Source organism: Epinephelus fuscoguttatus, linkage group LG10 (assembly GCF_011397635.1).
Source record: "Epinephelus fuscoguttatus linkage group LG10, E.fuscoguttatus.final_Chr_v1".
Lineage (NCBI taxonomy): Eukaryota > Metazoa > Chordata > Actinopteri > Perciformes > Serranidae > Epinephelus > Epinephelus fuscoguttatus.
Genome location: NC_064761.1, coordinates 45,838,657 through 45,910,745, shown reverse-complemented (window position 1 = coordinate 45,910,745; position 72,089 = coordinate 45,838,657). Strand labels below are relative to the sequence as shown.

Genomic DNA, 72,089 nt, shown 5'->3' with positions numbered 1-72,089 from the left:
TGGCGCGCGCTCTGCAGACGGAGTATGTGAAAATTGGGAGTTACACACATGGGTACACCTGGGGTCTGTTCTACTTGAAAACACTCAGACCACATGCCTCCTCGCCTCCTGGCCTGCTCTCCTCCCCACCTCCTCTCCTCCTCACTGTCTCACCTCCTCACCCTCTCACCTTCTCACCCTCTCACCTCCTCACCCGCTCACCTTCTCTCCTCCTCACCCTCTCACCTCCTCACCTACCCACCTTCTCACCTCCTTACCCTCTCACCTCTTCACCTCCTCACCTCCTCACCTGTGTGTCACGGTGATGAGTGTGTTTAGTGAGTTCAGGGGTTTGTAGTGTGACGTGTTTCTTAACTGTCAGTGAACGCATCGTTGAGTCCAACCCAAAGAAGTTCAACCTGGACGCAGCCGAGCTGTCGAAGAGGAAAGCCTTCATCACCAGCACCAGACACACTGTTAAGGTAAAAGCAGTTCAGACTCACCTGCCCAGGTGAGGAGACACAAAATCAGATCCACATTTATTACCACAGATTTTCGCTCACTGAAAATTGGTTGTTAGTGCGTACATGAAACATACATGAAACATATATGAAACATATACGAAACATTCATGAAACGTACATAAAACATGATAAGAGGACTGAAAATATGGGCAAAGTACTGCAACAGTCAAGAACATAAATATAGAATAAACTATTAAGATCTAAAAATGTAATTAATAAAATCTGAGATCTGTACAGACGTTTTACACAGACACTAAACAAAAAGGTAAGAGGTTCACAACTGTCTGATAAGCTGCGGTGTCTCTGAAGAATTGATTGATCTGATTGGCTGCTGACTGACTTTGTTTCTCTTGAAGGAAATGAAAGACCAGATGTCGAGTCCAGCTGCTGCCTCAGTAGACAGAAAGAACAAACAGGTAACTGAACACACCTGATGTACCTGGTAACCTGCCTGACCACAGGTGTATTGCTCTGTGAGAACTACTCTGCTGATGTGTTGTCTATTTAAAGCACAGTAGTGCTGAGATGACATGCCCCAAAACCCTTAAGAAAACCCTTAAATCCCTTCAGAGAAATCCTCCTCTCAAAACACCATTTTTCTGAGACACACAAAGACCCCCAAAGATGCCTTAATTCGAAACCCATTCATTCATTTGATCTTGAACCTCCCTGGTACCTACTAGAATCCACCCCACAATGAATAACTTGAAACTCTTTGAAGTTCTAAAAAACACCTGGAGGTTAAGGTGAGGGTAGAGTAGGTCCCTGGACGAAACATTAAAGGTATGGTAGGTCCTTAGAGGTTAATTTGAGGGTATGGTAGGTCCCTGGAGGAAACAGTAAGGGTATGGTAAGTCCTTAGAGGTTAATTTGAGGGTATGGTAGGTCCCTGGAGGACACAGTAAAGGTAGGCGAGTTCCTGAGTGGGCATAGAAGTGCTGCTGATGTAAAATGTCTGACAGTACATGTCTGTGTTGTTGTGATCTCCAGGTTCTGCTCGGTGAGCGTGGTGCTCAGGGTCCGATCTGGCAGCCTGGTCCTGATAAATACAGCAGACTGGACCGTCAACTGCAGAACGCCAACTCGCAGTTTATAGAGGAGCAGCAGGCCCAGCAGCAGGTTCTCAGAGTTCTGACAATGTTTCAGATACTGTGATATAAATAATGAACTTGCTGGATTCAAACAAAGTGCATAATGTGTGTGTGTGTGTGTGTTTGAATCAGCTGATGACGGAGCAGCAGGATGAACAGCTGGAGCTTGTATCAGGAACAATTGGAGTCCTGAAGAACATGTCGGAGAGGATCGGCATGGAGCTGGATGAACAGGCCGTGTAAGAACTTTTATCATGTAAACTTGTCATGTTTTGGCAAAATCACTATTTTGAATCCAAAATAGGCCATATGTGTGATACGTGTGGCAGAATGAAACATGTGACCATTAATGATTGAATCACAATTATTTGATAAACAGTCGCTCTCCACTGTCGCTATGGTTACGCTTGCTCTATCTAGTTTGCGGCTCAGCTCGAATATCAGTGGCACTGGTCAGATATCATGGAGGAAATTGTCTGCAAGTATGTGGTGGCACATAGCTGAAGTAGATCAGTGCGGTTAAAAGTAAATTTACCAAACAGCGGTGCATCTTCGATCAGAGGGTGAGGACCAACTGACCGAACGAACTGCAGTGTTGACAGCGTTTGACAAACAGGAAGAAAAAAACTATGAAAACATTATTGTTCTTAAACTATGAAAACATTGTTCTTAAACTATGAAAACATTATCAGCAGGATGTTCTTAAACTATGAAAACATTATCAGCAGATTGTTCTTAAACTATGAAAACATCCCTCTCCAAAACTAAGACATGCTGGATCCACAGACACAGCACTTAACTCACTAACCCGTTTAGCAGATACAATGGCCAATACAAAGACGGTCTTCAGAGAAAGAAGCTGAAGGTCAAGATCAGACAGTAGCTGAAGAGGGGGCAAACAAAGTGCCCTGAGAACCACCTGGAGGTCCCAGGAGGGTAGTAAAGGCTTTCGAGATGGGAGACTCCATATCACACCTCTCAAAAATTGCACACCCCGGGGATGTGTCCCCATAGACCTGCCATCACACTTCTTATGAAGTACAGAGATTGCTGCAAGGTAGCTCCTGATGGTTGATTCAACCCGACCAAGGGCAACGAGGTGAATGGTAGAGATTTTGCAAGTAAAGGGATCCTCTTCCTTAGCACTGCACCAGTCCCTTAACACATTCCACTTGCTGCTATACTGCCGCTGAGTGGAGGCGGCCCGTGAAGCCTGCAAGGTGTCCACCACCTCCTTATCTAGGCCAAGTGCACACAAGCGCTGCCATTCAAGGGCCGCACATGAAGCTTCAGGATCTGGGGTTCTAGGTGCCATATGCTGCTGTGCACGTGGGACAACATGTCTGGTCTCTCTGGAAGACGCCATGGGCAACCATCCAGCAACTCGTAGATCTCTGCCATCCACGGCCTCTGTGGCCAGTTCGGTGCCACAAAGAGCACCTGAGCACACTGCAGCCTCACACTCGTGAGGAATGCTGAAATGAGAGGAAGCGGGGGAAATGCATACAGCCTTACACAGGGCCATGAAAGACTGAGGGCGTCCATCCCCAGTGGTCCTCGTGGACCGTGCATTGAGGACCACAGAGGATGCACCCTTGCATGCGGAGGTGGAGACTTCAGTCCGCCCTGGTGATTGATATAGGACACTACAGCCATGTTGCCTGTCTGTATCATGACCTGCCTCCCGTGTACAGCTGGCAAGAAGTTTCTCAGGGCCAGGTGAACTGCCTCCATTTTGAGGAGGTTCACATGCCATCTCTGTTGTGGAGGACTCCAACAGCCGCGAACAGACCTGCCCTCCTAGACAGCAGCCCAGCTGGATTGGGAGGCGTCAGTTGTAATAGTCACCCTGCAGCCTCCTTGGCCCAGGGGGATGCCGTCTAGGACAGCCTGAGACCGTCTCCACCACATGAGGACCTTGAGGACTCTGTGTGACCAGGTGAGGATTTTCAACCAGTGCCTGGGAGGGAGGAGCTCCTGGCAACCAAACCACAATTGGAGAGGGCGTGGGTGTAACAAGCCCAGCTGACCTGAGCTGCTGCTGCTGCAAAAAAAAAACATCCTCTGACACTGCAGTACTGACACCGACTTGCTGGAGATGCAACCCGTGATGCACTCCATGATTGCACTCCGCCTCTTCTGAGTCAGGCATGCCTTCATCGTGGTCGAATCCAGAAGGAGACCCAAGTACTCGACTGACCTTGAGGCACGAGGCAGCTCTTTTCTGCATTCAAATGCAACCCTAGTGCAACCAGATGTGCTAGCACATCTCTGTGTAACTGCATGGCAGGCCCTCTGATGGAGCACCCAGCTAGTCGTCCCCATACTTTAGTTAACGCTCGAATGCCCTTCCGTTGCAGGGGGATGAGTGCAACATCCATGTGTTTGGTGAAAGCGCATGGTGAAAGGGACAGACCGAAGGGGAGGACGTTGTATTCGAAGGCCCTCCCCTGAAAAGAAATCCTGAGGAACGGTCTGTGGTCCGGGCTGATGGGAATATGAAAACAGGCATCACGAAGGTCCACTGTTGTGAACCAGTCGTCCGCCCTTACAGCCTGAAACAAGGCCCCCAGTGTCAACATCCGAAAGGGAAGCACCTTGAGGAACTTGTTCAGGCGCCTCAAATTTATAATTGGGCGCAATCCGCTGGTCCGCTTGGGAACAAGGAAGTAGCTGGAATAAAACCCTTGCCTCTTCTGGAGACAGAGGCCGTATTGCACCTTTCCCTAGTAAGGCAGAAATCTCGCCGGCCAGAATGGCAGCACGAGATTTGTCCCTTACTCTTGTTTCCAGGATCCCCCGGAAGCGAGGGGGGTCTGATCCTGAATTGCAGGTTATACCCCAACTCCAGTTCTGAGCACCCACGGACATGCACTGACGCCAAGCACTGAGGTGGGCGCTGGAAAAAGATGGTGTCAGTGGGGCTGCTCAGTCAGGAACACTAGTGGGCCCTGCCAGAACCTCAACCAGCGCGCTCTCTGGAGCGTGGGCAAGAACACTCATTGCCCTGTGACTGCTGTGGTGGAACCCCCCGTCCGCTCTGTCAGAGCTATGTGAGGGGTCCTGCTTAGCAAAACAAGGCCGCTGGAAACTAACACGTCTCTCTGGAGTTCTCCGAGCCACCAGCCTCGACTGTCCAGGATGGTGAATGGACTGTATGCTGCTGAACCTTCTGAGCCTCATCCAACGCAGCCTCTGCTGCCAGCCCAAACATCTCTCCAGGAGTTATCCTGACATCCATGACCGCAGCCCGGTCTGAATCCGATAAACCCAACTGACTCAGCCAAATATGCCGCCGAGTCATGCTCAGTTGCGCCAGGGAATTACCCAGGACCCTGGCCTGAGTGCTAGCACCCTGGATCATTGTATCCACTACCTCCGCCATTTCTGGCAGAGGTTCAGCTGGGCTCTTCAGGTACACCATTAGGAGGGCATTCGTGTTCGCCAGTCAAGAGGCCATGGCTGTAGACTGAAAACCTTTGCCACCAAACCATCCGTGGTGCGGCACTTCTTATTCAGATGCCGAGCAACCCTGTTGCCCGTGGAGGAGACCCCAGCCAACATCGCAAAGGTTGGCCACACCATCTAGGCCATGCTCTGAAGCCCCACTGAGGACACTGAGAGCAGAGCGGGGGGCAGGAGCATCCCTTGGTCGTGCCAAAGAGCCCTGCAATTGTTTAATAAAATCAGGATACACAGGCAAAGGTGCCTGCCTCTGGCTCCTTGGGTCCCAGTCCAACGCAGAGGCTCTTGGTGGACATGTTGGACGAGGAACACCAGCAGCCACTGCTGCCCGAGAGAGCAGGGCTCCAACAGAAAAATCAGCAACGGGACCCACCTGGGCCATCTGATATTTAGCATCAGCCTGGACCTCTCTCTACTCAGAAACACTCAGCTGCTCAGAGGCGTTGCAGCCAGAGCTGTCGGTCTTATCCAAATTTGTCTGAGGCAGTAAGAGAAAGAACGTCAGAATGTGGATGCAGAAATGGAGGGGCCTGGTGTGACACATCCAATAGGTGTTGTTGATGTGTAACCATGCAATCAATGGTCTTATGCATCTCCTCCAGCTGCTTTTGCATAAGGTCCAACCTCAGATCACAAAGCTGGCTCTGCTCTGCCCACTTCCGCTTCCACGTCTTCTTCCTGCCAGCCAAAACATCTGGACTGGTGGGAACCGGACCCTGGCCAGGTGGTAGCGTGACTTCTAGGCCACTGTTCATTGTTTCACTGGCCTGAGACTCCATAGCAGGAAGCACACTGCATCCCTCAGTGAATAAACTGGAGGGCAAAAAAAGATTACATGTAGGGAAACTCAGCAAAACAAAATGTGCTTTTCACGTAGGATTAATGAAGGGAGCAGCCCAACCTAAGGGCAGACAATACTATTGTGCCAGGACAATATAGTGAAGGCAACAACCCGTAGAAATTATTCCTTGATTTTCAGTATAATACCACTCCAAAGTGATAGGCAGCAATATCGCGCAGAGCCGCAGTACACCCACCTATTGCCAAAGAAGAAGATTCAGCTTTCTTTCACAAAAACAAACATAGAAGTTATCGCAGGTTGCTAACCCACAGTGAAAAGGACTCTCAAGGAAATGTTACTCACTTGCCCAACGGCAGTGAACACTATAAGCGATCGTCCTCCTGCAATAAACAATAGATAGCCTCACGGCACATCACGGGTGTTCCCAGACAGGCAGCTCACAAGTGACAGCCAAACCATGAGGAATTAGTAAAGCAGAGTAATGTCCAACAATAGACTGTTATAAGCTCTCACCGACCAGGAGTATAGAAAAAGGAAGAGTGTGTGGGTGCATGGGGCTTATAGGGAGCCAAGCACCCACAGGTGTGATTAATTTGGTATAATGCTCCTGATGCGAGGATGTGGTCACATGGTTACAGGTTCACTGAAATGAAATAAAACATTATTCTTCTTAAACTGAGAACATCATCAGCATATTGTTTTTAAATGTGGAAACATTATCAGGAGAATGTTCTTAAACTATGAAAACATTGTTCTTAAACTATGAAAACATTATCAGCATATTGTTTTTAAACGTGAAAACATTATCAGGAGAATGTTCCTAAACTATGAAAACATTATTGTTCTTAAACTATGAAAACATTTTCAGGAGAATGTTTTTAAATGTGAAAATATTATCAGGAGAATGTTCCTAAACTATGAAAACATTATTGTTCTTAAACTATGAAAACATAATCAGCAGGATGTTCTTTCTTCCTCGTCTCATCAGATTCATTTAACAATGGGGTTTATGTGTCATTGTGCTGCTGGGTCAAAGGTCAGGGGTTAGGTTTAGGGTTAAAGTTAAAATGAGTGTGACTTAAAACATCTGACATAGATGATTTAGGTCACACACATTTTTACTTTAATCCTAAACCCTAACCCCTGACCTTTATATACTGTTGTGTAGTTTAATCTCTAGCAATCCATCATGGTCTGTAAGATCATCATGTGTTTGTCCTGTGAGAACCACGTATGTCTAAAAATAGGTTGTTTTCAGTGATGTGACGACGACAGCTGGTCCCAACAGTTTTTAAATTCTAAGGAGGAGAAGAATTTTCTCAACATGTCATTACAAACATTTAACATGGGCACATTTGCAGATACATGGTTTTTACTGGGCAGGAAGGGGATTAAATTCAAATAAACACAAGAAGTTTGTGCTCTAGAGAAAGGATCAGCACTCAGTGAATAACCTCCTAAGCCCTATGATAAGCTATTATGGCAAGGCTTAACTATACAGACCAGTGAGCAGTGATAACTAACATGTCTTTGGGGTCATCGAGTGGGTGTTTCGTCTAGTTGGTCCCACGACACCTCCAGGAGGCTAGACAGTGATCTCTGGTGTCCCAGAGACACTCCCCTAATGCCAGGTCTCACTGCTCCCTGCACCAACCCAACAACCTCCTTTACCTTACTTACACATGGCGTTCTCAGCCCAAACAGCACTGCCACCTTCAACAAACCCAGGCTCCGTACATGCGAGCTCCAGGTAGAGACAGTGCTGATACTACTTTTCCTAGCACATTCACCATACTCTATTTCACACGCTACATAGCATAACTCCAATATAAGTTATAGTTAAAGAAGATAGAGAAGATAAACTCACAGGCTTTCTCGGCCCAAACAACACTGCCACCTTCAACAAACCCAGGCTCCGTTCATGCGAGCTCCAGGTAGTGACCGTGCCGATACCACCTTTCCTAGCACATTCACCATATTCTATTTCACACGCTACATAGCATAACTCCTTAAAGGAAATAGATAAAGTCACAGGATCAGCAAACACACTCACCTTGCAGCATGGTCTCAAACAAAAGGGATTCAAATAGGCCACTCCCACACTTAAATAACCTTCCTTTTCCTGGATTTCCTCCTGAGAGGAAGTGGATCTCTCCACCTGATCTCAAGGAGTTATGTACCCTGCTTAGTAGTTCCCCCTGCTGGCCCCCATCTGACATTATTCCTCCTCATCTAAATCCACTGACTAGATCTAGCTGCTTCATCTGACATTTCCTTCACTGTCTTCCTCAAACTCTGTCCCTGCACTCCGAGTTCCCCCAGGAGCGAGACAACTGATCTTGCTATGAATCCCCTACACCCCACTTCCACTGGACAAATCCTAGTCTTCCATCCTCGCTGCTCAGCTTCTGCTCCTAAGTCTGCATATCTAAGCTTTTTTCTTTCATAGGCTTCTTCCACTGAGCCTTCCCAAGGAATTGTCAGCTCAATGAAATAAACTATCCGTTGACTCACTGACCACAACACTATGTCAGGCCTCTGCTTGGTACAAACTATTTCCTGGGGAACAACAAGCTTTCCCCCTAAATCTACTTGCATTTCCCAGTCACAAGCACCTTCTAGGTGGCCACACCCTTGCCTCCTTACTAACTTATCCCTTCTGTATTTCTCCCCCTCACAGACATTGCTAAACTCCTATCCTTAACACCTTCTGAATTTACCTGTCTTCGTTTCCCTTCAATGTCTGCAGCTAATCAACACCTAGTTATGTCGCCATGTATATCAGCCTTGTGATAAACTGGGACCTGTAAAGTAACTAAAGCTGAGACAAATGTAATGGAGTCAAAAATACAGTGTGTAGCTCTGAGGTACAGTACAGGCCAAAAGTTTGGACACACCTTCTCATTCAATGCGTTTTCTTTATTTTCATGACTATTTACATTGTAGATTCTCACTGAAGGCATCAAAACTATGAATGAACACATGTGGAGTTATGTACTTAACAAAAAAAGGTGAAATAACTGAAAACATGTTTTATATTCTAGTTTCTTCAAAATAGCCACCCTTTGCTCTGATTACTGCTTTGCACACTCTTGGCATTCTCTCCATGAGCTTCAAGAGGTAGTCACCTGAAATGGTTTTCCAACAGTCTTGAAGGAGTTCCCAGAGGTGTTTAGCACTTGTTGGCCCCTTTGCCTTCACTCTGCGGTCCAGCTCACCCCAAACCATCTCGATTGGGTTCAGGTCCGGTGACTGTGGAGGCCAGGTCATCTGCCGCAGCACTCCATCATTCTCCTTCTTGGTCAAATAGCCCTTACACAGCCTGGAGGTGTGTTTGGGGTCATTGTCCTGTTGAAAAATAAATGATCGTCCAACTAAACGCAAACCGGATGGGATGGCATGTCGCTGCAGGATGCTGTGGTAGCCATGCTGGTTCAGTGTGCCTTCAGTTTTGAATAAATCCCCAACAGTGTCACCAGCAAAACACCCCCACACCATCACACCTCCTCCTCCATGCTTCACAGTGGGAACCAGGCATGTGGAATCCATCCGTTCACCTTTTCTGCGTCTCACAAAGACACGGCGGTTGGAACCAAAGATCTCAAATTTGGACTCATCAGACCAAAGCACAGATTTCCACTGGTCTAATGTCCATTCCTTGTGTTTCTTGGCCCAAACAAATCTCTTCTGCTTGTTGCCTCTACTTAGCAGTGGTTTCCTAGCAGCTATTTGACCATGAAGGCCTGATTCGCGCAGTCTCCTCTTAACAGTTGTTCTAAAGATGGGTCTGCTGCTAGAACTCTGTGTGGCATTCATCTGGTCTCTGATCTGAGCTGCTGTTAACTTGCGATTTCTGAGGCTGGTGACTCGGATGAACTTATCCTCAGAAGCAGAGGTGACTCTTGGTCTTCCTTTCCTGGGTCGGTCCTCATGTGTGCCAGTTTCGTTGTAGCGCTTGATGGTTTTTGCGACTCCACTTGGGGACACAAGTTTTTGCAATTTTCCAGACTGACTGACCTTCATTTCTTAAAGTAATGATGGCCACTCGTTTTTCTTTAGTTAGCTGATTGGTTCTTGCCATAATATAAATTTTAACAGTTGTCCAATAGGGCTGTCGGCTGTGTATTAACCTGACTTCTGCACAACACAACTGATGGTCCCAACCCCATTGATAAAGCAAGAAATTCCACTAATTAACCCTGATAAGGCACACCTGTGAAGTGGAAACCATTTCAGGTGACTACCTCTTGAAGCTCATGGAGAGAATGCCAAGAGTGTGCAAAGCAGTAATCAGAGCAAAGGGTGGCTATTTTGAAGAAACTAGAATATAAAACATGTTTTCAGTTATTTCACCTTTTTTTGTTAAGTACATAACTCCACGTGTTCATTCATAGTTTTGATGCCTTCAGTGAGAATCTACAATGTAAATAGTCATGAAAATAAAGAAAACACATTGAATGAGAAGGTGTGTCCAAACTTTTGGCCTGTACTGTAGATGATAAGTGTAACGAAGCATAGAATGAAATACACAAGTTAAACACCTAAAACTTGTACTGAAGTAAAGTAACTAAGCAAATACTAAGCAGTACTTAGTTACATTCCACCATTACAAACATGGTCACTGGTTGGTCTCTGGTTGGTTCCTAGTTGGTCTCTGGTTGCTCTCTGCTTGGTCTCTGGTTGCTCCCTGTTTGGTTCCTGGTTGGTATGGTCAGACTTGTTGAGTCTCTGTGTTTTTCCTGCAGGATGCTGGATGACTTCACTCATGAGGTGGACAACACTCAGTCCAGGTTGGACAACGTCATGAAGAAACTGGCCAAAGTGTCTCACATGACCAGCGGTAATCTGCCCGGCAACACATGATGTCACCCTGATTGTTTTTTCTCAATTAGAGACAGAAATAAAACACTAGTTTGTTAGTTTAGGAGTTACTGATTAGTTACTTATAGTTAGTTACTGAGTAGTTACTGATAGTAAGAGTTACAGTTAGTTATTGATAGGTAAAGTGTGTTACTGGTAGTTACATTTAGTTACTGATAGTTACAGATAATGACAGTTAGTAATTGATAGTTACTGGTTAGAGTTAGTTACTGATAGTTGCATTTAGTTACTGATAGTTGCTTATAGTGACAGTTACTGATAGTTACAGTTAGTTACTGATAGTTGCTTATTAGTTACAGTTAGTTATTGGTAGTTACAATTAGATACTCATTAGTTACTGATAGTTACAGTTAGTTATTGATAGTCACTGATAGTGATAGTTAATGATAGTTACAGTTCGATATATGACGTCTATTGCACGTCTGTCCGTCCTGGAAGAGGGATCCCTCCTCAGTTGCTCTTCCTGAGGTTTCTACCGTTTTTTTTCCCCGTTAAAGGGTTTTTTGGGGGAGTTTTTCCTGATCAGCTGTGAGGGTCCTAAGGACAGAGGGATGTCGTATGCTGTAAAGCCCTGTGAGCTAGTAATAGTTAGTTATTGTTTGTCATAGTTATAGTTAGTCATAGTTAGTCACAGTTAGTTATAGTAAGTTGTAGTTTCTTTGTATTCATAGTTAGTTTAGTTAGTTGTAGTTAGTCTTAGTCACACTTATAGTTGTAGTCAGTGAAAGTATGTTGTAGTGTATTTGTAGTTAGTCGTTATTAGAAAATGTTACTTAAAGTTAGTGGTAGTTACTTGTAGTTAGTCACAGTTGGTTATAGTTAGTTGTAGTTAGCTATAGTTAGTCGTAGTTAGTTTAGTTAGTTTTGGTTAGTTATTGTTAGTCATAGGTTGTAGCTAGTCACAGTTAAAGTTTGTTACAGTTAGTCGTAGTTAGTTATAAACTAAGTGAAAATGAATAAATTTGCGTTTGTTAGATTATTTCTTTGTTGTAACGATACCTCTTGGCAATAAATCTTATACCATTGGAAAGCCTATTTATTTCCCTTTTAAATGGTGCCACATTTGTACAGTACAGGCATTTGTGACATGAGCAGCAGAGCTGAGTATGTGGGTTGCGCCCATGAAAAACTTGCCAAATCTCCTCTGCCAATGCCCAACTATTTTGCTTTTGCTATTGACTCTTGTTTTGAGCTTCTGGTACCCCCAGGTGTTGACAGTACCTGTGAGTATGGGCCCTGCTTCATTGGTCAGTTGGTGTCTGCTCCAAGAATCAAAATGCCACGTTTGACTGATCTGGATAGGGCTCGTGCGATAGGGCAACTTCAAGCTGGTGTTCTGCAGAACCAAGTTGCGGCATTATTTTGAGTGAGCCCTAGTACCATCAACAAACTGAAGGCCAAGTTCTATATAACGGGGGATGTCAGAGACAGGCCGCAAAGTGGGGCGTCCCAAGAAGAAGGTCCCCCAAAAAGACCGTTTCCTCATCCTGTCAGCACTTACTCTGCAACCCACTCCGGTCAGCACCGTGGGCAGTCTTGTACAGATTTGCAGTCAAGGTTTGCAAGACGATAGGGCTCTGCCCAGACAATGCGGAACAGACTGCACGCAGCCAATCTCTGGTCTCATAGGGCTGCCAAGAGGCCTGCCACCGCTGCCCTTCACCGTTAGGCCCATTTGTGCTGGTGTCGGCAACACGTGCACTGGAACCTGAACATGCGGAGGAACGGAGAATCCAGATTCTGCCTACGGCAGTTGGATCATAGGGTCAGTGTGTGGAGAAGATGCGGAGAATGCTTTGCTGATTCCTGCACCAATCTCTTGGTGGAGGCAGTGTGGGGCGGCATCTTCCTCACTGGAAAAACGAGGCTATCTCAAGTAGAGTTCAGAAGACTGCAATCTCAATACATAGAGGTATCGAGATGAAATTCTGCAACCAGTGGCAATCCCATATCTCCACAGTCTGGGACCGAACTCTATCCTCCAAGATGACTACGCTCGCCTCCACAGAGTGGGGTTTATCAGAGACTACCTCCAGACTTTGGGAGTGGAGAGGAGGGACTGGCCTGCCAGCAGTCCTGACCTCAACCCCATTGAAGACTTGTGGGATCAGCTTGGGCGTGCTTTTTGTGCCAGAATGACCAACACAACCACATTGGTTGACTTGCGACAAATGCTAGTTGAAGAATGGGTTGCCATCCAACAGCAGTGTGTGACCAGGCTGGTGACCAGCATGAGGAGGAGGTGCCAGGCTGTTGTGGCTGTGTATGGTTCTTCCACACGCTACTGAGGCTCCTGTTTGTTAAATGAATAAATTGCTAAATTGCCAATATGTCTTCAGACTTTAATCATCCAATCCACCAAACAAGAGTCAACAGCAAAAAAAAAAAAAGCTGTTGGGCATTGGTAGAGAAGATTTGGCAAATTTTTCATGGGCACAACCCACATACTCAGCTCTGCTGCTCATCCCACAAAAATACATGTTCCTTACAAATGTGGCTCCATTTAAAAGGGAAATAAACAGGCTTTCCAACGGTATAAGATTTACTGCCAAGAGGCATTGTTACAACAAAGAAATAATCTACCAAACTCACATTTCCTTACTTTTTGTGCTCATTTTAGTCGTTGTTAGGTGTACTTAGTTGTAGTTAGATTAGGTAGTCGTAGTTAGTTATAGTTAGTTGTACTCAGTTGAACTTAGTTTTAGTTAGTTATAGTTAATCGTAGTTAGTTCTAGTTAGTTCTAGTCAGTCGTACTGTGTTGCAGTTAGTTTTAGTTAAAGTTAGTCGTACATAGTTGCAGTCTGTTGTAATTAGTCGTAGTTTGTTGTACTCAGATGTACTAGTTCTAGTAGGGGTGGGTGATATGGCTGAAAAGTATATCATGATATAGCTGGTTCATATTGATCGATAACGATAAGTATCACTAATTTTTTTATAACCTCTTTGAAATAAGGACCAGGAGAAAATGAATAAATTTTAACACATTTATTTCAAACTCAGTAGCTTTCTTCTGATTTCAATCACAGTCATTAGCCAAGGCACACGGCGGAAAATGTAATGTCAACACAACCATTAGAAAACACTCAAATAAATGAACATACACAAGATGGTATAAAAACTAAAATAAAAAATGAACCATTTTCTCTTGACATCAAGTAAACCAAGTAAATGCTTTCAGGCAAACATATCTGTAAAGACAAGCAGCTGAACTGAAGACTATGTACAGATGAATAAGTGATTCACATAGTGAGGAAAGTGCGTTGTTGAAATTAGTGCAAACCTGAGGTAGACTACAAGGTAGACTTGTAATGACATAACAGCATTGGACATCCAGTAAAATGGTAAGATCAGTTCAAACCAACGTAAATTGAATTAAAATGCTTTAAGACGAGCAGCTATGAAATAAGAAATAACTAATAACTGTAACAGTGCTGGTATGCTGGACAAGATCTGAATGATGAGTACATATTTCACACAGTATCTGAATCTGCACACTGCCTTTGAATCGTCCCCCTCTTGAAGTCAAATGTTTTAATCCTCTCTTTCTACAAATCTTTTTTGTATTCTTTCCATATTTCGCCCACTTGTTAGTGAACCTCAATTAATCATGCAATTTAAATGTGAAAAGTCTCATTGACTGACCGCCACCTGTGTGTATGTGGAGAAGGAGAGGGGCGGAGGGAGCGGAGCTGTGGAAACATCCTGCAGTCCGACATACTATCATACATTTAAATAACTTATTCAATTTCAATTTTTTTCAATTTTATTTTTGAAGCCCAATATCACAAATCACAATTTGCCTCACAGGGCTTTACAGCATACGACATCCCTCTGTCCTTATGACCCTCACAGCTGATCAGGAAAAACTCCCCAAAAAAACCCTTTAACGGGGAAAAAACGGTAGAAACCTCAGGAAGAGCAACTGAGGAGGGATCCCTCTTCCAGGACGGACAGACGTGCAATAGATGTCGTACAGAACAGATCAGCATGATAAATTAACAGTAATCCACATGACACAATGAGACAGACAGAGAGAGAGAGAGAGAGAGAGAGATGCAGGTAATGACAGTAGCTTATAACAACATTAATGAAAGTAATAATATTATAGTTATAGTTCTGGCTACTGTGGTACAATATGTTGAAAGTATGTATTAATATCTGGCAGTATACATATGTGACAATAGTCATGTGTATAATAACAGTAGAAGTATGACTAATGACTAATGATGGCAGCAGCAGCAGGAGGCATCAGGCAGGACCACGGCAGCAGCACAACCACACACGTCATGCTGTCCAGGCACCGCTGTGATATGAGTTAATCTGAGAGACAGTGGAGCACAAAGGCTCCGGAGAAGAAGCCGAGTTAGTGACATCCAGAATGGCCGAGTTAGCAAGATGCAGAAATAGGATACGAGAGAGAGAGAGAGAGAGACAGAGACGGATATATATAGAGAAAGGCAACGTTTAGAGAGCAAGCCCAAATAAGCAACTCCACCAGTTGCAACTGCAACCCGTGACTACCAATATTTGTAAGTGCTCGTACTCGTACTCGTCGTCCTCCGCTTATCCGGGTCCGGGTCGCGGGGGCAGCAGCCTCAGCAAAGAAGCCCAGACAGTCCTCTCCCCAGCCACTTCCGTCAGCTCTTCCGCTGGAACCCCGAGGCATTCCCAGGCCAGCTGGGCGATGTAATCACTCCAGCGTGTTCTGGGGCGGCCCCGAGGTCTCCTCCCGGTTGGACATGCCCGAAACACCTCCCAAGGGAGGCGTCCGGAAGGCATCCTTACCAGATGCCCGAACCACCTCAACTGGCTCTTCTCGATGTGGAGGAGCAGCGGCTCTAGTCCGAGTCCCTCCCGGATGTCTGAGCTCCTCACCCTATCCCTAAGGCTGAGCCCAGCCACCCTGCGGAGGAAACTCATTTCGGCCGCTTGCACTCGCGATCTCATTCTTTCGGTCACTACCCAGAGCTCGTGACCATAGGTGAGGATTGGAACGTAGATCGACCGGTAAATCGAGAGCTTCGCTTTCTGGCTAAGCTCCCTCTTCACCACAACGGACCGGTTAAGCGCCTGCATCACTGCTGACGCCGCCCCAATCCGCCTGTCAATCTCCCGCTCCATCCTACCTTCACTCGTGAACAAGACCCCGAGATACTTAAACTCCCCCACCTGAGGCAGGACCTCCCCCCTGACCCGGAGTGGGCAATCCACCCTTTTCCGGCTGAGGACCATGGCCTCAGACTTGGAGGTGCTGATTCTCATCCCAGGCACTTCACACTCGGCTGCGAACCGCCCCAGCGAGAGCTGGAGGTCACTGTTCAATGGAGCTAGGAGGACCACGTCATCCACAAAAAGCAGGGACGAGATCCTCTCGTCACCGAACCTGACACCCTCCACCACTCGGCTGCGCCTAGAAATTCTGTCCATAAAAGTTATGAACAGAACCGGTGACAAAGGGCAGCCCTGGCGGAGTCCAACCCTCACCGGGAACAAGTCCAACTTACTGCCAGCCACGCGAACCAGACTCATGCTCCTTTGGTACAGGGACTGGATGGCCCTTAGCAAGGGGCCACCAACCCCATACTCCCAGAGCACCCCCCACAGGATGCCCCTGGGGACACGGTCGTAAACCTTCTCCAAATCCACAAAACACATGTGGACTGGTTGGGCAAACTCCCATGCCCCCTCCAGCACCCTCCGGAGACCCACAGACCAACCATGCCCTGTAGGCCTCCTTCTTCAGCCTGACGGCTCTCCTCACCTCTGGTGTCCACCAGCGGGTTCGGGGATTACTGCCGCGACTGGCCCCAGCGGCCTTGCAGCCACAGCTCACAACCGCCGCTTCGACAATGGCAGAGCGGAACAAGGCCCATTCGGACTCAATGTCCCCCTCCGCCCTCGGGACGCGGTCGAAGCTCTCCCGGAGGTGGGAGTTGAAGATCATCTGGACAGGTTCTTCCACCAGGCGTTCCCAGCAGACCCTCACTGTTCGTTTGGGCCTGCCAGGTCTGTGCAGCGTCTTCCCCCACCATCTGATCCAACTCACCACAGGTGGTGATCAGTTGACAGCTCTGCTCCTCTCTTCACCTGAGCGTCCAGAACATATGGCCACAGGTCAAATGATACGACTACAAAGTCGATCATTGACCTGCGACCTAGGCTGTCCTGGTGCCACGTGCACCGATGGACATCCTTATGTTTGAATATGGTGTTAGTTATGGCCAAACTGCGACCCGCACAGAAGTCCAATAACTGAACACCACTCGGGTTCAGATCGGGCAGGCCGTTCCTCCCAGTCACGCCCCTCCAGGTCCCGCTGTCATTGCCCACGTGAGCGTTGAAGTCCCCCAGCAGAACAATGGAGTCCCTGGTCGGGGCACTGTCCAGCACCCGTCCCAGGGACTCCAAAAAGGGTGGGTACTCTGAACTGTTGTTCGGTGCATAAGCACAGACAACAGTCAGGACCCATTCCCTGACCCGAAGGCGCAGGGAAGCAACCCTTTCGTCCACCGGGGTAAACCCCAACATACAGGCAGAGAGTCTGGGGGCTATCAGGAAGCCCACCCCGGCCCTCCGCCTCTCACCCGGAGCAACTCCAGCGAAGGAGAGAGTCCAACCCCTCTCAAGGACTAGGGTTCCAGAGCCAGAACTATGTGTCGAGGTGAGGCCGACTATATCTAGCCGGTAGCGCTCAACCTCTTCCACAAGCTCCGGCTCCTTCCCCACCAGAGAGGTGACATTCCATGTCCCAAGAGCCAACTTCTGTAACCGAGAATCGGACCGCCAAGGCCCCCGCCTTGGTCTGCTGCCCAATCCACATTGCACCGAACCCTTCTGGATCCCTCTGCGGGTGGTGGGCCTGCAGGGGGACAAGCCCATGTAGCTGGTTCGGGCTGGGCCCAGCTGGACCCCATGGGCGAAGGCCCGACCACCAGGCACTTGCCCACGGGCCCCAACCCCAGGCCTGGCTCCAGGGCGGGGCCCTTGTAATCCTCCGGGCCAGGTTTTTTGAACCGTTCTGACCCTTCGCCCAGAACCAATCTGCCATGGGAAACCCTACCAGGGGCAAAATGCCCCTGACAGCATAGCTCCTAGGGTCATTAGGGCACTCAAACTCCTCCACCACGATAAGGTGACGGTTCTCGGAGGAGTATTTGTAAGTGACTTCACAAAAAAAAAAAAAAAAAAAAAAAAAGCCCAAAGTTGCAGCTTATAAGCGGACCTGTTTTCACACACGAGAATGGCGCAACCAAACCTGATATTGTTAGCTGTTTGTGTGACATCGTTGCTAGGTTACCAGGGAGCAAGTCAGTGTGTTCATGCAACCAACCTTGCACAGCCCGACTCCGAGGGTAACTTGCTTGGCTTTCCTCGTGTTTTTTTCCCGACGGAATGCAGTAACATTATCGAACGTTATATCGAACATTTTTTCTATTGACAGCGCATAAGTGTTTATCGCGATACAATATGTTATCGTTTTATCATCCACCATTCAGTACTAGTTAGTTATAGTTAGTTGTACTTAGTTTTAGTTAGTTGTACTTACTTGTAGCTACTTATAGTTAAATTTTGATATAGTTAGTAGTAGTTTTAGTGAGTTGTAGTTAGTTGTAGGTAGTTTTGTTATAGTTAGTTGTACTTAGTCATTGTTAGTTCTTGTTAGTGATAGTTATAGTCAGTCGTACTTAATTGTAGTTTGTTGTAAGTTTTAGTCGTATTTAGTTGTAGTTAGATATAGTTAGTTGTTGTTTGTTCTAGTTAGTTGTAGTTAAGAAAAGTTAGTTGTAGGTAGTTATGCAGTAATTATTTATAGTTAGTTGTAGTTTAGTTAGTCAGAGTTCAATTTCAATTCAATTTTATTTATAAAGCCCAATATCACAAATTACAGTTTGCCTCACAGGGCTTTACAGCATACGACATCCCTCTGTCCTTAGGACCCTCACAGCTGATCAGGAAAAACTCCCCAAAAAACCCTTTAATGGGGAAAAAATGGTAGAAACCTCACGAAGAGCAACTGAGGAGGGATCCCTCTTCCAGGACGGACAGACGTGCAATAGATGTCGTACAGAACAGATCAACATAATAAATTAACAGTAATCCGTATGACACAATGAGACAGAGAGAGAGAGATGCAGGACAGACGGTAATGACAGTAGCTTACAACAACATTAATAAAAGTAATAATATTATAATTATAGTTCTGGCTACTGTGGTACAATATGTTGAAAGCTTATATCAATATCTGATAATGTACATATGTGACAATAATCATATGTATATAATAACAGTAGAAGTATGACTAATGATGGCAGCAGCAGCAGGAGGCATCTGGCAGGACCACGGCAGCAGCACAACCACACACGTCACGCTGTCCAGGCACCGCTGTGATATGAGTTAACCTGAGAGACAGACAACTTACTGTATTAACTGTCTGTATTTCAACAGATCGTCGTCAGTGGTGTGCGATCGGAGTGTTGCTCGCAATTCTCTTCGTTGTCATCCTTCTCTTCTTCATCCTGTGATTGATGCCTCCCTTCTGTCAGCACGGAGTACGTCTTAAATCTGCATCTACTGGACCCTACCGGACTCTACTGAGCTCTTCTGGACCCTACCGGACTCTACTGAACTCTTCTAGACCCTACTGGACTCTACTGAACTCTTCTTGACCCTACCCGACTCTACTAAACTCTTCTGGACCCTACCGGACTCTACTGAACTCTTCTGGACCCTACCAGACTCTGCTGAACTCTTCTGAACTCTACTGGACTCTGATGGCTCACTTTGTGTGAAACCATGAAACAAAAGCAGAAACAGTTCAGTCCAGTAAAGTCCTGGTCCTGAAGCAGCTGGACTGAAGGCACTTCGGACGACCATTCTGGGATTTAAAGGTTTTAATCAATGACCCATGTCATACTAAGGGCAGGTAACACACCTGAGGACAGGTAACACCTGAGGACAGGTAACACACCTGAGGGGCCAATCAGGCTTCGGGAGAAATAGAAAGAGACTGAAGCTTTAATGTAGTTTAACATCAACACAATCTTCAGATTAGTCCCAGTTTAATCCCAGTTTTATTCCAGTTTCATCCCAGTGTAACTCCAGTGTAATCCCAGTTAAAATCCAGTTTGATACCAGTTTAATGCCAGTTTAAATCAAGTTTAATCCTAGTTAAATCCCAGTTTAATACCCAGATTTATACCCAGATTTATCCCAGTTCCCTGTTCAATCCTAGTTCAACTCCAGTTCAAACCCAGTTTAATCCCAGTTTAACTTCATCTTTTTTTTTAATGTGCAAAATAAAATTAAATAAGCAAGTTTATTGACTTTTTAAATCTGGAAATCAGTCTCTTTGTACCAGTTACCACTGGACCCTGCTGGACTATACTGGACTCTGCTGGACTGTAAAGGCACTTCGGTTCTTTGAGTGTTAGACTGTTAGAGGTCAAAGGTCAAACCAGTTACAAACATGTTAAATGTGTTTTAATGTTTGTTTTATTTTAAGGGCTGAACATCACCATTTAACTACAGTTTAATCCCAGTTTTACTTCAGTTTAGTTCCAGTTTAATCCTAGTTTCACTCCAGTTTAATCCCAGTGTAACTCCAGTGTAATCCCAGTTTAACTCCAGTTAATTCCAGTTTAACTCCATTTTAACTCCAGTGTAATCCCAGTCTAACTCCAGTTAACCCCAGTTTAACTCCAGTTTAATCCCAGTGTAATCCCAGTTTAAAGTACGGGTGATGTAAAGTCAGAGGTCTGTTTCTGAGCATGTTAATGATGCGTGAACTGGATCAAACTGGTTTTCACGGTTTCTGTGTTTCTGAGTCTGTGGGCGGAGCTAAAATGATCCCACCCACCTGACCCCTCTGTGGGCGGGGTTCATTGTCTCAGTGAATTATTTGAGTCATTATCATAAATCCGCCTCCGCACGATATAATCACTACAGCAGGTAGCATCACTTCTTCAGTCCGAGTTACAGCGCTCATCGTTACATTGTTTTTCTGTCACTTGACAAACTCAGAAAACCTGGATTTTAAATAAACATCAATCAATCAATTCAATCAATCAATTTTATTTATAAAGCCCAATATCACAAATCACAATTTGCCTCACAGGGCTTTACAGCATACGACATCCCTCTGTCCTTAAGACCCTCACAGCGGATAAGGAAAAACTCCCCAAAAAAACCCTTTAACGGGGAAAAAACGGTAGAAACCTCAGGAAGAGCAACTGAGGAGGGATCCCTGAGTCTGGATGTTAATCACAGTTTAACTCCAGTTTAACTTTGATGTAATTCAGGGTTCTGGTCGGAGTTTGTTTCTTAGGGCGGGGTTTGTGATTGTGGAAAATAACACTAAACTTTATGTTTTTGTTTACAGTTTGTGTTTGTTTTACTGACTGAATATTTTTGTTTTGATGTTGTTTTCCTGAACTGTTTATTTTACTGCTTTTATTTTGAAGTCCTGAATCAGCACATTGATCAGTGGGAACTTCCTGCTGCAGCTGCTTCACAATAAAGGCTTTTCACCAGTGAAACTCTGGAAGGCTTTTACTGTGAAGCAGCTGCAGGAAGTGCATCCTGAAGGTTAGCGTCCGTTTGATCCGGTGACAGCAGCCAATCACATCAGAGTTATGGTACGCGTGGCAGTGAAACGTCACAGTGATGACACGTATTTCCTGTTAAAGACACAGTGTTCAGAGCTCATCCAATAAAAATCTATATCAGACGTTATTGGTCATTATCAGTGTTTATTTATAAAATAAATCCACTGGTCCTGCAGCAAGACAAAAACATGACGATAAAGATGATGATGAAGATGATGATGGTGATGGTGATGATGTCATTGATAATAATAACCACTACACGATTTTGTTGAAACGAAAGCAGCAGATCAGTAACTGACTTTACTGATGAAGACATTTAGCTTAAAGTAAAACTGTTCTTGATCAGTTTATCGGACAGTGATCAGTTTAACAGTTATTGATCAGTTTAACAGTTATTGATCGGTGAATGAAAACATCTGCCTTTATTATTTTTATTTTATCTGGACGTCAACAGTTTTATGAAGCTGAATTTTATTTCAATAAACTGAATCAGAAAATAAAATCTGATCTTTGAAATATTTTCTGTTTGTCTTTGACAAGTTAAAGAAAATGTTTTTAACTTGTCAGCAGGAAGTCATTTTTTCATCACATCTGTAATCAGATTACTTTTCCGATGGTTATAATCACAGATGTTGATCACGTCACAGTGACACAAACATCATGAGCTGATCATAGATTTACAGAAAGGAAACAGTTCAAAGTTTTTATTTTCAATTAAAAACATTTAAAGTTAAAGCTATAGTTTGTAATGTTGGAGAGCTAGCAAGATTTGAAAGCGGCACCTCCTCTAAGCTCCACCCCCTCCTCCCCCTCCCTTCAGTGCTCTGTCCAAAGCCACAAGCCCAGACATGCCTGAATGCGCATCCTGCAGTCAGCAGGGCAGAGGAGAACCGAGTAAAATAACAAATACCCCCAAAGCAAACAAATAATTACCTGTCCAACAGAAAGACAGCAACCTCTGCATCACTTTGCAGGCCCTTCAGCTCCCTCAGTTGTCTCCACCGTTCAAAAGCTGGAGTGCTGTTGATGTCTGGTTTGTCCTCTCACTTTATCCAAAACCTTTTCTGCCTCTAACTTTCCTTTCTCAGCCTGTTTAGTGGGGTGAGCCATTACAAGTAACGCTGGACGTGGTACTTTTGGCTGCATTTTCTCTGCCATTGTTCAGCAAACTCCTGCTTACTCAGTATTTCTGCTGAGGAGTGTGCTGAATATTTCCGGCAACGGTGACACGTGATGAGTGCACGCAGGGAGGAGGGAGGGAGGGACAGAGGGGGGCTCAGGCAGTAAGAGACATGAAGGCATCTGATTGGTTCTTTCCATTCGCACCGAATGGCAGGGATTGGTCAGAGTTTTTACAGGCCTGCAGCTGCCACAGAGGTTGGATTTTTTTCATTCCTTTTTCTGAACACATTATGTATTGACTCCTCTCAGGATGAAGGACCATTTCACCCAGTATAACAAGGAGTGTTTCTGAACAGGATTACCAACTATAACTTTAAAGCGTTACAGTGGACACGTCCACACATCTTGGCACATGGACATGTCCACAGACCTTTGAATTCACACAGAAACATTTGTTCTTGGATATGGACAGAGAAGCTGCAGACGGCTACAGATGTATGTCACCTGGACTGAACTTCTTGAAGTGCTGCCAAGCAGGATTTTGGGTTTTAACTTCAGATGGTTAATTTCTTCCGTTACCATGGTAACTTATACTGAACAGATAACAGATCGGTGTGTTTATAAGCACTGCCCATTGACCAATTAGGTCTTGTGGAGGGTTTAGGGTTCTTCTGCTGTATGTCGTGGACTTACCGCCCTGCAGACTATGCAGTACTTTATCGCAAACAGTTTCCATGTCCATGGCGACTAGCACCACCATCGCCACTACCCAGGCGAAACATATTGCTCACCTGACAGCATCCAGCGCTGGTGACCTTGAGCCCTAGTCGGTGGTGGCCAGGGGCTCTGGGGCTCGTCCATCTCCTCTGCCTCCGGAGCTGCCGCTGGATAACATCCTAATCCTGCAGGACTTCCCTCCCACGGATGCTTCATCCAGCTCGCCTGTGGAACCTGTACATCCAGCTGGCCGTGGCCCTCACCAGTCCAGGAGTTGGCGTCCGCTCGTCCAGCCTGACCCCTCCCCTCCATCCCAGTCAGGAGAAACCACGGCCTGGCGCCACAAACCTCAGGCTCCGTCCCATCATCACCGTACCTCCAGGCAGTCGGAGGCGCGCACTCGGGAGCAGCGCACCCCCTCTGTGCTGGTGATGGGAACCTCCATGGTCAGGCACGTGGAAGTGCACAACAGCCGCACCTTCTGCCACTCTGGTGCCTGTGTCAGTGAGTTTGCATCCTCCGCCCTCTAGCTGACTGCACGGCACAGCTCGGCCTCCACGCTGGTCCTGGAGGCCGGTATCAACGACCTCAGGAACCAGCAGTCAGAGGTCCTCAAGCAGGACTTCGTCTCCCTGGTGGACCGCCTGCTGGACACGGGGAAGCGGCTAATTATTTCCGGCCTGCTCCCCCAACCTCGTTATGGTGACGTCACCACCAGCTGCCTTCGTCAGCTGCCTGTGTGGCTGAAGGGATACTGTTTGGCCAAAAGTATCCCTTTTGTGGACAATTTTGTAGCTTTTTTAAATAGACCCCACCTTTTTAAACGGGACGGCCTCCACCGGAACCAGGAGGGATTACAGCTTTTATCAGTTAACACTGACCTGACCGTCCGATCCTGCGCCACAGCCACCTCCTGACTCACTGTTCACACGCACAGACCCTCCACCCCTCACCCACCTCCACCCTCCTCCACTACACGTTGCACCACACACAATTCTCCCTCAGTAGCACCTTCTCTGCAACCGGAAACACAGGACATTCACACCATAAAGACCATCATTACACATAGAAAGTTGAAACCCAGGAATGTTTTTAGAGCTAACCGTGTTTTTAACATTCCTTTGAAACGTCATGATGAGCGCACGTTTTATCATATATGATTTAATTTTAGACAATAACCTAGACAGTATTCTCCTTACAGAGACATGACTTGGCACTGACGCACCTGTTGTTCTCACTGAGGCTTCCCCACTAAATTTTAACTTTTTATATTCTACTGGGGGGGGGCAAAAGAGGAGGCAGAACTGCATCAATAACAAAAAACACATCATAGGACCCTCTTATCACACCTAGATCACTGTGTAGGCATTAAAGGTGCTGCCCTCAAGTTGCTACAGTCGTACCTAACCGACAGGAGTTTCTCTGTCCATCTGGGTGAATTCTCCTCAAATGTGGCCCCTCTTACCTGTGGGGTCCCCCAAGGCTCCATTTTGGGCCCTTTATTGTTTTCTTTATATATGCTGCCCCTAGGTTCCATTCTCCGTAAGCATAATGTTTCTTTTCATTGCTTTGCAGATGATGTCCAAGTGTACCTTCCTTTAAAATTAAAATGTAAGGACTCTCTGCAGCCTCTGTGAGCTTGTCTTAATGACATAAAAACTTGGATGGGCCTAAATTTCCTGAATCTAAATGATAATAAGATTGGGGTTATTGTATGTGGATATCCGGAATGTGTAAATGACTCTGTTGGTGCTCTGGGCCCCTTGGCTTCCAAAAACTGTTCTTTTATTAAAAGCCTTGGTGTCACTTTTGATAGTGCTTTTAAGTTTGATAGGCAAATTGGTTCTGTGGTCAAAGGTGCTTTCTTTCAGCTTCGCCTGCTCTCGCCAAAGTAAAGCCCTATCTCTCACCCAAAGACTTGGAGAGAGTTATCCATGCCTTCATTACGTCTAGGCTTGATTACTGCAACTCTCTGTATGTGGGCTTAGATAAACCTTCTTTGCGGCGTCTGCAGCTAGTGCAAAATGCTGCTGCTCGCCTTTTGACCAGCACAAAAAAACGTGACCACATCACACCAGTTCTGGCCTCTTTGCATTGGCTTCCTGTCCGCTGCAGGATTGATTTTAAGATTTTGATGTTTGTTTTTAAGATATTGAATGGTCTGGCCCCCCAGTACTTAGTTGAACTTGTCCATGTTCACACACCAGCTAGAGCTCTGAGGTCATCAAATGAGTTGCTTCTAGATGTCCCGATATCTAGGCTCAAAACTAAAGGCGACCGAGCCTTCGCGGTGGCTGCCCCAAAATTGTGGAACAGCTTACCACTGTATATTAGATCTGCCCAGACTCTTGAAATATTTAAGTCGTTGCTGAAGACCCATCTCTTCTCGTTAGCATTTGACGCATGTTGAGCCGAACATTGCCGATGTATGGACTGTTTTTATTGAATTTTGTGCCTATTGTGCACTTTATTTTGTTTTCTATTGTTACTCTTAATATTTCTATGTACTGTGTGCTCTAATACTGTATTTTTATTTCTATAGTTGTATTTTAATACTTTAGTGCTTTCTAGATTGTACAGCACTTTGGCAAACCTCGGTTGTTTTAAATGTGGTATATAAATAAATTTGACCTTGACCTTGACCTTGACAATGTCCTCAAATGAAGTTTCATTTAGCAGCTATACATCATTTGAGCATCATGCCTTTGTTTTTAGCAGCCCTCCTATGCTTTGCATAACGGTTTACAGACCACCCCAGTACTCCACTTCTTTTATCAGTGATTTCTCTGAATTATTATCAATCATTCACTCCACCTACAACAGGATTTCAATAACTGGTGATTTTAATCTACACATTGACAACACCTCGGACCCAGTATCAGACAATTTTTAAACCTCTTAAACTGTTTAGATTTTAAACAACATATCACGCAGCCGACCCACAGCAGAGGGCGCACCCTGGACCTTGTCATAACCTATGGCCTGTCCGTGGGTGTGTCCTCTGTTGTGGATCTGGCTGTGTCCAACCACTTCTGTGTGTTTTTTAACATCACCACTTTTAACCAACAGGAGGCCCCGGTGAGAACAGTGAGGAAACGCTACCTAACTTCTGAAGTGGCTGCAAATTTTATCCAGATTTTACAGAGCACTCTTGCAGAGATTTTACCAGCACCCTGTGATTTTATTGTGGACAATTTTAACAACAAACTCAAGTCAACCCTCGACTCACACAGGACTCAAACAATTAGAACAAAACCTACACCCCCGTGGAGAAATCAGGAAATCAAACAACTGAAAAGATACTGCAGTGTGCTGAAAGGAGATGGATATTTCCACTACGAAATATTATGTCAACATCTCAAAACCTACAATAACGCAGTCAAACAGGCAAGAATTTCCCACTTTAAAAAACTAATCTGACAATAAAAACAATCCCAAATTCCTCTCCTCCCCACAACTGATTTTTTAACAACCAGTAATTTTAACAGATTGCCCAAGACAACAACCAATGCCCTTTGTGAGGACTTTGCAGACCACTTCAGAAGTAAAGTCAATGATATCAGATGCAGTCTTTTATCTCAACAGATTTTAACTGTCAACACACCTGGATCATTGCTTTTACCTGAGGAAACACTGGAGAGTTTTGCCCTGGTTGATGCGAGGACACTTGGTCGAGTTTTCTCCCAAGTAAAGCCCACAACCTGCCTTTTAGACCCGATTCCCACACCATTTTTAAAAACATTTTATGGATTCTTTGAGAAACAGCTACTGTACATGGTGAATTGCTCTCTTCAGATGTGTGTGTTCCCGACCTCCTTGAAAACGGTGGTGGTGAAGCCCTTTCTGAAGAAGAGCAATTTAGACCCCAACATTTTTAATAATTATAGGCCTATATCCAACTTACCATTTTTAAGCAAAATTTTAGAAAAACTGTTTTTTACCCAAGTAAATGATCTTTTAAATACAAATAACACTTTAGAGAAGTATCAGTCTGGTTTTAAGATGAACCACAGTACCGAGACAGCACTTTTAAAGATTTTAAATGACATCAGGTGCAATTTAGATAACCATAAACTCACAATCTTGGTTTTATTGGATCTTGATACAGTAGATCACCACATTTTATTAAATAGACTGAGGCACCTGGTCGGCCTCTCTGGTACTGTTTTTAACTGGTTCGTCTCTTACCTTACTGATTGACACTTCTTTGTAAGTATGGATGCATGTTCCTCAGGAACCCATGAGATAAAGTGTAGGGTCCCCCAGGGGTCAATTTTAGGTCCAACTCTTTTTAATCCCTACATGCTTCCCCTGGGGGACGTCATGTGGTATCTGACGTGCCTCATGTTATGTGATGGCCTGGGTCTTTCATGATCAGTTAGGGGCCCAGGTCAAGGGTAGATAAGTAAGATGAAAGGTTGGATTCCATCTAGATTGTCTCTCTGTAACCTGTCACATTTTGTCTCAAAGTTCACAAAAACAACCGAACTCTATATGGGCAGAGTACTTGGAGCTGTCAGCGGAGTCTCCTCCATCACCTTCACATCATCGCTATTTAATAAACAACAGTCATCAGGAGGCACGGCATCAGCTTTCATGGTTATGCTGATGATACGCAACTGTACATCACCGTGTCTCCTAATGACACAGGGCCAATTGATGCCCTTTTTAATTGTATTTTAGACATAAAGTCATGGATGGCATTGAATGTCCTGCAGCTCAACCAGGACAAAACAGAGGTTTTAATTATTGGTCCTGAAGGCCAGAGAGAGAAACTTTTACCAAAACTACAGGATTTTAAACCAACACAATCTGTAAAAAATCTGGGTGTGATTTTTAACTCTGAGCTCTGTTTTATTCCACATATTAAAAACATAACAAAGGTAGGTTTCTGCCACCTTAAGAATATAGCCAGAGTCCGCCCGTTTCTTTCTCAGGCCAGCACGGAGGTGCTGATGCATGCTTATATCTCCTGTAGGTTAGATTATTGTAATGCCCTGCTTTCTGGTCTTCCCAAAAAAGAGTATCTCAAAACTATAGTTATTACAGAATTCAGCTGCATGAGTGCTGATGAGGACCAGAGGGTGGGAGCACATTACACCAGTGTTAAAATTGCTGCATTGGCTCCCCGTGTGCTTCAGGATCGATTTTAAGGTTCTTTTATTAGTTCTTAAATGTCTTAATGGTCTCGGGCCTTCTTATTTATCTGACCTGCTTTTACCATATCAACCCTTGCGGACCCTGAGGTCCTCCTGCACCAGCCTTTTAACCATACCACAAGTTAGGACTAAAACACACGGGGAGGCGGCATTTAGTTGTTATGGCCCCCAATTGTGGAACAGCCTGCCGGAGAACCTCAGAGCTGCAGAGACTGTTGATGTTTTTAAAAAGAGGCTCAAGACTCATCTTTTTAATCAGGCTCTTAACTGATCTCTTTATTTATCTATTTGTTTTTTTTTTAAATGTTCTTTCCCTTCCTCTTTTTATGTTCTTATCTCATTTAATCTTTATCTTTTGTTGTTTTAGTTATAGATTTTAGTTTTGATGCATTTTATGTCTCTGTTTTAGATCATTCTCACCTAGCTATTAACTCAATTTTATGAGCTAAATAGCTTTTTGTTTATTTGGTTCATTTTATACCTTTTATCCTATCTTACTGTTTTAGTCCCTCAGTTTTTAGCTCCAGTGTTTCCTCATGGGGGCCTACCACACTGAGAGTTGATCCTGGTCTACTGATGGGGGTGCTGTCTCGTGGACAGCTCTGACCTGGGTGGCTGTAGCACACTGCACCTCGGTGTGGAGCCTCCTGTCTGCCCGGGTCGGGGTGGTCTCTACGGCGGCGCTCCCTGTGGCCGTGGACCGTGGGCCCTCTCGGTGTGGACAGCCCCCAGAGGTGGTTTTTTCCTTGCCTCGGGTCTCGGTGCTCGGCCATGTCTCTTTAGTGATAGCTAGTGTGTGTGTGTGTGTGTGTGTGTGTGCGTATGTGTATATTTATGTATCTCTATGTGGGGTGGGAGGGTTGGGTTTTCTCTTTTCTTTTTTGTTTTCTGTTTTGGTTCTTTGTTGTTTTTAACCTCTGTGAGGCACTTTGTGTTACTGTTGTATGAAATGTGCCATATAAATAAAGTTGATTTGATTTGATTTGATCTCGCTGTGGATTACTCCTGTGTAAGACCACCCTCTCCTGGTGGAGGTTAAGGTTGAAACAGATACTCAGAAGTTCGGCTCACTTTGTTACCAGCACCATCTGGAGTTTATGCTCTGGTTCTACCAGGTGACCCAGTGATCAGGTGACCTGGTAATCAAGTGACCCGGTGATCAGAATCAGAATCAGCTTTATTCGCCAAGTGCGTGTGTACATACAAGGAATTTGACTCAGGTAGACTTCTTCTCAATGTACCAGAACTGACTTAAGTACACAAAATTTAGTCAAGAGGTGGAATATACAGAAATATACAATATACAAAAAATATAAAAATGTATACAATACACAAGGATGCAGTGTTGTTGACCTGCCACTCTGTGACTGTTAGGACTTCATCAGAGTGACAGCTTGGGGGAAGAGACTGTCTTTGTGACAGGTGGTTTTGGTGAACAGTGCTCTGTAGGGCCTACCGGACAGGAGGAGTTTAAACAGTTTGTGTCTGGGGTGTGAGGAGTCTGCACTGATGTTTCCTGTCCGTTTCCTGACCCTTGACCTGTACAGGTCCGCCAGATCCTTCTTTGAGTAGGTTGTATATGTGAAGAGCTATTGTCAGGGTCTAGCTTTACAAGGTCAACATAAAACTCAATAAACAACACAGTGATCTGGCAAATGGCAACAGTCTCCTATTAAATCAAAACATGGAGCATTTGGAGCCATTTCAGTTGACAATAAAACTTTGAACTGAAAACAATTTTCCAAACAGTCAAAAGGGGTAATTATATAATCAACAATCGCCTTACCCTTTGTGGATACTGATGTGAAATTATCATCCAATGGGGAGATTCTACCATTGATCAAATACATTTTAGAGTCCCTTAAAAATTCAAGCAGTGATTCACCATGCTTATTCACATAATCACCCAGAGCGATTTGTGGTGGAATGCTATCAATATCAGAAACGAAATCATTTAGTCCTCCTATTTGAGCATTCAAGTCTCGACAAACATAGATAGCATCCATTTCTGTGTATGAATAAACTTGGCTTAACAAGAAATAATGTCTGCATCTAGTGACTGTAGGATAGCTGCTCTAAGTTCATGATTATTGACTGTCCACCCATTTACGTTCCAGTGTGCAAGTGAAATTGTGTCACGTAACTGTTTAGTACTCGCCAACTCCGGGGGTCTTCAACAGCCCCCCTCTGACTCTGGGATCTCCTCTCTCCCCCTCTCCTCTTTCCCGCTGATGCGTCATCATCTCTCTTTACGAGCCTGCCGTTCCCCGTTACAAAGTAATCCTTTCCTTGCGGTAGTTCCTTCAGGATGGTTTTAAAGTTTATTTCAATCAAGCGCTAAGTGTGGGATTTGGCAGATTTCACATATACCCTTTCATAAGGAGATAGCTCTCTCAATTTTTGCTTCAATCTCAGGATTGCGACTTTTTCCTCTGCTGATTTACATTCCACCCTAACAGCAGCTGGCGCGTCTCCTCTTTTTTTCATCCTCTCTGCCTCCTTTGCCAGGATGTCACTGCCAAGACCCTTGGAGAACATCAGATTAATTTTCTCCAGTATGTTCTCGTTAATTTCTTGGTGCAGGCCATAAACTATGAGAGACACTGCAGAATCAAACTGTGGTGGGTGTTTCCCCCCCTGGTATCTTCTGCTCCAATGCCTCCATGCGCGCTTCCAGGTGACCAATGTCCAAGTCCAGTCCCTCTTTCATTTCTTTCCAGCATCTCTCCATTTCCAACATTAACAGCTTCTGGTTTTCAGTCATCATCTTGTCCAGTGATTTCTCCAGACTGTCGACTTTATTATTAAGCTTATCTTCAGGTCGTCAATTTTGCAGTTTGCTTTTTTTAACTCTGCCGATAGCTGCGCATTTGTCATTTTACCAGTTGTATTGATTTTTTTCCGTAAACCTCCCGACATTCGACACAGCTGGTGGCTGATTTGTTTGCCTATGGCTGAGATGTTTCAGACAATTTCAGCTTTTCTTCTTTTCCCTCCAGGATCGATTCCGATAGATAAAGCACACTTGAGTCAATTTCTCAGTGTAGGTGGTGTATACACTTCGAATAAAGTCCTTTAAACTCCTTATTTTAACTTTTCATATCAGCATCGGCGTGTCAGCACCGGAAACTGTATGAGAAACTGTACCGAGAAACCTGAAGGTGTCCACAGTAGACACTGTGATGTTGAAGATGGTGAGGAGGGGCAGTGTTGGGGGCTTCTCCTTAAGTCCACTGTCATCTCCACAGTCTTGAGCGGGTTCAGCTCCAGGTGGTTCTGACCGCACCAGAGGACCAGCTGCTCCACCTCCTGTCTGTATGCAGACTCATCACAGTCCCAGATTAGACCGATAACCGTGGTGTCGTCGGCAAATTTCAGGAGTCTCTCAGAAGGGTTCCCTGAGGCGCATTCATTGGTGTACAGGGAGAAGAGCAGTGGGAAGAGGACGTACCCTTGGGGGGCACCAGTGCTTATGGACCAGGAGCTGGATGTGATGAGCCCCAGTCTCACACACTGCCTCATGTCAGTCAAGAAGCTGGTAATCCACTGAAAGCTGGAGGCGGGCACCGTGAGCCGGATGAACTTCTTGTGGAGTATTTCAGGGATGATGGTGTGGAAAGCTGAGCTGAAGCCCACAAACAGGATCCTTGCATAAGTCCCTAGGGGGTCAAGGTGGTGCAGGATGTAGTGCAGTCCCATGTTGACTGCATCATCCGTTGACCTGTTTGCTCGGTAGGCAAACTGCAGGGGGTCCAGCAGTGGGCCTGTGATGTCCCTCAGGTGGCGCAGCAGCTGTCTTTCAAAGGATTTCATAATGTCAGGACGACGGGCCTGTAGTCATTTAATCCTGTGATGGAGGGCTTCTTGGGGACCAGGATGATGGTGGAGCGTTTGAAGCAGGAGGGTACTTCACACAGCTCCAGCGATCGGTTGAAGACCCCAGCTGGTCAGCGCAGACTCTCAGGCAGGAGGGAGACACACCGTCAGGTCCCGGAGCCTTCCTGGTCTTCTGTCTCTGGAAGAGCCGACACATATCTTCTTCACAGACCTTTAGTGCAGGTGGGGGGTTAGAGGAGAGGGGGGAGGGTGGAGCTGGGGGTGCAGGTAATCCCTTTGTGTGGTTGAGAGGTGTGAAAACTGCCTTTTCAAACCTGCAGTAGAAGCAGTTCAGGTCGTCTGCTCGTTGGAGGTTTTCCACGGGGTGAAGGGGGTGGTCTCCTGTAGTTGGTCATGTCCTGCAGACGTCTCCAAACTGGGTCCTTGACTGAGAAGCTATTTTTTTAGCTTCTCACTGTAGCCCATATTGGCTACCCTGATCTCTTTTGTCTGCTTGTTTCTGGCCTGCTTGTACAGGGCCCGATCCTTACTCCTGTAGGCCTCCTTGGCCTGGTGCAGCCGCCTGAGTTTGGGTGTAAACCAGGGTTTGTTGTTGTGTATACAGAAGATCTTGGTCTGCACACACATATCCTCACAAAAACTGATGTAAGATGTCACAGTGTCAGTCTGTTTGTTTAGGTCTGTGGCTGCAGCTTCAAAAAAAAAAAAAAACAACTCAGTGCAGTCAAAGCAGACCTGTAGCTCCAGCTCTGACTCCTCAGTCCACTTCCTTAAAGTCCTTCCCACTGGCTTACAAGTTTTTAATTTCTGCCTGTAGATCGGGATGAGATGGAGCAGACAGTGATCAGAGAGCCCCAAAGCTGCATGGGGGACAGAGCGATAAGCGTCCTCAGTGTGTTAGAGTCCCTGGTGGGGCATTTTATGTGCTGTTGTATCTGGGAAGTTTGTGAGAGAGGTTTGCTTTGTTAAAATCCCCTAGGATGATGGGCAGGGAGTCTGGATGTTTTTTCTCCACGTCTGTCACCTGGTCAGCCAGGTGTTGTAACACCTCCGTTACACATGCCTGAGGTGGAATGTAAACACCGCCCGGAACAAACGAGGAAAAAGGAGGAATAAAACGGTTAATGATGAGTCTCTAAGTGAGGGCTGCATGACTTCTTCAACACTGTGACATCTATACACCAACCTTCGTTTATGTAGAGGCACATTCCGAAATGTTGTGAATTAGATATGTGTAAAATAAAGACAGATATGACCCTGTCATGTTTTATATATGATGAGCGCACATGGATACAGGAACAAACATGTCTTTGACTGGTGTGCACACATGAAGAACACGAGTTAGGAAACAAAATACAAACAGAACTCAGTTCTGACATCATGACATTATGTGATAAGATAAGAAATAGGTAGAAGTAAGTAGAAGATAAGATAAGAAAAGATACACCTTTATTGATCCCACAATTGAGAAATTCCAATGTTACAGCAGTCAAGGGGAAAGAGTCAAATTAAAGATTTCAGTATTTAAAAACTTAAAAAACTAGGCATGCAGAAAAAGTACAAAAGATAAAGGGAGCAGCAATAAATAATAACAATAATAATAATAATGAGCAGTGGATAAAAATGATATATGAAAAATTCAGGTGAAAATGAAAAGTGAAAAATGAATAATGACGTGAACAGACAAATCGAGTGTACGCTGCTGCCGCTGCCTCAGTTGGACAAATCTGAGGTCACTGTTTCGTCTACAAGCTAATATACTGTGTTTTATAATGTGTTTGTTTTATGGCTTTAATTCTTTTTTCACTGTGTGTTATATGCGTTGTATGTCCACGGCTGCCCCTGACCAAATTGGGGCCCAATATATACGACCACCAACTGGTCATTTTACCACTGGTTTTCATCAAAGGTGAATGCATAGGGCGTTAACAAGACATTCAATGAATGTTAATCAGGGCTGCTGGGAAAAAAAAATTCTCCAGTCTAGACAGAGACTGGAGACAGATTCCTATCTAATGAGTAGCAGCTTAGGTGTTTGTGCCACAAAGTTTTCTTTCAACAACATACCTACCTTCAAGTGAAGCACAAGCTTCCTTTTGTTTTGCCTTTTTTTTCCCTCTTGCTCGCTCCTGACTCGTGATGTCTTTTGGACGACATGTCGACAACCTTTCACCTGCTGCAGCTCTGCAAGTGCCTGCCGGTGCACCCCTCTGATTGGTCCGATGTCGAGTGCTGTCAATCATTGCAAGCGACGCATGCACAGTCAGATTACAGGTCTCTTTTCTCCTTCATCGAGCTGATTCTACGCACGCCTCACGGTAGCACATATGCGCATCCATTGTGCATATATGCAAATGTGTCCCCTCATGCAAAATGTGGCCCCCCATGGAAGATGAGGCCTATGCACAGCACGGGTTCTGTGTTTAGGGAGGGGCGGCCCTGTGTATGTCATTGTAAAGCGCTGAGTCACTGTTAAAGTGTCAACAAATAATCAATCAATCAATCAATCAATTTTATTTATAAAGCCCAATATCACAAATCACAATTTGCCTCACAGGACTTTACAGCATACGACATCCCTCTGTCCTTATGACCCTCACAGCTGATCAGGAAAAGCTCCCCAAAAAACCCTTTAACGGGGAAAAAACGGTAGAAACCTCAGGAAGAGCAACTGAGGAGGGATCCCTCTTCCAGGACGGACAGACATACAATAGATGTCGTACAGAACAGATCAGCATAACAAATTAACAGTAATCCACATGACACAATGAGACAGAGAGAGAGAGAGAGAGAGAGAGAGAGATGCAGGTAATGACAGTAGCTTACAACAACATTAATGAAAGTAATAATATTATAGTTATAGTTCTGGCTACTGTGGTACAATATGTTGAAAGTATGTATTAATATCTGGCAGTATACATGTGTGACAATAGTCATATGTGTATAATAACAGTAGAAGTATGACTAATGACTAATGATGGCAGCAGGAGGCATCTGGCAGGACCACGGCAGCAGCACAACCACACACGTCACACTGTCCAGGCACCGCTGTGATATGAGTTAATCTGAGAGACAGTGGAGCACAAAGGCTCCGGAGAAGAAGCCGAGTTAGTGACATCCAGAATGGCCGAGTTAGCAAGATGCAGTAATAGAATACCAGAGAGAGAGAGAGAGAGAAGGAGAGAAGGTGCCCGGTGTATTATAGGGGGGTCCTCTGGCAGACTAGGCCTAAGTCAGCCTAACTAGGGGCTGGTACAGGGCAAGCCTGAGCCAGCCCTAACTATAAGCTTTATCAAAGAGGAAAGTCTTAAGTCTAGTCTTAAATGTGCAGACGGTGTCTGCCTCCCGGACCATAACAGGAAGGTGATTTCACAGGAGAGGAGCCTGATAGCTGAAGGCTCTGGCTCCTGATCTACTTTTGGAGACTTTAGGGACCACGAGTAACCCTGCGTTCTCAGAGTGCAGTGTTCTGGTGGGATAATATGACTCTATGAGCTCTTCTGGATTTTACAGGGAGCCAGTGCAGAGAAGCTAAAACAGGAGAAATATGATCACGTTTCTTAGTTCCTGTTAGTACACGTGCTGCTGCATTCTGAATTAGCTGGAGAGTTTTTAAGGACTTACTAGAGCTACCTGATAATAGAGAGTTACAGTAATCCAGCCTAGAGGTAACAAAAGCGTGGACCAAGTTTTCTGCATCTTTTCGGGTCAGGATAGGCCTAATTTTCGCAATATTACGCAGATGAAAAAATGCAGTCCATGAGGTTTGTTTTAAATGACAATTAAAAGACAAATCTTGATCAAATATCACTCCGAGGTTTCTTACGGTAGTGCTAGAGGCCAGAGCAATGCCATCTAGAGAAACTATAACATCAGATAAAGAGTCTCTGAGTTGTTTGGGGCCAAGAACAATAACTTCAGTTTTGTCTGAATTTAACATCAGGAAATTGGTGCTCATCCAGGTTTTTATGTCTTTAAGGCAGTTATGGAGTTTAGTTAATTGATTACTTTCTTCTGGCTTCGTCGATAAATACAACTGAGTATCATCCGCATAACAATGGAAATTTATAGAGTGATTTCTAATGATGTTACCTAAAGGAAGCATATATAGAGTAAATAGGATTGGTCCAAGCACAGAACCTTGCGGAACTCCAAAACAAACTTTGGTACGTAAGGACGATTCATTATGAACGTCAACAAACTGAAAACAATCAGATAAATAAGATTTAAACCAGCTCAGTGCAGAACCTTTTATGCCAATTAAGTGATCCAGTCTCTGCAGTAGAATTTGATGGTCAATAGTGTCAAACGCCGCACTAAGATCTAATAAAACAAGTACAGAGACAAGTCCTTTGTCCGAAGCAATCAGAAGGTCATTTGTAATTTTAACTAGTGCTGTCTCAGTGCTATGATGCACTCTAAATCCTGAGTGAAATTCCTCAAATAAATTATTATCATGGAGAAAATCACACAGCTGGTCTGCGACTACTTTCTCAAGGATCTTTGACATAAAGGGAAGATTAGATATTGGTCTATAGTTGGCTAACATCTCTGGATCCAGGGTGGGCTTTTTTAGTAGAGGTTTAATTACAGCTACCTTAAAAGACTGTGGTACATAGCCTGTTAATAAGGATATATTGATCATATCTAATATATGAGTGTTAACTAAAGGAAAGACCTCCTTAAGTAGCCTGGTTGGGATGGGGTCTAAGAGACACGTTGATGATTTAGATGAAGAAATCACTGCGGTCAATTCTTGAAGAGAAATTGGGGAGAAGCAATCTAAATATATATTAGGTTTTACAGCTGTGTTTGAGGTTAGATAGGTATTATCTGAGGACAGGAGGTCATGAATTTTGCCTCTAATAGTTAGAATTTTGTCGTTAAAAACGCTCATAAAATCATTACTGCTAAGGGCTAAAGGAATACAAGGCTCAATAGAGCTTTGACTCTCAGTCAGCCTGGCTACAGTGCTGAAAAGAAACCTGGGGTTGTTCTTATTGTCTTCTATTAATGCTGAGTAATAGTTTGCTCTGGCATTGCGGAGGCCCCTCTTATAAGTTTTGAGACTGTCTGTCCAGATTAAATGAGATTCATCCAGTTTGGTTAATCGCCAATTCCTTTCAAATTTTCGCGATATTTGTTTTAACTTACGGGTTTGAGAGTTATACCAAGGGGCGAACTTTCTTTGCTTTTTAACTTCTTTTTAAGAGGAGCTACAGAGTCGAGTGTTGTTCGCAGCGAGCCTACGGCACTATCGACAAAATGATCAAAGTCGGTACAGGAAACCTCTGTTACTGAGGGACTTGGTATTGAATTTAACGACGGAGTAATCTTTTCCTTAAATTTTGCGACAGCACTATCTGATAAACATCTAGTATAGTAACTGTTGCTGAGTGGCGTGTAATCGAGTAAAAAGAAATCAAAAGTAATCAGATAATGATCTGATAGTGAGGGATTCTGTGAAAAGACTTTTAGGTTATCAATTTCAATTCCATACGTGAGAACTAGATCAAGGGTATGGTTAAAACAGTGAGTGGGTTCATGTACACCCTGACTGAAACCAATGGAGTCTAATAATGAGATAAACGCGGTAGCCAGGGAGTCATTATCAACGTCGACATGAATGTTAAAATCGCCTACAATAATAACTTTATCTGATTTAAGAACTAAACTGGATAAAAACTCTGAGAATTCAGATACAAATTCAGAATACAGGCCAGGAGCACGGTACACTGTAACAAATAAAAGTGGCTGCAAGGTTTTCCAGGTCGGATGTAAAAGACTAAGAACGAGGCTTTCAAATGAATTATAATCTAGTTTAGGTTTAGGGCTGATTAACAGGCTAGAGTTAAAAATGGCTGCAACTCCCCCTCCTCGGCCGCTGCCTCGAGGAATGTGGGTATTACTATGACTGGGAGGAGTGGATTCATTTAGACTAACATATTCATCTGGACACAGCCAGGTTTCAGTGAGACTGAGTAAATCAATATGATTATCTGATATTAATTCGTTTACTAACACTGCTTTAGACGATAGAGACCTGATATTTAACAGTCCGCATTTAATTCTCCTGTTTTGTCTTTCTGTCACAGAAGAGGTTTTAATTTTTATGAGGTTGTTATGCACAACTCCTCTTTGTTTAATTTTAGATTTAAATAATTTAGGTGGTCGGGGGACAGACTATGAAAACTATGGCTGGGTAACTGAACTAGAAACTCAGAGAGGCGAATAGGACTGCGACTCTGAGTCCTGGTCTCAACTCTGGGTTGTCAGGGATTTAAATTACTAATAAAGTTTGCCAGGTTTCTAGAAGTGAGAGCAGCTCCATCCAAAGTGAGATGAATGCCATCTCTCCTCATAAGACCAGGTTTTCCCCAGAAAGTTTGTCAATTATTAATGAAACCCACATTGTTTGCTGGACACCACCTGGACAGCCAGTGATTAAATGATGACATGCGGCTAAACATGTCATCACTGGTCAGATTTGGGAGGGGTCCAGAGAAAACTACGGAGTCCGACATCGTTTTTGCATATTCACACACCGAGGCAATATTAATTTTAGTGACCTCCGATTGGCGTAACCGGGTGTCATTGACGCCGACATGAATAACAATCTCACTGAATCTATGTTTAGCTTTAGCCAGCAGTTTTCAATTAGATTCAATGTCGCCCGCTCTGGCCCCAGGGATACATTTGACTATGGCCGCTGGTGTTGCTAACTTCACGTTCCTCAGAATAGAGCTGCCAATAACCAGAGTTTTATCCTCAGCGGGTGTGTCGCTGAGTGGGGAAAAGCGGTTGGAAACGTGAACAGGCTGGTGGTGAGCCGTGGGCTTCGGCTTAGAGCTGTGCTTCTGGCAAACCGTAACCCAACCTCCCGGCTGAACGGGATTTACCAGAGGACAGTTAGCAGAGGCTAAGGCTATGCTATGTGGCTCCGCACCAGCTACAGGGGGATGGCTAACTACCGCAGCTACTGAATGGTTTTCCATGGTGCGGAGCCTTGCTTCTAATTCGCTAAGCCTCGCCTCCAATGCAGCAAATAAGCTACACTTATTACAATTACCACTGTCGCTAAAGGAGGCAGAGGCATAACTGAACATTTGGCACACCAAGCAAGAAAGAGCAGAGGGAAAAGCCATCACTAGCTGTAAAGCTAATGTAGCTACCAAGGCTAGTAACGTGCAAACAACAGCTAAGAGATTAGCGAGAAAGTCATAGAAAGGAGGAGAGCTATAAGTGCTTAAACAGAACCAGTGTGGGTTAAGACTGGAAGTAGACGTTAAAGCAACTGAAGTGAGAAAACAGGCTACTAGAATTCACCAGAGCAGTACAGAGACGCTGTCACAGAAACACCGGAAATGACACAACTCGCTTACCGCAATACGTCAGCACGTCCACTTGTATCCTTATAAGGTGTATTAATATTTATGTCCTGTGTTCATTGGCTCTCAGTTACAATCAGGGAATTCCTTCTCACATGCAATCATTCAGTTGATAGGTGGGTATAAAAAGCAGCAATGACGGTATGTCAAGAGGCACGATGGCTATTTTGGCACTGTTAGAGGATGTGGTGGATGGGAGACTCTGGAGGGAGCGGATTTTCAGGAACCAGCAAGACCTACTGGCCAACGTTGATGAGTGGCTTATGAGCCGGTTTCGGCTGCTGCGTGTGGTGCTGCTGGATCTCTGTGCTGTGTTGGGCCCAGCGTTACAAAGAAGCACTCACAGGAACCAAGCTGTGCCGGTCCCCCTTCAAGTGCTGACAACACTGAGGTTTCTGACCACCACCACCACCTTTCAGAGGGAACTGGCTGACAGGTCAGGGGTATCACTGCAGGTCAGGGGTATCACTGCCAACCTTTAGCCGTGTTTTGCCAGACGTGTTAGAAGGTATCACTGGTTTGTCACAGCAGTGCATAAAGTTTCCTCACACAGTGAACAGGCCAAAAAAAAAAAAAGGCGCAGTGTAATTGGTGCTATTGTCTGCACTCATGTTTCTATCAGGGCGCCCTATGATAATGAATTTCGCAAACATTTTCATTTTCTAAATGTTCCGATACTATGTGACGCGTGATGTGTCAACACATGATTCCTTTATACTGAGACACAGCAGTGTGGGGCGCCGACTGGACACTGGAGCTGTGCATGATGTCTGGCTTCTCGGTAGGGATAATTAGAATGTTATTTATTCAGAATTTCATTATCATGTTTCTCTACTGCAGGGTCTAATCCATCTACTAATACTGCAGGTCATAGTGGGTATCCTCTCAAACCCTTTCCCCAACCCACAGAGTGGCATGCCATGGCCAGGAGATGTTGTCCCCGAGCCCTATCCCCAGGCATTTAAGCCAAATGCTGCTGCTGTGCGCCAGCATCTGGATGTCATGCGTTGCTTAACACAAGAAGTATGTTAAGAAAATCAGATTGTCAAACAGGGCTATGGCACAGGAAGTAAAAAGGAGGTGAACGTCCACATGGTATTGTCCATTTAGTGATTTATTTCAGATGGAGAAACTGTCTGATGAGCAGTCAGCTCCAAAGGTCGCTCAGTTTTCTGTCTAAATTCATCACCGCAGATGGGAGTTGCACTTTCTCGTGTGCCCGTTCTGCCACTGTTTGGACTAAAGAATAATGAATCCTTGGGTGCATGGTGTTTTGTCTGAGTGAATTTGGTAAATGATAAAGATAAATGTGTGAAAAGGAAATGTGGAAAACCCAGCCCTGAGAGAATCATACAAATATAAGGAAAACCGATCTACTGGGCAAAATTTGCTGCTGCGGGAAGTCATTTAGATGAAAACCATAAAGAAACACAGAGAAAAATTAAACAAACATAATTTATTGACCAACAATTTCAGTGTACACTTTATGTCAGACAATACTGCCTTTATCTCCTGTAACTCCCTGACAACCTGGTTAACTGACTGTATGGTTTCTCTGTGGATTTGCAAGACTGAGACTGTGACGACACATCTGCTGCTGCTGGATGGCTGAGGCGCACGAGGTGCATGGGAGACGCTGGGCGCACTCTGCTGGGCTGCATCACCAACCTCACTGGAACACCCAGGGACTAAAAGAGAAAAGGATTTTGGATAAAGTTAGTTGTTTTGGATCACGTCTACATTGTGTTTGTACATGAGTGTTTTAACACAGCTTCAGTGCACGTGCTTTACTCAGCCACATCTGTGTCCCCCTCCGCCTCTGTGACCGCTCAGGAGGGATTCGCCGATGATCCCGGCCAGTTTCTCATCAAGGGGTGTGAACTCTGGTGTCCCCTTTCCCCTACCGGTGGTGCACACCTGTGCGAGGCGGTTCGCTTTTTGGCCTCCACCTTCATATCGGACCACTGCTTCTTCTTGACTTGTGACAAAGTCTGAGGCAGCAGCATTTACAGCATCTGCCACCAGCTGCAGTTTGAGCCTTAGTCATGCCCATTTATAGGCACCTGTGGGCAGGGCCAGACGCTCGCTCACCTGCGCCATATTTTGAGTTGATTGTGATTTATAAAGGGCAACATGTGTGGGACATGTGTGGGACATGTGTGCGCACTGTGTTATAAATCAGGATATTTTTGTATGTAAACACTTTCTGTGCTTTGTTCGTACGTCACCTTTCCTGCGCAGAGCTTTATAAATGAGGTTACCAGGTGCTCAGACTACCAGGTGATCAGGTTACCAGGTGACTGAAGGTGTGGTTATGAATCTAAGGTCAGGTGGCTATACTCAGTCGGAGCTGTGGTCATTGTGGTGGCGTCCGCCAGTGTCGTAGCATCCGTATGGTGGTGGAGGTGTTCTGGGTCAGCAGGTGAGTAACCTGGTCCAGATTGAGACAGGCCACCTTTTCGCCGTTCACCTCCAGGATCTCGTCTCCCACCGCCAGCAAGCCGGCGTACAACTTCTCAGTACTGCTGTCCACCATGTCGTCCACGTACACACCTGCAGTACACACAGTACTTTGAATACAGTACTACATTGCAGCATTAATACTCTGTTAATGCAGTCGTCCTCTGATGATTGGTAATATTGGTATTTACAGTAGTACTGTAGTATTAGTACCAGAGTCAGGACGTCCTCTTCCTCTGCTGATGATGAATCCGAACGTTCGGCTCTTCGGTCGACTGATTTCCAACAGAAATGTTCCGTCAGAATAAACCTGAAGAACTCGTCCGACAGAACGGACAGAAGAGGGACGTCCAACATCCTCTATACTGAGACAACGCTGCAGGAACCTGAGAGAAAGACATTGAGGACAGAATGAATAAGTGACAGGAGGACAGACAGTGAGGACAGAATGAAGAACAGACAGGACAGACAGTGAGGACAGAATGAAGAACAGACAGTGATAGGGTTGGGACTCATTAGGATTTTAACGATTCCGATTCCTCTTACCGATTCCTACATTATATTCATTATACTAGCTATACTTAAACAAGTATATAATAAACACAAATGCAATTATACAAATACAAAAACTTTATTCTAACTGTTGCATAGTACAATTAGATGAAAATACACATTTGTGTGTGGTGTGTGTTTCAGATTTAGAGCTTGCATCATCTCCCTGAGAATATATAACAACAAAAATTGATTCTCTGATATCTACAGTAACACTATTACCTCAAATTAACCACAGCAATGTAATAAAAAATACTTATATGCATTCATGCTTGGGCACTGTTATTTATGTGACAACACCTGAATAGAACACACACACACACACACACATTGGCTGTTTGTTTCTACCGCTCCCCTTGCTGGAAGCATCGGATCTCCCGCCGCCAGCCTCCGCCTTGATTAAACGCTGAAAATTAAATAAAAGAGGAAGACAGGTGTCTCCTATTTTGTCGTATTTTGTTATATTTCTCCGTCTCCCCTTGCTGGAAGTCTCGGACCTCCAGCCGCCCTCTCCCGCCTTGATTAAATGCTGAAAATTAAATAAAAGAGGGAGACAGGTTTTTCCTATTTTATCTTATTTTGTTATATTTCTCCCTCTCCCCCTTGCTGGAAGCGTTGGACCTCCCGCCTCCCGCCTCCCACTCCCGTCTCAAACATGGAGGTCTCCCTCTCCGCTGAGCACCCACAGCGCACGCCCACCCTGTTAAATAGCCTGTAACCATGACAACTGTGTGACACAAACTCAGTGCTTTAGTCATTAAATAATGTCAGGCTTTGGACGTTTTTTTTTTTTTTTTTTTTACAATCTAGGAACCATTTGCAGGAACCATTACTCCAAATGTGATGGAACCAGATCCGGATCCCAACCCTACACAGTGAGGACAGAAGAGGGACGTCCAACGTCCTCTATACTGAGACAACGCTGCAGGAACCTGAGAGAAAGACAGTGAAGACAGAATGAATAAGTGACAGGAGGACAGACAGTGAGGACAGAATGAAGAACAGACAGGACAGACAGGAGGACAGACAGTGAGGACAGACAGGAGGACAGATCATGATGTGTTACTGTTCAGCAGATGGTCTATAGTCAGCTGATCGATCCGTCTTCTTCTTCTGCTCCGAAACAAAATTCTGAACTGATGACGACTTCCTGAACTGAAGGAAGGGCGACCCCTGGTGGACAGACAGGAGAAACACAGGTCAGAGAGGAAGGAGGAGGAGGAGGAGGAGGAGGAGAAGGTGAAGAGGAAGAGGAAGAAGAGGACAGAGAAGGAGGAGAGGATGAAGAAGGAGGAGGAGGAGCTCACCACACTGAGTGACTGAACAGACGGTGTGTTCTTCAGAAGGCTGGAGGACATCCTGGGAGCGGGATCAGAGACAGAGGGGCGGTGCCTTGAGTTGAGGCGGTCCAGGCTGGCGGTTCGAGTCCTGCTCAGTGAGACGTTGGACAAAAGACGACGTAGAGACAGACGGGAGGGCTGGTCTCTGCTGAGTACACTGAAGAACACAGAGAATATTTCTGATCCGATCAATATGTCAGGTATCAGTCAGGTGATCCATCCATCAGCTGATGACCTTAGGTGACCTCACATGGGCAGACACAGACACAGAGACAGACAGCAGCTGGGGAACAACCTGCTGGTCACCTGAGATCACCTGAGGTCACCTGAGGTCAACTGACATCACCTGAGATCACCTGAGGTCACCTGATATCACCTGAGGTCAACTGAGTTTACCTGAGATCACATGAGGTTACCTGAGGTCACCTGGGGAAGAAAGACTGTATGGGACAGACACAGAGACAGACAGCAGCTGGGGAACAACCTGCTGGTCACCTGAGGTCACCTGAGATCACCTGAGGTCACCTGGGGTTATCTGACATTACCTGAGATCAACTGAGTTTACCTGAGATCACCTGAGGTCACCTGGGGATACCTGAGATCACTTGAGGTCAACTAAGTTTACCTGAGATCACCTGAGGTCACCTGAGATCACCTGAGGTCACCTGAGATGAACTGAGTTTACCTGAGATCACCTGAGGTCACCTGATATCACGTGAGATCACCTGAGGACAACTGAAATCACCTGAGGTCACCTGATATCACCTGAGATCACCTGAGTTCACCTGATATCACCTGAGGTTACCTGATATCACCTGAAATCACCTGAGGTTACCTGAGATCACCTGAGGTTACCTAAGATCACCTGAGATCACCTGAGGTCACCTGGGGTTACCTGACATTACCTGAGGTCAACTGAGTTTACCTGAGGTCACCTGAGATCACCTGCGGTTACCTGAGATCAACTGAGGTCACCTTATATCACCTTATATCACCTGAGGTCACCTGATATCACCTGAGGTCACCTGGGGTTACTTCAGGTCACCTTATATCACCTTATATCACCTGAGGTCACCTGACATCATCTGAGATTACCTGATATCATTTGAGGTCACCTGGGGTTACCTGAGATCACCTGCGGTCACTTGAGGTCACCTGATATCATCTGAGATCACCTGAGGTCACTGAGGTCAGTTTAAATGAATCTGATCTAACAGTGACTGTACAGAGGAGGCTAATGATGCTAAGCCAACATTGGTTCTAACGTGGGCTGCTGACAGCTCTGATCTGTGACATAGTGTCATGGCATCATACATTAAACTCAGGTTATCACATGACTTTAACAGGAAATGACATCATCAGTAGGACAGGTTGATGTCTGCGGCTCTCTTTCTGTCTGTCCGTGTGTGTGTCTTTCTGTCTGTGTATCAATCAATTCAATAAATCAATCAATTTTATTTATAAAGCCCAATATCACAAATCACAATTTGCCTCACAGGGCTTTACAGCATACGACATCCCTCTGTCCTTATGACCCTCACAGCTGATCAGGAAAAACTCCCCAAAAAACCCTTTAACGGGGAAAAATGGAGACACTGTCTCTCTGTCTGTCCTCCTCTCTGTCCTTCTGTCTGTCTCCTGTCTTTGTGTCCTCCTGTCTGTCTGTTTGCCTGTCTCTCCTCCTGTCTGTCTTCAGCAGCAGCAGTGTCACATGAACATGCTCAGTATGACGTCATGTTTTCATCATACATATTCTTGTCAATATTTTGGACGTGTCACCAGCTGACAGTCATGTGACGTCATTAACGGCGCCGCGTGTCTGAAAGTGTTTGTTGCTGTTCCAGGTGAGTTCAGAGTCTAACGTCCTCCACAGAGACATGTCCCCACAGTGAGGACAGAGGAGATTTGTGAAACGTCATCAGTCGCAGCCCAAGTACTGTTCCAAGTGCACATCCAGCCAAGTACAGGCCAAATGCCTGGATGTGAACTTGCTCTGCCCGTTCCACTGGGGATGCATCGGGAGGTGACTTGTGTGGACTTTTGACAGCCAGGTATCCCAGAATGCATTTCTCACAGACCAACGGCAATGGCAGCCGTCCTTGAGAGTTTGTAAGTAAGTAAGTAAAATGTATTTGTATAGCACTTCTCACAGAGAGAATTCACAAAGTGCTTCACAGGATTAAAACACAGCCAAGAATACATACATTCAAACATACAGAGACACAGAATGAAACAGCAGCAGCTGTTGCAAAACTAAATCACTTAAGACAAGTTGAAGAATGCCTGCCTATACAGGTAGGTTTTAAGGTGCTTCTTAAAAATTTCGACAGATGCTGTGGCTCTCAAGGTCTGTGGGGGGGGCGTTCCACAATCTGGGCGCAATGGACTCAAAGGCCCAGTCACCAACAGCTGCCAACAGGCCGTGATCGGCCGACCTAAGTGTCCTACTAGGAGCGTATACATGCAGCAGGTCAGACAGGTACTCAGGTGTCTGACCATGAAGGGCTCTATATGTTAAAACAAGGATTTTGAACTGGATCCTAAAGCTGACAGGAAGCCAGTCTAGGGAGGCCAGGGAGTAATGTGGCAGTTTTTGAGTGATTTGGTGAACAGCCTGGCAGCGGCATTCTGCACCAGCTGAAGACGATCTACAGAAGTTTTACTGAGACACATGAAAAGAGAGTTGCAGTAATCCAGACGTGATGACACAAAGGCATGAATGATCATTTCCAGTTCAGCATGTGACACAACAGATCTCAGTTTTGCAATGTTTTTAAGGTGGTAAAAGCATGGATGTGTTAATCAAAGGTCAAAAAAACTCTGAGATTTCTCAGATTAGAGCAGATATTTGAATTCAGGGACCCAATACAGCTCGCCACCTCAGAAGCAGTACAGTCAGGAGCGACAATAAGGACCTCGGTCTTAGCAGCGTTAAGCTGGAGGAAGTTGTTGACCATCCAGTCATTAATTGGTCAGGTCGGTCCTATCAGGATTAAAAGAAAAATACAGCTGAATATCATCTGCGTACATATGATATGATACACCCTCAAACCTGCTGATAATGTTTCCAAGAGGAAGCATATACAGAGCAAAAAAAAATTGGACCCAACACTGAGCCCTGAGGCACCCCACAAGAAAGGGGGACGGACTTGGACATAAAAGGACCAGATACTACAGAGAAACTTCTACCACAGAGGTAGGAGGCAAACCAGACAAGGGCACTGCGTGAAATGCCAACACAGTTACTGAGCCTGTCTAACAGAATGTGGTGATCCACGGTATCAAAGGCTGCGCTAAGGTCAAGCAGCATTAGGGTGGTACATTTACCAGTGTCAGAGGCCATCATGATGTCATTAGACACTCTAAGAAGTGCTGTCTCAGTGGAATGTTTCTGACGGTAACCAGACTGAAATTTGTCATAAATACAATGCTTATTTAGGGCAGGCACTAGTTGGTTAGCAACGACTTTTTCTAAAATCTTTGAAATAAAAAGCAATTTAGAAATGAGCCTAAAGTTGCTAAATAATGAAGGGTCCAGATTGGGCTTTTTAAGAAGTGGCTGGACAACCACCTGTTTAAAATAGGAGGGGAAGCAGCCAGCGACCAGTGAGCAATTACGTGGGCAAGACGTGGGCCTGCAGATGTGGGCAAGATGTCTAACGGGCTGGGGGAGATCTTCATACTGCTCACTAGCTTAGTTAAATCTTGTAGGGAGATGGGCAAGAAACGATCCAGTACTGGCTGCTGTAAAGGAGGAACAGGGGGTGGAGCAGAAGAGGGGGTAATACTTGCTCTAACACTAGCAACTTTGTTGACAAAAAAATGACAGAAAATAGTTACACTCACTAACAGACAAGACGGGCACCGCAGGGGGCTGGGAACAGACAAGATTATTTATAGTGTCAAAAATAACTTTGGGATTCCGCTTATTAGAGGAAATGAGGTCAGCAAAATAAGAGGCCCGAGCAGCTTTAACCATTGAGTTATACTCCATTAAGAGTTTTTTAAAATAAATACGATGGACCTGAAGCTTTGTAGACTTCCACAGGCGCTCGATACGGCAACATTTGTGTTTAAAACAACGAATGTCATCATTAATCCAGGGGGTAGAATAACAGTAGCGACTGTACGGGATTTCAGAGGAGCAATCTTGTCTAAAATAACAGAGCAATGTGAGTTAAAAGTGTGAACTAGAGGATTAGCATCAATCTGTTCACCAAAAAGCTGCCCTATGCTGTTATTAAAAACAGAAGAGAATTTCTTGGCATCATTTAACATACGTGAACAAATAACACGCTTTCTGAGTGTATAACCAGTGTTAAAAGACACATTAAAGAGAATGCATTCGTGATCAGCCACAAGCAGCTCCTCAGAGCCGATAATGTCTAATTTTAATCCATGCGTGAAAACCAAGTCCAGAGTGTTGCCCTTAATGTGTGTTGGACCGCTTGGGTAAAATTGAAAGAATCAGTGACTTCTGCAAAGGTGTTTGTGGTGTCATTTATGGCCACCTTAAAATCACTAAGAAGGAGGATTTTCTCAAATTTAATTATGGAAGCTAAGAAGTCACTGAATCCAGATAAAAAAGAGCCATTAACACCAGGAGGGCGATAAATGATAAATTAAAACACAATAAAATGGGTTAGCACGCCCAACTTTAGTCACAGAGTTCAAATGAGGTAAAAGTTCCACAGCTCACCCCCCCATTGAATTCTAGTAGCCTGTTTTCTCACTTCAGTTGCTTTAACGTCTACTTCCAGTCTTAACCCACACTGGTTCTGTTTAAGCACTTATAGCTCTCCTCCTTTCTATGACTTTCTCGCTAAGCTCTTAGCTGTTGTTTACACATTACTAGCCTTGGTAGCTACATTAGCTTTACAGCTAGTGATGGCTTTTCCCTCTGCTCTTTCTTGCTTGGTGTGCCAAATGTTCAGTTATGCCTCTGCCTCCTTTAGCGACAGTGGTAATTGTAATAAGTGTAGCGTATTTGCTGCGTTGGAGGCGAGGCTTAGTGAATTAGAAGCATGGCCCCGCACCATGGAAAACCATTCAGTAGCTGCGGTAGATAGCCATCCCCCTGTAGCCGGTATGGAGCCACATAGCATAGCCTTAGCCTCTGCTAACTGTCCTCCAGTAACTCCCGTTCAGCCGGGAGGTTGGGTTACGGTTCGCCAGAAGCACAGCTCCAAGCCGAAGCCCACGGCTCACCACCAGCCTGTTCACGTTTCCAACCGCTTTTCCCCACTCAGCGACACACCCGCTGAGGATAAAACTCTGGTTATTGGCAGCTCTATTCTGAGGAACGTGAAGTTAAAAACACCAGCGGCCATAGTCAAATGTATCCCTGGGGCCAGAGCGGGCGACATTGAATCTAATTGAAAACTGCTGGCTAAAGCTAAACGTAGATTCAGTGAGATTGTTATTCACGTCGGCGTCAATGACACGCGGTTACGCCAATCGGAGGTCACTAAAATTAATATTGCCTCAGTGTGTGAATATGCAAAAACGATGTCGGACTCCGTAGTTTTCTCTGGACCCCTCCCAAATCTGACCAGTGATGACATGTTTAGCCGCATGTCATCATTTAACCGCTGGCTGTCCAGGTGGTGTCCAGCAAACGATGTGGGTTTCGTTAATAATTGGCAAACTTTCTGGGGAAAACCTGGTCTTATTAGGAGAGATGGCATTCATCTCACTTTGGATGGAGCTGCTCTCACTTCTAGAAACCTGGCAAACTTTATTAGTAATTTAAATCCCTGACAACCCAGAGTTGAGACCAGGACTCAGAGTCGCAGTCCTATTCGCCTCTCTGAGTTTCTAGTTCAGTTACCCAGCCATAGTTTTCATAGTCTGTCCCCCGACCACCTAAATTATTTAAATCTAAAATTAAACAAAGAGGAGTTGTGCATAACAACCTCATAAAAATTAAAACCTCTTCTGTGACAGAAAGACAAAACAGGAGAATTAAATGCGGACTGTTAAATATCAGGTCTCTATCATCTAAAGCAGTGTTAGTAAACGAATTAATATCAGATAATCATATTGATTTACTCAGTCTCACTGAAACCTGGCTGTGTCCAGATGAATATGTTAGTCTAAATGAGTCCACTCCTCCCAGTCATAATAATACCCACACTCCTCGAGGCAGTGGCCGAGGAGGGGGAGTTGCAGCCATTTTTAACTCTAGCCTGTTAATCAGCCCTAAACCTAAACTAGATTATAATTCATTTGAAAGCCTCGTTCTTAGTCTTTTACATCCGACCTGGAAAACCTCGCAGCCACTTTTATTTGTTATAGTGTACCATGCTCCTGGCCCGTATTCTGAATTTGTATCTGAATTCTCAGAGTTTTTATCCAGTTTAGTTCTTAAATCAGATAAAGTTATTATTGTAGGCGATTTTAACATTCATGTTGATGTTGATAATGACTCCATTGGCTTCAGTCAGGGTGTACATGAACCCACTCATTGTTTTAACCATACCCTCGATCTAGTTCTGACGTATGGAATTGAAATTGATAACCTAAAAGTCTTTCCACAGAATCCCTCGCTATCGGATCATTATCTGATTACTTTTGATTTATTTTTACTCGATTACACGCCACTCAGCAACAGTTACTATACTAGATGTTTATCAGATAGTGCTGTTGCAAAATTTAAGGAGAAGATTACTCCATCGTTAAATTCAATACTAAGTCCCTCAGTGACAGAGGTTTCCTGTACCGACTTTGATCATTTTGTCGATAGTGCCGTAGGCTCGCTGCGAACAAAACCTGACTCTGTAGCTCCTCTTAAAAAGAAATTAAAAAAGCAAAGAAAGTTCGCTTCTTGGTATAACTCTCAGACCCGTAAATTAAAACAAATATCGCGAAAATTTGAAAGGAATTGGCGATTAACCAAACTGGATGAATCTCGTTTAATCTGGACAGACAGTCTCAAAACTTATAAGAGGGGCCTCCGCAATGCCAGAGCAAACTATTACTCAGCATTAATAGAAGACAATAAGAACAACCCCAGGTTTCTTTTCAACACTGTAGCCAGGCCGACTGAGAGTCAGAGCTCTATTGAGCCTTGTATTTCTTTAGCCCTTAGCAGTAATGATTTTATGAGCGTTTTTAACGACAAAATTCTAACTATTAGAGGCAAATTCATGACCTCCTGTCCTCAGATAGTACCTATCTAACCTCAAACACAGCTGTAAGACCTAATATATATTTAGATTGCTTCTCCCCAATTTCTCTTCAAGAATTGACTGCAGTGATTTCTTCATCTAAATCATCAACATGTCTCTTAGACCCCATCCCAACTAGGCTACTTAAGGAGGTCTTTCCTTTAGTTAACACTCATATATTAGATATGATCAATATATCCTTATTAACAGGCTATGTACCACAGTCTTTTAAGGTAGCTGTAATTAAACCTCTACTAAAAAAAACCCACCCTGGATCCAGAGGTGTTAGCCAACTATAGACCAATATCTAATCTTCCCTTTATGTCAAAGATCCTTGAGAAAGTAGTCGCAGACCAGCTGTCTGATTTTCTCCATGATAATAATTTATTTGAGGAATTTCAGTCAGGATTTAGAGTGCATCATAGCACTGAGACAGCACTAGTTAAAATTACAAATGACCTTCTGATTGCTTCGGACAAAGGACTTGTCTCTGTACTTGTTTTATTAGATCTTAGTGCAGCGTTTGACACAATTGACCATCAAATTCTACTGCAGAGACTGGATCACTTAATTGGCCTAAAAGGTTCTGCACTGAGCTGGTTTAAATCTTATTTATCTGATTGTTTTCAGTTTGTTGACGTTCATAATGAATCATCCTCACGTACCAAAGTTTGTTTTGGAGTTCCATGAGTTCTGTGCTCGGACCAATCCTATTTACTCTATATATGCTTCCTTTAGGTAACATCATTAGAAATCACTCTATAAATTTCCATTGTTATGCGGATGATATTCAGTTGTATTTATCGATGAAGCCAGAAGAAACTAATCAATTAACTAAACTCCATAACTGCCTTAAAGACATAAAAACTTGGATGAGCACCAATTTCCTGATGTTAAATTCAGACAAAACTGAAGTTATTGTTCTTGGCCCCAAACAACTCAGAGACTCTTTATCTGATGACATAGTTTCTCTAGATGGCATTGCTCTGGCCTCTAGCACTACTGTAAGAAACCTCGGAGTGATATTTGATCAAGATTTGTCTTTTAATTGTCATTTAAAACAAACCTCATGGACTGCATTTTTCATCGCGTAATATTGCGAAAATTAGGCCTATCCTGACCCGAAAAGATGCAGAAAAATTGGTCCATGCTTTTGTTACCTCTAGGCTGGATTACTGTAACTCTCTATTATCAGGTAGCTCTAGTAAGTCCTTAAAAACTCTCCAGCTAATTCAGAATGCAGCAGCACGTGTACTAACAGGAACTAAGAAACGAGATCATATTTCTCCTGTTTTAGCTTCTCTGCACTGGCTCCCTCTGCGCTCTGAGAACGCAGGGTTACTCGTGGTCCCTAAAGTCTCCAAAAGTAGATCAAGAGCCAGAGCCTTCAGCTATCAGGCTCCTCTCCTGTGGAATCATCTTCCTGTTATGGTCCGGGAGGCAGACACCGTCTCCACATTTAAGATTAGACTTAAGACTTTCCTCTTTGATAAAGCTTATAGTTAGGGCTGGCTCAGGCTTGCCCTGTACCAGCCCCTAGTTAGGCTGACTTAGGCCTAGTCTGCCGGAGGACCCCCCATAATACACCAGGCACCTTCTCTCCTTCTCTCTCTCTCTCTCTCTCTCGTATTCTATTACTGCATCTTGCTAACTCGGCCATTCTGGATGTCACTAACTCGGCTTCTTCTCCGGAGCCTTTGTGCTCCACTGTCTCTCAGATTAACTCATATCACAGCGGTGCCTGGACAGCGTTCCGTGTGTGGTTGTGCTGCTGCCGTGGTCCTGCCAGATGCCTCCTACTGCTGCTGCCATCATTAGTCATTAGTCATACTTCTACTGTTATTATACACATATGACTATTGTCACACATGTATACTGCCAGATATTAATACGTACTTTCAACATATTGTACCACAGTAGCCAGAACTATAACTATAATATTATTACTTTCAACAATGTTGTTGTAAGCTACTGTCATTACCTGCATCTCTCTCTCTCTCTCTCTCTCTCTCTCTCTCTCTCTCTCTCTCTCTCTCTGTCTCATTGTGTCATACGGATTACTGTTAATTTGTTATGCTGATCTGTTCTGTACGACATCTATTGTACGTCTGTCCGTCCTGGAAGAGGGATCCCTCCTCAGTTGCTCTTCCTGAGGTTTCTACCGTTTTTTTTCCCCGTTAAAGGGGTTTTTTGGGGGGGAGTTTTTCCTTACCCGCTGCGAGGGTCCTAAGGACAGATGGATGTCGTATGCTGTAAAGCCCTGTGAGGCAAATTGTGATTTGTGATATTGGGCTTTATAAATAAAATTGATTGATCGATTGATTGAATTGATTGATTGAAACATAAAATCTAGATCTTTGGAATAAATAAATTGTTCAAAATGAATGATTTGTTGACAACAGAGTGGGCATTTAGCAATGCCAGTTTAAAGGATAACTTCGGTATTTTTCAACCTGGGCCTTATTTCCCCATGTGTATGTGTGCGTATGATTCATGGGTATGACTCGTTCTAAAATGGGTTCAGTATTGAGAGAGGCGGATGCAACCAGAGCCGCGAAACAAGCTAAAACGGTAACGGGGGCAAATGCGCCCCGTATGAGTTTGCGCATTAAAAGTGCTTTTTTCTTTTTTGTCACTGACCGGTACAGATCGCCAGTGCTATCTCTGTAGATAGCATATTGTAGCGGCCCTGGGACAGTGGTGAGTGTGAATGAGTGGAGTCAGCTGTCAGTCAGTGTTGGAGCAGAGAGGGGGAGGGCGGCCCCGCTGGGTAATGTAAATGAGTATGTGTGTATGAAGTGTGTGTGTTACACCAGAAGAGTCAGAGGACGGAGTCTTTTACGTGCTACCCCCTGGAGTGTTACCGGAGTTTCTGGAGTGCTCAAATAAACGGCCCTTTTTCCCGAACGCAAGAACAGGATGTCGTGCAACACCCCGTACAGCTTTCATAGGCTGCCTTTGTCGGACGGCGAGATGCTGAAGTTGTGGCTAGTTGTGCTACAAATGGATGCTAACACTCCTGTCCAGACACTGCGCCTTGCAGACCATTGGGTCTGCAGTGCTCACTTCTCCCAAGATGACTACTGCCAGCCGAAGAAGAGAAGACATCCAATCCCGAAACACCTCTTCCTCAAGAAAACGGCTGTCCCACAAGTAGAGAGAGCTACAGGCACAGTGGAGCAAAGCTCGTGACATCACACAGCCCAGAGGTAAGGGAAAGGCTAAGTGTGCCATTTACAGAGATAGCACTGGCGATCTGAACCGGTCAGTGGCGGAAAAAAGCACTTTTAATGTGCAAACTTATACAGGACGCATTTGCCCCCATTACCGTTTTAGCTCGTTTCGCGGCTCCCGGCTGCATCCACCTCCCTCAATACTGAACCAGTTTTAGAACGAGTTGTACCTATGAATCATACGCACTCATACACATGGGGTTGAAAAATACCGAAGTTATCCTTCAATGGACTTGGATTGTGCTGAGGTGGTAGTAGGTGCAGGTGCTAGTGGCTGCAGGTACCATGGGTCCGCCCCTGCCCGACTACGTCTTGCTAAAGGGAAGACACATCTCAACTGACATTGGGACTCTGGGAAAACAGGCCTGAGACATGACAGCCTCACACCAGAGTTGGCTGGAAAAAGTTGTATTGGTGTCATGGGCCTGCAGGGGGGGCTAAAGGGAGAGGGAGTGTTAGGAGGAACTGTTTCAGTGACCACTGAGGAAGAGGCTGGGGAGGGGGAGTGTGGTGTAAACAGTCAATCCGTAAGAGCTGTGGACTGGACAGCTAGCAGTGTGAGGTCAATGTTCTGAAACAGAAGACGGGATCCTATATGGGTTAGATGAAGGCGGTCTTGTTTGTTCTTCCAGTGGTCGAACTTGTCAAGTCAGAACTCCCAGGTGCGCAACTGAACTTGGTATTGAGAAAGGTCTTCAGTCTGAGGTCATACTCACCGTTCAGGAAGTGACATATCGTCTCTGTGAAGCTCTGCTCTCATTGGCTGTCTGTCCTGTCCATAACCAGCGCTGTCTGAGGTGGGCGGGGCTTGGCTCTCAGCTGTAAGTCAATCAGAGGACAAATGACATCATCAATAATCTGATTGTTTGACTCCAGAGTGAATCGAGGACCTGAGACATCTGTCCCCACTGACTGGAGACACGTCAGAAAGACACATCAGAGAGACGTCAGAAAGACACATCAGAGACACGTCAGAGAGACACATCACAGAGACGTCAGGAAGACATCAGAGACACGTCAGAGAGACACATCAGAGAGACGTCAGAGAGACACATCAGAGAGACACGTCAGAGAGACGTCAGAAAGACACATCAGAGACATGTCAGAGAGACACATCCGAGACACGTCAGAGAGACACATCAGAGAGACATATCAGAGATACGTCAGAAGGACACATCAGAGAGATGTCAGAGAGACACATCAGAGACACATCAGAGATGTCAGAGAGACACGTCAGAGAGACACATCAGAGACACACAGGTAAAACACCTCCACAGGTAAAACACAGTGCTTAATTTGTAAAATTACAAGTAGGGGAACACTTTGGGCCTCTGCGAGAGCAGTGTTCTGCCACTCCCAAAAGTGGGGGAACGCTTTTTTAAGCGGCACCCGAGCCACCTCACTGCGCAACTCTGAATGGAATGGTTGTGACTAGAGTTGTCACGGTACCAAAATTGGGACCCACGGTACGATACCAGTGAAAGTATCATGGTTCTGAGTAGTATCAGGATACCACACCAAAAATGAGGCAGATGTGCCTTTTGTCATTTATAAAAAGATAAATCACTTTTCTATAATACATCAATGATATTTCAATGGAATAAATTACTTACTGACTTATTCATACTTCAAAAACAGCATCAATAAGTGATTAACATAGGGGGGATCAACATAAAATAAATAAATAAAATCAAAATCAACCAGCCACCCTCCTCCCCTGACAAGTAAAGAACAGTCCCTTCATAAGTAAAGAACAGTCCCTAAAGTGCGGTGAGGTTTGTGGACCGTTACCTGCCACAAAGAGAGAAATGTGAACGGCTCGTTTCTCCTCTGACACGCCACATACCTGTGTGCCACCACGGCTCGGTTGTCCAGGTACTTTTGGGCAGTCATGACACCAACGAAAGAGAAAATTAGGCTACTGGGCCTGGAGTCGGACTTCTATGTCGCCAGTAAGCCGTTATCTTGCGCCGCAGAGCCGCCGTAGGCTATTTGACCGCTGGATTCCAGTCTGTGACCCCCGTTCAACCCACAACCAGCAGGAGTCACCTTTCGTTTCTGCTGCTGGTTGAAATCTGTACTCTTACAGCGTGCTGAATGATTTCTTTTGCTGGCACAAAACTATTTTATTCGCAAATGCGAGTAAAATGCTCACACGTAGAGCTCTGTGGAAAACAAATCACTGCCGACAAGTAAAAAGAAATAAATAATAACTTTCACTGCTCAAAAGCCCTATTCGGACGGGATTAGTTTTACATAGGTACGTGGGGTAAAGTAATAATTACCAGAGATTTTAGTCCCATCTGAATGTGCCATGTCAGTAATCATTACTGCACGATGTCAGTAAAGATTACCGCGACTTTTACCTTCTGTAAAAGGGTCCCAGACAATTACCTCAGGTAATACTAATCCCGTGCGAATAGACCAGCAGTAAATATGTGTGTTAGGGCTGTCAAAAAAAAAAAAAAAATCGAAGTTAGAAATATATTCGAATATATATATTTTTTTATAAGTACGAACCTAAATTTGATAATTCAAATATCATTAATAATTAATTAATACTATCAATAATGTTGTATATCACAGCAAATCCCATTCGGGCGGAGATGGCTCGCGCACAAGCCGGGCCAGAGAGGGACACAGCAAGGGAGGGAGAGGTGCAGACGGAGGAGCCCGCTGCACCAACACCACCCACTGCGCTGTCCGCGATGTGTGACCTGTTCGGGGAGACATACAGGGAGAGTGTTGCACCTGCTGCCTCCCTGCCTACCCTTTCTGAAGAAGAGATGAAACATTACCAGAATGAGACACCACTACGAGCCGACCAGGATCCACTACTGTGGTGGAAAACTACAGGCACACTTAAGTATCCAAACATTGCTCAGATAGCGAGGCAGAAGTTGATCATACCTGGCACTTCAGTGAGGTCAGAACGGGTGTTTTCATCCGAGTGTCACGTTCATACTGCGCCAGCAATAAGCATCTTATTTTTTGTGGGGTTTTTTGTAAAAAAATAAATAAATAAAAATAAAAAAAATAATAATAATAATAATAATAAATTATAATATTATTCAAACTCTACTAAATTAATTTGAAAATATTCGAACTCAATTTCATGGTGCTTTTGACAGTCCTATCATACACACATGATGGCAGGAGGGCACGGCGGTGCGTGAATAGATTTACCCCTCCCTCTTGTGATAGTTTTACTGATATTTCTTATCCCGTGTGAATCGGCCATTAATATTACTGACATCCTGTGGTAAAGTGACATTACCCCATGTGCCCATGTAAAACTAATCCTGTCCGAATAGTGCTAAAGATACTCACATGTCTGGAAAACAAACCACTACGGCAGCATATTGAGTGCCAGGTGGCCAGAGCATGCCGTTATTGACCAACGCGCGCCGTTATTGGACGGCGCATGGACACTCACCCTCTTGCAATTGCACTTTGAACTTATCCCACAGTAGTGGTACGTGACACGCCGTAGTACTACGGTAAGCCACCCTGCAAAACTAGTGACATCGGCCATTACTGTATGTAGTTTTTAGATGTGAAAAGTTCGAGACCCATGCAAATTAGTCCCGAACACACCAGGGCCTTTTCTGAAAAGATCTTGGTATGCGTTCCAGTATGTTCCGGCTCACACTGAGCACTGGTAAAACACCTCTACAGGTAAAACACCTCCACAGGTAAAACACCTCCACAGGTAAACACCTCTACAGGTAAAACACCTCCATAGTTAAAACACCTCCACAGGTAAAACACCTCCACAGGTAAAGCACCTCCACAGGTAAACAGCTCCACAGGTAAACACCTCCATAGTTAAAACACCTCCACAGGTACAACACCTCCACAGGTAAAACACCTCCACAGGTAAAAAGCTCCACAGATAAACACCTCCACAGGTAAAACACCTCCACAGGTGAACACCTCCATAGTTAAAACACCTCCACAGGTAAAACACCTCCACAGGTAAACACCTCCATAGTGAAAACACCTCCACAGGTAAAACACCTCCACAGGTAAACAGCTCCACAGGTAAAACACCTCCATAGTTAAAACACCTTCACAGGTAAAACACCTCCACAGGTAAACACCTCCATAGTTAAAACACCTCCACAGATAAAACACCTCCATAGTTAAAACACCTCCACAGGTAAAACACCTCCATAGTTAAAACACCTCCACAGGAAAACACCTCCACAGGTAAAGACCTCCATAGTTAAAACATCTCCACAGGTAAACAGCTCCACAGGTAAACACCTCCATAGTTAAAACACCTCCACAGGTAAAGACCTCCATAGTTAAAACATCTCCACAGGTAAACAGCTCCACAGGTAAACACCTCCATAGTTAAAACACCTCCACAGGTAAAACACCTCCACAGGTAAAACACCTCCACAGGTAAACACCTCCATAGTTAAAACACCTCCACAGGTAAATGCCTCCATAGTTAAAACACCTCCACAGGTACAACACCTCCACAGGTAAACACCTCCACAGATAAACCACCTCCACAGGTAAACCACCTCCACAGATAAACCATCTCCACAGGTAAACCACTTCCACATGTAAACCACCTCCACAGATAAATCACCTCCACAGGTAAATCCTGTACACCTGTGTATACCCTCCACAAACCCTTTGAATTTTTTTTTCATAGAAACATTAGAGAGCAGACAGACTCAATAGTCCTCAGAGTCTCAGTCTTCAGAGTCCTCAGAGTCCTCAGCGTCTTCACATTCCTCTTAAGCACTATTCAGACGGGATTAGTTTTACATGGGCATGTGGGGTAATGTCACTTTACCACAGGACGTCAGTAATATTAATGGCCGATTCACACGGGATAAGAAATATCAGTAAAACTAGTGGGAGACAAGTGGGAGGGGTAAATCTATTCACGCACCGCCGTGCCCTCCTGCCATCATGTGCGTATGATAGGACTGTCAAAAGCACCATGAAATTGAGTTCGAATATTTTCAAATTAATTTAGTAGAGTTCGAATAATATTATAATTTATTATTATTATTATTATTATTATTTTTTTTTTTTTACAAAAAACCCCACAAAAAATAAGATGCTTATTGCTGGCACAGTATGAACGTGACACTCGGATGAAAACACCCATTCTGACCTCACTGAAGTGCCAGGTATGATCAACTTCTGCCTCGCTATCTGAGCAATGTTTGGATACTTAAGTGTGCCTGTAGTTTTCCACCACAGTGGTGGATCCTGGTCGGCTCGTAGTGGTGTCTCATTCTGGTAACGTTTCATCTCTTCTTCAGAAAGGGTAGGCAGGGAGGCAGCAGGTGCAACACTCTCCCTGTATGTCTCCCCGAACAGGTCACACATCGCGGACAGCGCAGTGGGTGGTGTTGGTGCAGCGGGCTCCTCCGTCTGCACCTCTCCCTCCCTCACTGTGTCCCTCTCTGGCCCGGCTTGTGCGCGAACCATCTTTGCTCGAACGGGATTCGCTGTGATATACAACATTATTGATAGTATTAATTAATTATTAATGATATTCGAATTGTCAAATTTAGGTTCGTACTTATAAAAAAATATATATATTCGAATATATATAACACACATATTTACTGCTGGTCTATTCGCATGGGATTAGTATTACCTGAGGTAATTGTCTGGGACTCTTTTACAGAAGGTAAAAGTCGCAGTAATCTTTACTGACATCGTGCAGTAATGATTACTGACATGGCACATTCGGATGGGACTAACATCTCTGGTAATTGTTACTTTACCCCACGTACCTATGTAAAACTAATCCCGTCCGAATAGGGCTTCAGACTCCTCAGAGTCCCCAGAGTCCTCAGAATCTTCAGAGTCCCCATAGTCCAGAGAGTCTTCAGAGTCCTCAGAGTCTGAGTCCCCAGAATCTTCAGAGTCCCCATAGTCCAGAGAGTCTTCAGAGTCCCCAGAGTCCTCAGAGTCTTCAGAGCCCTCAGAGTCCCCAGAGTCCTCAGAATCTTCAGAGAACCCAGAGTCCTCAGTGCCTCAGAGTCTTCAGAGTCCCCAGAGTCCAGAGAGTCTTCAGAGTCCCCAGAGTCCTCAGAATCTTCAGAGAACCCAGAGTCCTCAGTGCCTCAGAGTCTTCAGAGTCGCCAGAGTCCAGAGAGTCTTCAGAGTCCTCAGAGTCTGTGTCCCCAGAATCTTCAGAGTCCCCATAGTCCAGAGAGTCTTCAGAGTCTTCAGAGTCCCCAGAGTCCAGAGAGTCTTCAGAGTGCCCAGAGTCCTCAGAGTCTTCAGAGTCCCCAGAGTTCTCAGTGTCTCAGAGTCTCCAGAGTCCTCAGAGTCTTCAGAGTCCCCTGAGTCCTCAGAATCTTCAGAGACCCCAGAGTCCTCAGTGCCTCAGAGTCTTCAGAGTCCCTAGAGTTCTCAGTGTCTCAGAGTCCCCAGAGTCCTCAGAGTCTTCAGAGTCTTCAGAGTCCCCAGAGTCCTCAGAGTCTTTAGAGTCCCCAGAGTCCTCGGAGTCTTCAGAGTCCTCAGAGTCCTCAGAGTCTCACAGTCTCAGATTCACCAGAGTCCTCGGAGTCGACTTCCGGTGATGACCTCAACGGAGTGAGACATGTCCTGAGAGTGCTTCTCAGTCTAATCCTTTAATTTAAAGTTTAATCCGCTTTAAATTGTACAAAGACACACAACTAACTTGTTAAGTAAGCGAACAAACTGCAAAGTTAAAAAAAAAAGACCAAAGGAAAGGGGCAAAAACAGCAGCAACTAAAACAATATTTAGCTAACAACATAAAAGAAGCTAAAGTTAGCCCACCCCAAGAAGACGGCTCAGCCACGCTAGCTGCGGAAAACTTGGAGGTGGAAAACGACAATGACCAGGCCGAATCTGCTCCTCCTTGGGCACAGAAGGTTATCTTTGAGCTTGGCTCGGTTCAGCAAAGAATAGAGGAACATCTGCCGGTAATACAAGCCACAACGACCAGGATTGAGTCGGAGCTGTCTGGCCTAGCCACCCATATCACCCAAGCAGAACAGCGCATATCGGAGGTGAAGATCAACTATCACCGCTTGCAGCTAAGTACAAAGTGCTTGAGGCTTCGACAAGCAAAAAGTGGATTACTTGGAGAATTATTCATGGAGGAACAACTTGCATATCGTCAACATCCTAGAAAATATGGAAGGGTCAAACATTAAAACCTTCACAACTGACCTGCTCAAAGCCGTCCTTCAGATCCCAGCTGAACCGGCACCAACCGGCACCGGAGCTGGAGCAAGTGCATAGGCTGGGCGCAGAGCGAGGGCAAAACGACAAGCCACGCATCATCCTCCTCAAACTGCTCTGGTTCGAAGACTTGTATTCAAGTCACAGAAGTTCTTCATATTCCATGATTATTCAGCGGCGGTGTCATGGAAGAGAATGGAATATAATACCATCAGAGCTGTGCTGCACCAGTGGAATATTCCCTTCAGAGTGCTGTTCCCAGCCCGACTACTTGTCAAGATTGGACCGAAGACACACGTGAGTTTGTTTACAACAAGCGGGAGCCCTGAACATGTATAATAATAACACATTTCTTTTGATTAACAAGCTCCCGACTTGAAGGGAGATAAGTGTCTCCCACAAATGTTTTCTTTCTTGGCCATAAAGCCGAGGGTGTCTTTGTTTTAATTTTCAGCTTTTTCATTGTTAACAAACTACAGTTTTAGTTAAGAAATTATGATGGTATTCCTGTTATATGTCTGCTTTATAGATTAATAGATGTGCATAAAGTAGTCTGGAAAAGCTACCATAAGGGTCATTTAAAATTACTCTATACCACTGGGGCTGCACTTAGGTTGACCTGTTCACACAGCGGCATTGGCGGATAACCTCTGGGTTTTAGTTTACATTTTATTTTGGAGCCAGTTGGTTTATTAGGGTCCGGGCAGCTAAGCTGCCAGGAGACTATTGTAATCTTAGTTCTTCTTCTTCTTCTTGCGAGGAAATCATACTTCCCATGGGTGAAAACTCACCAAACTTTGCACAAAGGTCCAGTCTCATGCCAGATATCCTCAACTGTAAACTCAAGCCAATAGTCCTGATGGTGGCGCTACAGCAAGCATCTAAATTTCAAAAATTTGAAAATTCATAACAAATCAAGCATACGTGCTACAACTTAACAACTTTCATCAAACTGTAGCTCCAATACTGAAGAAACTTTTGTACATTTAAACCTATTAAAAATTATGAAGTTCATCACTCTGTTTTTTTCAAAAACTGTAAAACTTTTTAAACCTATTTCGTCCCACAATTTTTGCTCAATTGACACCAAACTTGCTACAGAGCATCTTCAGACTGTCCTACAAAAACTATGTTTCTCAGATTTTTGATTTATCAAAAATTAAGCCTACAGTGCATCAAAATGTTTGACTGTAAACGGTACTGTAAACATATACATGCAAATTCTTGCTAAATAAATCTTCAGTGTTCATGAAAAAAATGACAAAATTCTAGAGTCATGGTAGATGATGTGTGGCAAATTTCAGAATTTTATCTCAAAAACTGAATTTTTGACAGTATTTTGAATTTTGCTCTAATGTGAACAATTGGAGTCAATGTAAAAATGGCAATTTTAAACATCAGTTTTTCACTTATGAAGCAAATCAATCATTATTACAAACAAATTACCAACATCTCCATGCTGTCTAGATGCAATATGTGTATTTTCAGATTTTTGTCTTAATAACTAAATTTTTTACAGTGGTTTCAAATCTGCTTTTCCATGCACGGATGGCTGCTTTCCTACACAACAGTGAATGGCTTACTCACTTTGTGAAGCCACTGTTGCGTTGCTACTTGCTAATTAGCTCAGAGCGGTAGATGACCATCTTAGGTTCCAGAGGTTGCAGATTCGAGCCTCAACTGGTGCAGAATCCATATTGTAATTTAATCATCTTCTTGTGTTCCAGCTTATTGCCTGAGCGTGACTGATCACTGTGCAGCATCTTCAAGTCTTTTTTCTGACAGAAAATCTGCCTTCTCATGCTTGAAAATAAACCAAACTTTGCACAAAGAACCAGTGTCAATACTTCAGTGTGAAACCATCTGAGGCTTCTCACTTTGCACATAGCTCAACTAGTTAAACATCAGTTTTTCACTTATGGAGCAAATCAATCATTGTTACAAACAAATGACCAACATCTCCATGCTATCTAGATGCAATATGTGTATTTTCAGATTTTTGTTTCGATAACTGAATTTTTTACAGTGGTTTGAAATCTGCTTTTCCATGCATCAACAGCTGCTAAACCTGCACGTCTGGCTTAGTCAGTTTGTGAAGCTACACATGAATTGTCACTGACTAATTAGCTCAGTGTGATAGAAATTGATTCTTAGTTTCAGAGGTTGTGAATTCAAGCCTCAGCTGATGCAAAAGGCAGATTGTGTTGCTAAATTCCTAAATGTCTTCCAATTCTTCTGCTTGTTGCTCAGAATTGCCTAAAAATGCCCGGACCCGACCCATCGCTGCGCAGCAGCTATAATTACTATATAGCCTTTTGCTATATCATCTTTATTTTTTATAATTTTTTCTTCACTACTGAGGGTCTATATTTCATAACTAATATCTGTGAACTGAGTTGTTGTGAATATGGGATGGGGGCTAGAGATGGGACAACAACCATGATGGCCATTCGTACACTAACTCCTGAACTACCTAAAAATGTCAAATCAAATAAATAGTCAAAACTTGAACAAGGTAACTGTCTCACGCTGGAATGTAGATGGTCTGAATAGTCCCGTGAAGCATACGTGTATTCTGTGTCACTTGGCAAAACTTAAATCAGAAATAGCATTATTGCAATAAACACACCTCACACAAGCAGAAGTTGGTAAATTGAAACAGAAATTGGTCGGGCAGGTTTACCTACCTCCTTTTTTAATGACCTTAACACTATTTTCCCACAATATGCAGGTAAACCCATTATAATGGCTGGTGACTTCAATGCTGTCCCTAACCCCAAATTAGATAGAAGTACTAAACCCCTTCTTTCAGACCAATCAATTACTGATGCTCTCACTAATCTGTGCAAAAGTGTTTGATGTGTAGTGATTACTAAATCCCGAGGACAGAAATTATACTTTCTATTCAAACCCACACAAATCTTACTCCAGGATAAACGGATTCTGGGTTTCCCAAGAAATAATCTCAAATGTCTGGAACACAGAGATTCGTAACATGATATACAGTGACCACTGTCCCATTACACTGGCATTTTCCCCTTCCCTTCATCATATCAAGTCCTCCATGTGGAAATTAAATAATTCCTTGCTCTTAAATGATAAATTGATAGAAATGATTAATACTGAAACTCAACACGGGCGGCACGGTGGTGTGGTGGTTAGCACTCTCGCCTCACAGCAAGAGGGTTGCCGGTTCGATCCCGGGTGTGGGAGCCCTTCTGTGCGGAGTTTGCATGTTCTCCCCAGCCTCCTCAGTGTGGGTTCTCTCCGGGCACTACGGCTTCCTCCCACAGTACAAAGACATGCAGATTGGGGACTAGGTTAATTGATTACTCTAAATTGTCCATAGGTGTGAATGTGAGCGTGAATGGTTGTTTGTCTCTATGTGTCAGCCCTGTGATAGTCTGGTGACCTGTCCAGGGTGTACCCTGCCTCTCGCCCGATGTCAGCTGGGATAGGCTCCAGCCTCCCCGCGACCCTCAAGAGGATGAAGCGGTTAGAGAATGAATGAATGAAACTCAACACTTCTTTGAATCAAACAGAATCAGTTAATTCATTTGCTACAGTATGGGAAGCATATAAAGCTACACGTAGGGGGTGGCTTATTAGCTTTGCTACTTACCAGAACAAAGAAAGAGACAAAAAAATAGCAGAATATACTAATAAATTGTCTGCACTAGAAACAGCCCACAAAGTAAACCCAACGAATGATCAGCTATATACTGACATGCTGAAAACCAGGTTAGAAATAAAGAATTTAATAAATAAGAATTTGATTTATACTGCTTAAAAACAAAATATTTTGAGGATGGAGACAAGGCTGGAAGATTATTGGCCTACAGGCTGCAAAAGGCGAGGACTTCTCATCTAATTCCCGCAATTAAATCAGATAATAGTGAAATATTAAAGTCCCCACAAGACATCAATACAAAATTTAGGGAATACCATATAACAATGTATTCTTCAGAGATCAACCCAACTCTTGAAGGTTTGGAAAGATTTTTCAGTAAAATGAATTTGCCGACCATATCAACTGCAGATAGAGAAGAGCTTGAAAAAACAGTATTTCAAGAAGAGATTCTCACCTCCATCAAAAAAATGACCAGCGCCAAAGCCCCTGGTGATAATGGGTTCAGCATCAAATTTTATAAAACATTCTCATCTAAGTTAGTTGACAAGCTACAAAGGGTTTTTAATGAGGAAAAAAAGGCCACCTACCTGATTCAACAAACTCCTCCCTCATCACGGTGCTATTGAAACCAAATAGGGACCCATTACAATTTGGAGGATACCGCCCCATTTCACTTCTTAATTCAGAAAGAAAAACACAAGCAAAAATATTTGCAAGAAGACTAGACATATTTTACCTAAACTGATCCATACTGACCAAGTGGGCTTCGTAAAATCCAGACAAATTGCAATATGAGAAAGCTAATTCACACAATGCATTACGCCAATGCAACAACTGATCCAACAATTGCGGTGTCTTTAGATGCAGCAAAGGCATTTGTCCGCATTGAATGCTCATACCTTTTCAAAGCATTGAATAAATTTGGATTTGGTCCAAATTTCATTAACTATATCTTAGCAATATACTCCAGTCCCAAAGCTAGAATAATCACAAACAACATTGTCTCTGAAAATTTTGAACTCAGATGAGGGACGCCTCAGTTTTGCCCTATGCTGTTTTTTTTTTGTTTTTTTTGTCTTTAGAACCTCTAGCTGCACTAATTAGAGAAAATCAAAACATTAAAGGAATTTTAACCCCACTGTCAGACCCTCCAACATCTCTTAAACATATTCTTGAGACTGTGAATGAATTTGGAGCCATCTTGGGATATAAGATAAATTAGGTCAAGACTCAGGCTAAAATTCCCCTTAAATGGTCGCCCGATGGAATGCGCTATCTTGGGGTAACTCTGAAGTCCAATATAAATGATATTGCCCCTTTTAATTTGAAAAAAACTCCTAATTTGAGTCAAGGGTGATACTGAGAGATGGAAATCTCTCCATTTAACCATTTGTGGCAAAATAGATAGTATAAAAATGAATATCATTCCGAGGACCACTTTTCTTGTGGCTGCCATCCCCCTCCCCTTTGATAACTGTTTTTTTAAAGAGATAGATGCAATGCTCAGAGACTTCATATGGAACAACAAAACCCCTAGGATAAGCCGTAAAAACCTCTATGTGGACAGGGAAAAGGGTAACCTGGTTCCAGACCATAGACCCCGCCCACTCAACTGAGTAGGCTTGCATCTCTGGTCTGGCATATTGCAATGAATTTGCGATTTATCTCATCCAAATGATGGACAGACCAATGAACGCCGGGGGTGGGGGCGGGTCTAGCAATTAGCCAATCAGCGCCACATTGATGTCAAGCTGTGCTCTGGTGGGTAACTGGTGAGGATAGCATCAATGGCGACCACTACAGATCCTACAGACCACATTAACGATGCTATGGAAGTATTTTGTCGCTACTCGCGTTAATGGAGGACCAAATTAAGGAAGCTGCTAAACTGGATTTAACAGCAATGTAGCTGGGCGTGCACGACGACGGAGACATTTTAAATGGGCAATGCTCGCTTGTTTTTCGGCACCCCTGAGGCATGGATATTAATGACGTCAGATTCTGGGTGAGTCGTTGATCTCTACTGATTGGTTAGGGAAACATCAAATTCCCTCCCCCTTGTAAATCGCCTTCAATGGAGGCGATGTCAGACTGAAGGTTCTGGGAGCTTCAGTCTGACACTCAGGCTATGAAAAGGGAGGCCTTGGCCTTCCAAATGTGTACAAGTATTATATGGCATTTAACTCTAGATACCCCCTTAAATGGGGCTATGGCTCTGACCTGAGGGACACAAAATGGGAAAGTATAGAGCAGGAAATTTTAGATGGGTTAAATGATAGGATCACATTACAAAGACTGTGGTATACCCCCTTTTTTAAAAACACTGAAAACCCTTTGATCAAGTTTCCGTGCTCCATAGCTAAAACATTCCAGAGCATGATCAATTTAAAAATTAGCAATTCTCCATGGATTTCACTTTGGCATAAGTACAGGTTCACACTGAATGGCCGGCCACTAAGAAATGAGGTCTGGCATTCCAAAGGTGTCAAAATTCTAGAAGACATAATAAATCAACATGAGAGAAAAACTGAAAATGTTTGAGCAGCTTAAAGTTACATATGGTATTGAAAATGAAGATTATTTAAAATACATGCAAATAAGGTCACATTTGACCAAATATTTGGGTGAAGCTGTAATTATACCCAAAGTGACTGAAACCGAGTCCAAATTAGAATTAACAATCAAACAGAAGGTCAAAATTGCATCGAACTTGTATAAACTTATAAATAATACATCAGGAGACAAATGGAAAGGGGTTCAAAGAAAATGGGAAACAGACCTCGATATATCATGGGAAACTGAAGAATCGGACCATATCTGTAAAACAGTACACAGAGTTTCCAAATCGGTAAAGAATAAAATGATTAATTATAATCTTGTACATAGGATATATTTTACTCCAGTTAGATTGTATAAGATGGGTTTATCTGAGTCTGACCTCTGTTGGCACTGTGAGCAAGATAAAGGTACCTTCTATCATATGGTATGGGCCTGTACTAAAGTAAAGACATTCTGGGACAAGGTTACTCATTCTCTGGGAAATATCATGGGCACTACTGTTCACTGTGATCCTGCATTGTGTCTCTTGAATTACACCTCAGAAAGGAACAGGTCCAAACAAGACAGACGGATCCTGACAACTGGATATATGACAGCCAAAAGACTGATAGCAACAAACTGGAAGGATGCAGACAAACTGATAGAGGGACAATGGCTTCATACTTTTCTTGAGACTATTTCCGTGGAGGGAGCGGCGTCCAGTCTTTCTGAACTGTATAATAAAGAGCAACAAGTGTGGAAAGACATAATGGACACTATTTGTAAAATACCTACATTCCCTAGATTCATGAGAATCTAGGGAATGTAGATTCTGTGCCACATAATTGGCCCATTAACATCCTGGTAACGAACGTTCCATGCCCAGGACTGACACATAGAGACAGACAACCATTCACGCTCACATTCATACCTACGGACAATTTAGAGTTATCAATTAACCTGCATGTCTTTGGACTGTGGGAGGAAGCTGGAGTGCCTGGACAGAACCCACGCTGACACGGGGAGAACATGCAAACTCCGCACAGAAGGGCTCCCACACCCGGGATCGAACCAGCAACCCTCTTGCTGTGAGGCGAGAGTGCTCCACCACCACCACCACACCACCATGCTGCCCCCCCTCTGGTAGTTTCTTTTTGTATTTATTTCCTTTTTTTTTGTTTTTTCTTTTTATCAAATATATTTTGAAGAATATGTGTAATGTAGTGTCCTTTTTCTATATGTTAAAAACAATAAAATTTCAAGTTAAAAGGTTAAGTCCTCAGAGTCTCACAGTCTCAGAGTCCCCAGAGTCTTCAGAGTCCACAGGGTCTCACAGTCTCAGAGTCCCCGGAGTCTTCAGAGTCCACAGGGTCTCACAGTCTCAGAGTCCCCGGAGTCCTCGGAGTCTTCAGAGTCCTCAGAGTCCCCAGAGTCTTCAGAGTCCACAGGGTCTCACAGTCTCAGAGTCCCCAGAGTCCTCGGAGTCTTCGGAGTCTTCAGAGTCCTCAGTGTCTCAGAGTCTTCAGAGTCCTCAGAGTCTTCAGAGTCCTCAGTGTCTCAGAGTCTGCTGCTTCATGTTGTGAATGTCTGGTCAGGTTCTCAACCAGAGATTCAGGGACCCTTTGAGTATCCTCAGCGGAGTCCATCAGGTCCAGTGTTCTGTTCTGGCAGCAGTAGCTCAGTCCCTAGGGACTTGGGTTGGGAACCGGAGGGACGCCTGTTCAAGTCCCCGTCTGGACCAAAATATGGAGCGTGGACTGGTGGCTGGAGAGGTGCCAGTTCACCTCCTGGGCACTGCCGATGTGCCCTTGAGCAAGGCACCGAACCCCCCAACCGCTCGGGGCGCCTCACCAAGGGCAGCTCCCTCACTCTGACATCTCTCCACTTTGTGCATGTATAGGTCCTGTTTGTGCATGTGTGTGTGTGTTTCAGACCTGTGTGTAACTGACAAGCAAGAGTGAAAACATTGAATTTCCCCTCAGGGGGATTAATAAAGGAAATAGACTTAAACTGTCCACACAGACCAGAACCCAGCATCATCATTCTGATCATAGGCTCCGCTTCTTGCTCAAGAACGACAGACCGAGGTCCCTGAAGACAGACCTGTGACATCATGAAACCTGTGACATCATGTGACAGGTGTCAGGTGTGCTCTCTACTCATCTGTATGTCATGTATGTCACTGTGATGACACATGAAGGTTCTCACCTGTTGTCTCTGAGGAGGAGCTCTTCCACCCCTTGAGCTCAGGCCCTGGTCGGAGCTCCATGTAGGGGGGCGGAGCAGCAGGCGTCTCCTGCTCTGATGTTGTGCCGTTGAGCCTGATGCTCTGTGACATCATTGCTGATGTCACAGGTGGAGGAGATGGGGAGGGTTGACATTTGAAACTGGGTGAAGTCAGCTGGTCGGGGGCGTAGGGATTGATTGGAAAATCTGTAGTGGGCGTGACCTGAGGGATGGTCATCTCGTTTCCATTAAGTTCCACCTGATTGGTCCTCCTCCTCACCTGGTCGTTAGCGTCACAGCCAGCCCCGTCCCCTCCCCCCGTTGGTGTGACAGAGCCGATGTAGGTCTCTCTGATTGGCTCGGTGTGCAGGTTGAGGCAGGGCCTGTACAGACTCCGTCCCCGCTCTTGAGGTACAGGTGGGCACAGACAGAGGTTCAGGCTGGAGCGACAGGTTTTGCACTGACCCGCCCTGTCCAAGGGCTTCCGTCCTCTTTGCCATCTGTCAACAACGTGCCCTGCTCCCTGTGGCCCAGACCCTGGTCCTGCCCTGCCATTGATGTAGTGGTTCAAGTCTGGTTTAGAAACCAGGACCTCAGTCCCTCGCTGCACCCCTCGTCTCCTCTGCTGCTGTCGCTCCAGGTAACGGGACTCCGCTTCCGTCTCTGTCTCATCCTCAAAACGCAGACGACGAGTTGGAGATGCCACCGGGCATCGCTTCGACACCCTGACAGCTGATTTGCTGCTGGATGAGTCATTCAGGTGTCCTGATAAAGAGGTCACGCCCTCCAACCTCACCTGGTGGACAGGATGCAGCTGGACCCCCGACCTGTGTACAGAACACCGTTACAGGACTGGGATCAGTTTACCGTGATGGGTTGCATCATCTTGACAGGATGTGACATCATGAAGCTAAAACATTTAAGTGTAACAGAGGTGACGGAGAGTGGTGGAGCTTATTTAAAGTGACGTGCGAGGTGATGGTCTGGGGAATAATTCATGTCCCTCTTTTTACTATGGCCGAATAAAAACAAGCAATGAGATCCCAGGATTCTCCAAGCACCACCGCAGTCAAATAAGGCGCTGCAGATCAAACGTATGACATCAGACATCAATCAATCAACCAATCAATCAATCAATCAATCGATCGATCGATCAATTTGTGTCCCGACAGTCCTCACAGTCCCTACAGTCCCTTCAGTCCTCACAGTCCCCACAGTCCCCACAGTCCCTTCAGTCCTCACAGTCCCTACAGTCCCCACAGTCCTCACAGTCACTACAGTCCTCACAGTCAATACAGTCCCCACAGTCCCTACAGTTCTCACAGTCACTACAGTCCCCACAGTCCCTACAGTCCCGACAGTCCCTTCAGTCCTCACAGTCACTACAGTCATTACAGTCTGTACAGTCCCTACAGTCCCCACAGTCTTTACAGTCCCCACAGTGCCTACAGTCCCCACAGTCCCTGCAGTCCTCGCAGTCCTCACAGTCCCCACGGTCCCTAGAGTCCCTGCAGCCCTTTCGAATCTTTGCACTCTTTGAACAGTAAGACTTTTCCTGATGTCATGACCACCGTTTCAGTTCTGTTCCCATATACCTGTGTCTGAACTGGCATGTTGAAAAAAAACACCTGTACCAGTACGTGTGTGTGTATTAGTGTGTGTGTGTGTGTGTGTGTGTGTGTGTGTGTGTTACTCACAGAGTGTCTGTGTCGGGGGTCAGCAGGTCATGGTCGGCTCTCAGTGGAACGCAGCGACGCTTCATACGAGCTCTGTCCTCACACTGCTGCTGCCGCGGCAACCAAGCTGACACAAAGAGACTGAATACACACACACATACAACGGTTGGGGGAGGGGAGAGGATGACATCAGCAGCTCTGATTGGTCGGTTTGATAGAAGAAGGAGGATTAAACTGAGCAGCTCGTCAGAAGTAATTAACCTGACGAGACCACAGACTGTTTACATCAGCACTCACTGACAGTGTGTTACTGTGTGTGTGTGTGTGTGTGTGTGTGTGGTCTTCAGGTGAGACTGATCATGTGAGTCATTGGTCCTCATGCAGCAGCATCCTCTTAAATCTCTGTCATGACAAAAAAATAACAACAGAAATAAACATTATGAATCATCGAGATCTGCTCAACCCAGGTGTGCTGCACGACTACCGGTCACCTGTCAGC

At 44.6% G+C, this 72,089-nt stretch overlaps 2 protein-coding genes across 2 annotated transcripts in view; one reads left to right on the top strand and one right to left on the bottom strand.

Moving 5' to 3' along the window:
- The window catches only part of stx6 (syntaxin 6), a 29,555-nt gene extending 8,086 nt beyond the window's left edge, over positions 1-21,469 (top strand). Inside the window, exons 3-8 of the mRNA XM_049587870.1 lie at positions 367-461; positions 860-919; positions 1,494-1,622; positions 1,727-1,833; positions 10,607-10,701; positions 19,189-21,469. Of these exons, the coding sequence (XP_049443827.1) occupies positions 367-461; positions 860-919; positions 1,494-1,622; positions 1,727-1,833; positions 10,607-10,701; positions 19,189-19,265 (563 nt within the window). The 3' untranslated portion in view covers positions 19,266-21,469. The remainder of the gene's footprint in view (positions 1-366; positions 462-859; positions 920-1,493; positions 1,623-1,726; positions 1,834-10,606; positions 10,702-19,188) is intronic.
- A 19,534-nt stretch (positions 21,470-41,003) lies between these two features.
- On the bottom strand, positions 41,004-71,676 carry LOC125895771 (uncharacterized). The gene is made up of 7 exons (XM_049587868.1): positions 71,612-71,676; positions 69,897-70,741; positions 55,041-55,143; positions 43,890-44,079; positions 43,649-43,755; positions 42,244-42,416; positions 41,004-42,123 (listed from the first exon to the last, which is right to left on the bottom strand). The coding sequence occupies exons 1-7, from the start codon at positions 71,674-71,676 to the stop codon at positions 41,927-41,929; spliced, it is 1,680 nt and encodes a 559-aa protein (XP_049443825.1). The 3' UTR covers positions 41,004-41,926.
- Positions 71,677-72,089: the final 413 nt, after the last annotated feature.

Excerpts from the sequence above, each read along its gene's own strand:
- LOC125895771 (XM_049587868.1), bottom strand. The coding sequence starts at position 71,676 with ATGAAGCGTCGCTGCGTTCCACTGAGAGCCGACCATGACCTGCTGACC. Across the intron at positions 55,144-69,896 it reads CTCCTCCTCAGAGACAACAG|CTGAGAGCCAAGCCCCGCCC; the intron begins GTGAGAACCTTC and ends ATTGACTTACAG. Across the intron at positions 42,417-43,648 it reads TATAGACCATCTGCTGAACA|GTTCCTGCAGCGTTGTCTCA; the intron begins GTAACACATCAT and ends TCTTTCTCTCAG.